At 53.4% G+C, this 70,321-nt stretch overlaps 1 pseudogene; it reads left to right on the forward strand.

The window, feature by feature from the left end:
• The first annotated feature begins 3,026 nt into the window (after positions 1 to 3,026).
• LOC148138816 (uncharacterized) lies at positions 3,027 to 59,942 on the forward strand (annotated as a pseudogene).
• Positions 59,943 to 70,321: the final 10,379 nt, after the last annotated feature.

Genomic DNA, 70,321 nt, shown 5'->3' on the forward strand with positions numbered 1-70,321 from the left:
CTGTGTGTCTATATATGTGTGCGTGAGAGAGAAAGTGCATGTTCATGTGAGATTGTGTGTGTGTGTTTGAGGGAGTGTGTGTCTCTGTGTGCATATGTGTTAGTGAGGGTGTGTGTGAGAGAGTGTGTATGTGTGTGTATGTGTGTGAGAGAGAGTGTGTCTGTGTGTATGTGTGTGAGAGTGTGTCTTTGTGTGTGAGAGAGTGTATCTGTGTGTGAGAGAATGTGTCTGTGTGACTATGTGTGTGTCTGTGTGTCTATGTGTGTATGTTTCTGTGTGTCTATGTGTGTGTATGACAGTGTGCCTTGTGTGAGAGAGAATGTGTATGTGTGTGTGAGAGAGTGTGTGTCTGTGTGTATGTGTGTGGGTGAGTGAGTGTGCCTGTGTGTGAGAGAGTGTGTGTGTCCATGTGTGTGTGTGTGTGTGTCCATGTGTGTGTGTGAGAGAGACAGAGTGTGTCTATGTGTATTTGAGGGAGTGTGTGACTGCGTGTGTATGTGTGTGAGAGAAAGAGTGTAACTGTGTGTTTTTGTGTGTGTGAGAGAGAGTGTCTGTGTGTGTGAGAGAGTGTGTGTCAGTATGTGTGTGTGAGAGAGTGTGTGTCCATGTGTGTGTGAGAGAGAGTGTGTCTGTGTGTGTTTGAGGGAGCGTGTGTCTGCGTTGTTTGTGTGTGAGAGAGACAGTAACTATGTGTTTATGTGTGTGTGTGACAATGTCTGTGTGTGTTTGAGAGATCCTGTGTCTGTGTGTCTGTCTGTGTGTATGTATGTGAGAGAGAGTGTCTGTGTGTGTGAGAGACAGAGAGTGTGTGTGTGTCAGAGAGAGTGTGTCTGTGTGTGAGAGTGAGTGGATGTGTGAGAGAATGAGAATGTGTGTGTGTGCGCGTGTGCATGTAAGCTAGCTAATCTTATTGGGTGCTCATGAAAATAAAATCCAGCTGTTGTTTCAGGTGAATTGGTCCTTGTGTCTCCAAAGACACAAAAGCTGCAAGAGTGACTTAACTGGGGGAAAGAGAGTGCTGTTTATTCCAGTGGGGATTCATCCAATAAACTTTCCCCACACACTAACATCCCTCGGGCAATGCAGTGACTCGTCCTGCACACAGTGCTCCAGGTACAAACCAGTGTAATGTCAGCGTAGTCTTACCAGAGCATGGGACAGCTCCTCATTAGAGAGCGGTGTCTGGTGGTGTTTTAATCAGAGGGTCACCATGGCCCAGCTGAGGGAAGTGGTTGGGAAGGAGAGTCCTTCAGGGTAACCCCAGCTGCTGTGGGAATTGAACACACGCTATTGGTTTTACTCTGCATTATAAACCAACTGTCCAGCCAACTGAGCTAACTGACCTCACTCCAGGGGCATGCCCTGTATAACCCATCATAGCCAGCCTGCACCTCAATAGGAGCCAGGAGCAAGGCCATTCGGCAACCACCCTACCCAGAAGGGAGAGCACGGGAAACTGATGAAGGAAACAAGCCCCTTCCACGTGGCCTTCTGAAATGGAGCTGGAGGACAGAGCACATCTGGCCAGCTGTTTGCTTCCCCGAGTCTGGCCTGCTCCACCTTACAGTGAGAGACTGAGGGGAATCTCGAGGAGATTTCACTTCTCACTGAGAGGCTGCAACTGCAATCCAAATCAGGCTGATTCCCTCCGATACTCACGGAAGAGGGCAGCACTCGACCGATCAGTCCCTTGTGGAGTCATAACCTCCAGTGTGTGGGCCAAGAGCTGGGAGGTAGCGTTAAGAACATAAGACCATCCGAAATAGGAACAGGAGGAGACCATTCAGCCCCTCGAGCCTGCTCTACTATTCAATAGGATCGTGAACGATTTAGCATTTGATTTGGGAGCTGAAACACGGACAGTACAGAGACAGAGAATCAAATTATTCTGCTATGCGGAATCATCAGACAGGAGCCGGAATTAGAGAGAGCAAACACACACACACACATTGTGGGATTCAGGCTGTCTCTACACTGAGGAGAGACAAAGCCGCAAAACGCAAGAGGGGACAGCTGCACAGTCTGATCCTACCAATCTCACTGCTTCCCACTCCCATGAGAGCTCGTATGTATATGTCTGTGTTCCCAGCTGTCTCTCCCACATTTTTCCTTCAATCCCTATCTCACAACATCCTTCATATCTCTGCCCTGTTGACATTTCCCTGCAGATTCCCTTCCTACAACACTCTGCCCCTTTGTCACCCCATCATGTTTTTCAGGAATGTTTAATCATTCAATCTTCCACAAACCAACAACTTGCTCATCTCTCTCTGCATCTTTCTCTCAGCTCTGTGGGATCTTGCCTTTCTTGTCTGTAAATCATTTTCGTTGCATCGCAGCAGCCCCCCCCCCACCCCACTCTCTCAGCTCTATGCTGCTGCTGCAACTCCTCTCTCTCTCTCTGTCCTATATCTCAGCCCGAGTTTTCTCTCTTGCTGTCTATTTGACTTTCACTCACTGTCTTTTTCACCTTGTATCTGTCTGACATTGTATTTCTCTTCCTGGGGTTTTACTCTTTCTCTCTCCCTATCTATATCTGCCTCTCTCCTGCTCTTTTTCAGTTCTTCTCACTTTCTCTCCCACCCTCTGCCTGCCTGTCTTTCTCGTGTTCTCTCCCTCCCTCTCAATATCTGTCTGTCGATCTCTCTTTCTCTCTTGTAGTTTCTCTCCCGCTTTCTCCCTGGACCCCTCTGCTCTGTCCCAGTGACTGGGAAAGGGACATTGGGAAGAGTTTGTCTCTGTGCCGCTGGATGCTGTACAGTTAATGCAGGGGATCAACCTTTTCCTGGTCTCTCCCGAATGTTACCCCGACTGTGGGGAGGGGGTTGGTGTAGGGGACATAAAAGTACTTTTCTCATTAAGTCTGAAATGAAGAAAAAGAGAAGGGGAGGGTGACAAAAAGAGAAAGAGAGACATGGAGAGAGTCGGGATGGAGAAATTGAGGAGAGAGAGAGATGGGCAGTGAGAAACAGGGAGAGGAAGAAGGACACATATGGAGGGAGAAGGACAGTGTGAGTGGCTGGGGAATGGTTGCAGAGTGGGATCTTGCTGTGCAAGACAGCAATCAGTCAAAAGGTGTGTTAGTTTCTGCACCATGTCCTCCAGCCCAGGAGCTGTGGGTCTACATGGGAAGGGGGAGATTGGAAGACAAGGGAGGAGTTGTACACCCAGAGACGGGGGACTGTTTGATGGGGTTTGTGGAGAAAGGAGGGGCTGCTGTGAGAGACAGAGAGATTGAGGGAGGAGCAGCATGAGACGCAAAGTCTGAGACAGGATGGAGAAGAGGTGTTCAAAGTTTGTGTGAAGATTTGTAGCTCGGGTGCTCGTTGTTGTGGTTCTGTTCGCCGAGCTGGGAATTTGTGTTACAGATGCTTCGTCCCCTGTCTAGGTGACATGCTCAGTGCTTGGGACCCTCATGCGAAGCACTTCTGTGATGTTTCCTCCGACATTTATAGTGATTTGTATTTAACAAACACATCGACCTGGACCCAATATACCGGCCACTGCAGCAGACAGCTGGAACTGACAACCAGAAGCAGCAGAGGCAAATCAATATAAATGTCGGAGGAAACATCACAGAAGTGCTTCACAGGAGGCTCCCAAGCTCTTATTTTGTCACCTAGACAGGGGACGAAACATCTGGAACACAAATTCCCAGCTTGGCGAACAGAACCACAACACAGAGAAGAGGTCTCCACAGAAAGGATAGTCAGTGAGGCCATTCAGGGGACAATCCTGAGGATCCTGAACAGGACCAAGATCATTTAATGGGGGAGGGGGGAATGAGCAGAAAGGACTCCATCTGTGATAGAAGCCTGGGATCTTGCTGTGCATTAAAACAGCCACAGACCAGTCAGTCAACCCAGACTCATTTACCTGCGTGAGAAAGTGAGGACTGCAGAAAGGGAGGGTGAGAAAAAGAGACAGAGATGGGGAGAGTGTGGATGGAGAAAGGGGTTCGGAGAAAGATGGGCAGAGAGAGACAGGGAGAGGGAGAGAGTGAGAGAAAGAGTGTGCGTGAGAAAGAGAGACAGACAGACAGAAGGACAGAGAGAGAGGGGACAGAGAGAGGGAGAGAAGGGGAATTCAGACTAAGACTGAGGAGTTAAGACATGGACAGTCTGAAGGGATGACACTTGCTATTCCAGTTGGTTCCAACTCTCTCTCTCAATAGATTTTTACATTCCCTCTCTCCCATGCCCCTGGGTTTTTCTTCAGCCTGCCTTTCTTTCTCTCTCTTTCTCTCTCTCTTTCTGATTCTGCCTCTGGGTCTGCGAAACAGTTTTCTCTCGCCCTCTCTCTCTCTGGATGGTCAGATGGTCTCTGTCTCTTGCCATGCTGGTCTCCTCAGAAGGTCTCCAGAGATTCAAGCAATCAGTCTGCAGATAAACGCTGTTTTTGTTCATTTCTGGATGGTTTTTCGGAACTTTCTATAGTTCTGGCCAATTAGGAGAACCTGTTAATAGTTTGAAGCATTGCTAATCATTTGGATGGCTTGTTGGTGTAAGTTTCTTTGTGTAGCAGGACCCGGTGCCTTCCTGTCTGGGCCCTCCTTTGTTTGGTGCATACGTCTGTCCAGAATAACGGTTGCCTTGTACATTATGCTGTGTGTGCGCTGTGCCTGGTGTGCGGGTTTTGTGATTTGGGAGATTTCCTTGGCCAATAAACCTTGGCTGTCTATCTGTGTTTTAGCCAGGAGGTTGTGACATCTCCCCCAACTCATCCACTTGAATGGAAAGAAAATAATCTTATGCAATAAATTACAAACCTAATTTTAAAAGTTGGTTATGCTTGTTGTCAGAGTAGCCAGCTGTCTGTGCAAAAGCCATTGTGTACTTTTTCCAAACCGATGGTCTTATAGCTTCATTTGGAGGTCGCCACTGATGATGCTATCCAGCCAGGTAACGAAACGTCTGGATATCAAACCTATCAGCGAGCAAACTTACACCCTAAGTCTTATAGCTTATAAGTGATATCATAAAATCTTGACAGAACAGAATCAGACCGTTCGGCCCATTGAGTCCACAATGACCCTCTGAAGAGAATCCAACTCAGACCCACTCCCCCAATGATATCCCTGAAACCCTCCATTTCCTATGGCTATTCCAGCTGGCCCGAATATTCCTTGACACAATGGACAATTTAACATGGCCAATCTGTCGTAATGGCAACTATGGGCAGGAAATCAATACTGGCCCAGCCATGAACACTCAAACACTGCAAATGAATGAAACTAAAGTGATCACCCAGGGAGTTCCATCTACCTTCCAGCCCCTGGGGGTGTGTCCAGGCATTATTCACCATGATCGTACCCATCTGTTGCAGCCTGCAATCCTAACCACCGGTATCCCGAGATATATCAAGGTGAGTGCAGTTAGGACCACAGCCGATGTGAGAGGAGCCGAATTCTTGGATTACAGGCTATGGGAATGTCATGGTATGACCTGTTCCTTCCCATCTACGTAAGTATGGTCCCTGGCAATGTTCCCTTCATCTGCACAGTAAGTGGGAGGTAATCATGGTAGCCCATCCAAATATCTTTTTTATACAACTCCGATAATTTGGTCTTCATCCTAACTTTGGTCACTTGGGTTAAGTGTAATCCCTCAAACCAAGCCCAGGTGTCCCACCTAGAGTGTCCTTACAGCTGTTATTAACCCAGTCCTTGGTGAGCTGCTGTCACTCGCAGTGAGAGATGTTGTTGTGGGTGTTCTCCTGGAACAAATATTTATGCTGTTTGTCACTAACCCGGGATGGGACTTTCCCTTGGCTGGCCTGCCTGAACCCCTCCCTCAGCTGTTCCATCATCCCGTTACTGCACAGGGTGTGGTTTTACTGCTCACCGTCATCTCTGGTGGCGCCGTGGATGATCTGGTGAATCGTGTTGGCGTGACCCTCCAGTCTGGTCACTAAGTGATGGTTAGCCTGATTCTCCACGAGTTGTCCCATGGTCTCCTCTGGGTTTTCTGTGTTCAGTCTTTCTCAGGCTCATTAGAGAGTTGTTGGGTCAGGATCCTGAGTTTATTCTCCAAATTAGCTAAGTCAGCGTACTGACCGGTAACACTCCTGCCCTGGGGGTGGACGTATACTGTGGCTAAATCATTAAGTAGTTCCCTTTTCTTTTGTCTGTTAATTACTGTTCTGGGTTCTGTGTTTTCCCTCAAATTTCCCTGTCCCTTGTCCCATTATCCTGTGGGTCAGTTGGGAACATGATTACTTTAATGTGGAAGGACACCACTCTGATTACTGTATCCCTGATACATTCATTATGATTAGTGTCAGTTTGTGATAAATGTTCGTGAACAAGGAATTCCCTGTGAGTTTAATGACTAGTCCATTGTGAGAGCCTGGTATGTGTGGGACAAGCTGGTGGAGGAGACTTCCCTCCTGGTCACAGCCCGTTTTTAATTTTGTTTCTGAGGAATTCTTCCTGGTGGGCTTCCTGGGATATCGCTGTCCGAACTCAGACCCTAGTCCAGGCAGGGTGCTTGGTATCCTACTACCATGTACCCATTCTCGGGGGAACCCTACCAATCGCTTCTGATCCCTGAGGTCCTGTAACACAATGTGGAAATCCCTAAAGTCTATTTCGTATTCAGCAATAAATTAGCAGAGAGCCCAAGCCTCATTACTGGTGCGATTGAGGGGTGGAATCCCAGGTGTCACTCCTCCTTTCTGAGACATGGGAGACAAAAGGTCGGGCCCAGTTTCTCATCGCTAAGAGAGGTGCAGGTCATATCCCCAAACATCCAGACATATTGGACCCAGAGTCTCCGGGTGAAGCTGACAGGGGAGGGGAGGGGCATTCTCCTGGTTGTTGTTCTGCAGTTATGTAACGCCTCTGCAGGATATGCCTTATCCTGCCCTCGAGCAGTGAGGATCGCTGCCTTCATCTCATCATGGATGCCCCTCCCTAGCTGTTGGCCCTCAGGGAGAGCTGAATGGCCTGCTGGACTAAGGCACATGGCGATTCATTTGGTTTGCTCCTCAGCGTCCACTCTGTGTCTGACAGACTGTCGGTCAATCTCATCCAAACATGTATCTGGGTCAGAGATGGGATCTTTTTGGTGCTGCCAACCAGCTGGGTGCCTGGAATGGCTGTACGCAGTGAGACCATAAGCTGCTTTACACTGGGTAACCACATGATTCATGGAATCTGAGTTCGGCTGTGGCTCAGCGCTGGGGGCAAAAAGTGCAGTTACCTTGGAGCAAGGCAATGGGAGTCCCCATCCGTGGGCGGGTGTGGATGCGTCAGTGTGGAGCCTGTCATTATCTCCCTGGGGAGGTAGAACACCAAAGGCACACATTATCCCCTTCTGGGAGGAGCCGTGGTTCCCTAGGGATTGTATTTGCTCCTGGCACCTTCTACTAGGGCCTGATGTGTGTTGCTCAGTGTTGCAGGTGTACAGGACCCATGCTGCTGCTTGGAGCTCATACACTGTCCTTCCAGATTATTAATGTAACCTGAGACTGCCTCCCCATCCCCAGATAACCTCCTTTCACTGGATTGGGCTCTTCCCAATTGTAACTGGAGTAGTCCCATGTGGGTGAGATTTTCCTGCAACCTTCTGTCCTGCTTATTGTTTCGGAGACCTAGCTCGGTCACAGCCTGTCGGTTTCCCTGGGGTGACCGGATCCCAGCTGCCTTACCCCAGCATGGGCTCCTCCAGGCTATCGGCAGTGGAGTGAGCTTTCCAGCTTCCTTCCCCAGTTCTTTATGGGCATCTCACCACAGCTCCTGTGCCAGGAACCCTTCACTGCAAGGCCAGGCTGGCTTCCTGCCAAATTCTGCAGGACTGTTTCACATTTGTACCGACTCGTGTTCCTATGGTTTTGGCTGCTTCTGTATTATGGGACACCTGGGTATAAACATAGAGTAATAGAGTTCTACAGCATGGAGACAGGCTCTTTGGCCCAAACTGGCCCATCCACACTAACTCCATTTCCCTGCACTGGGCCCATACCCTTCCAATACGTTCCTCTCCATGTATTTGTCCAAGTGCATTTTAAATGTTATTAAATGTATACTCCTTGACCACTTCTGCTGGAAGTTTATTTCATATGTGTACCAATCTCTGGGTAAAAGCATTCGCCCTCAGGTTCCCTTTTAATCTTTCCCCTTTCACCTTAAACTGATGCCCTTACGTCCTCGATTCCCCAAGCCTGGGATAAAGACTGAGTGCATTCACCCTATCCATGCCTCCCATGATCTTATACACCTCTATAGGGGCACCCCTCAGTCTCCTACACACTAAAGAAAATGTCCGAGCTTGTCCAACCTCTCTCTATAACTTTAGTTGAATTCTGGCAACATCCTTGTAAATTTCTTCTGCACTCTTTCCAGTTTAATAACATCCTTCCAAGACCAAGGTGGGCAAAACTGAACACAATATTCCAAGTGCGGCCTCACCAACATCCTGCACAACTGCACCATAAATTCCCAACTTCTATACTCAATGTCCGGTCTGATGAAAGCCAGTGTGCCAAAAGCCTTCTTCACTGCCCTGTCTCCCTGTGACTCCACTCTCAGAGAACCATGCGCCTGGAATCCAAGGTCCCTCTGTCCCACTACACTCTTTCAGGCCCAACCATTCACCATGAAACCCCTGTCTTGATGTGACTTTCCAAAATGCAAGATCTCGCACTTATCTGTATTAAACTACATTTGCCATTTCTCAGCCCAATTCCCCAGCTGATCAAGGCCCTGTTGCAATTGCTGAGAACCTTCCTCAATTATTTTAGTGTAATCTGCAAACTTACTAATCATGCCTTAAACATCCTCGTCCAAATCATTGATATAGATGACAAACAGCAATGGGCCTAGCACTGACCAGTTCAGCGGTACAATGGCTCAGTGTTAAGCACTGCTGCCTCACAGCACCGTGGGTCTGGGTTCAATTCCAACCTAGTCTGTGTGGGTTAGATCCTGTTAGGGTTAGATTTCCGACAGTATGGAAACAGGCCATTTGGCCCAACAAGTCTACACCGACCTGCCGAAGAGTAACCCACCCAGAGCCATTCTCCTGACCCAATATTTACCCTGGACGAATGCACCTCGCACTATGGGCAATTTAGCCTGGCCAATTCAAAAGACCTGCACATTTTTGGATAGTCGGAGGAAACCAGAGCACCCAGAGAAAACCCACGCAGACTCCGGGAGAATGTGCAAACTTCACACAGACAGTCACCCTCAGCTGGGGTCAAACCCGGGTCCCTGGCGCTGAGAAGCAGCAGTGCCAACCACTGAGCCACTATGCCACTCCAACTGAGTTTGTACGTTCTCCCTGTGTTTGCGTGGGTTTCCTCTGGCTGCTCCGGTTTCCTCCCACAACCCAAAGATGTGCAGGTCAGGTAAATTGGCCATGCTCAATTGCCTATAGTGTTCATGGATGTGTAAGTAAGTTGCTTTAGTCAGGGCTAAATGTTGAGTAATAGGGTAGGGGAATGGGTTTGGATGGAATAATCTTCAGAGGGCCAGTGGCCTTGTTGGGCCGAAGGGCCTGCTTCCACAGAGGAGGGATTCTATGATTCTAGGTGGGCGGCACGGTGGCACAGTGGTTAGCACTGCTGCCTCACAGCGCCAGAGACCCGGGTTCAATTCCCGCCTCAGGCGACTGACTGTGTGGAGTTTGCACGTTCTCCCCGTGTCTGCGTGGGTTTCCTCCGGGTGCTCCGGTTTCCTCCCACAGTGACAAAGATGTGCAGGGCCAGGTGAATTGGCCATACTAAATTGCCCGTAGTGTTAGGTAAGGGGTAAATGTAGGGGTATGGGTGGGTTTCGCTTCGGCGGGTCGGTGTGGACTTGTTGGGCCGAAGGGCCTGTTTCCACACTGTAATCTAATCTAATCTAATGACCGCTGAGGCACACCACTAGTCACAGGCCTCCAGTCTGACTATTACCCTCTGCTTCCTACCATCAAGCCAATTGTATACCCAGTTTGCCAACAGCCCCTGGATTTCATGCGATTTAACCTTCCAGATCAAGGTACCATGTGGAACCTTATCAAAGGCCTTACTGAAATCTGTAGAGTCGACATGTACTGGCCTGCCCTCGTCAACCTTCCTGATCACTTCATCAAAGAACGCTGACAAATTTGTGAAGCGTGGTCTCCCACACATAAGGCTATGCTGACTACTCCCAAACAAATGCTGTATTTCCAAATGCGTAGCATCTTCTCAAGTAACTTACTTACCACGGGTGTTAGGTTTACTGATCTATAGTCCCCAGGCTTTTTCTTTGCAGCCCTTCTTGAAAAAGGGCACAACATTTGCTGCCCTCCAATCTTCCGGGACCTCATCCGTTGCTTCTCACAACACTTGCAGCGTTGTTGGATATATTTGGTCAGGACCAGGAGATTTATCCACCTACATACATTCTAATACATTCAACGCTTCCTCTCCTGTGACATGGACTGTCCACAAGTGATCATCACTAACTTCCCCAAGTTCCCAAGCCTTCATGTCCTTCTCCACGGTCAACACAGAGGAGAAATAACTCCTGCAATTCTGCACAAACATGTCCACTTAGGTCCATGAAGGGTCCTTGATTATAATGTTGGGTAGGGATCACTCAGGGAGGTGATGGTTGCAGTTTTGGGTAGGGATTAGTCAGGGAGGGGGTGATTGCAGGGTTGGGTAGGGATTAGTCTGGAAGGGGTGATTCCAGTGTTGGGTAGGGATCAGTTAGGGAGGGGGAGATTGCAGTTTTGGGAAGGGATCAGTCAGGGAGGGGGTGATTGCAGTGTTGGGTAGGGATTAGTCTGGGAGGGGTGATTCCAGTGTTGGGTAGGGATCAGTTAGGGAGGGGGAGATTGGAGATTTTGGTAGGGATCAGTCAGGTAGTGGGTAATTGCAGTGTTCGGTAGGGATCAGTCAGGGAGTGGGAGATTGCAGTGTGGGGTAGTGATCAGTCATGGAGGCGGAGAGTGTAATGTTGTGTAGGGTTCAGTCAGGGAGGGGGAGATTGCAGGGTTGGGCAGGGATCAGTCAGGGAGTGTGTGAGTGCAGTGTTGTGTAGGGATCAGTCAGGGATGGGGTGATTGCAGTGTTGGTAAGGGATAAGTCAGGGAGGGGGTGATTCAGTGTTGGGTAGGGATCGGTCAGGGAGGGGGTGAGTACAGAGTTGGGTAGGGATGAGTCAGGGAGGGGGTGATTGCAGTGTAGGGTAAGGATCAGTCAGGGAGGGTGTGAGTGCAGTGTTGGGTAAATATCAGTCAGGGAGGGGAAGATTGCAATGTTGGGTAGGGATCAGACAGGGAGGGGGTTTGTGTAGTGTTGTGTAGGGATCATTCAGGGAGGTGTAAATTGCAGTATTGTGTAGAGATCAGTCAGGCAGGGGGTGAGTGCAGTGTAAGGTAGGAATCAGTCAGGGGGGATTGCAGTCTTGAGTAAGGATCAGTCAGGGAGGGGGTGAGTGCAGTTTTAGGTAACAATCAGTCAGGGAGTGGGTGAGTGCAGCTTTGGGTAGTGATCAGTCAGGGAGGCCGTGATTGCAGTGTTGGGTAGGGAATAGTCAGGGAGGGGGTGAGTTCAATATTGGGTTGGGATCAGTCAGGGAGGGGGAGATTGCAGTGTCGGGCAGGGATCACTCAGGCAGGGGGTGAGTGCAGTGTTGGGTAGGGTTAGGTCAGGGAGGGGATTTGTGTAGTGTTGTGTAGGGATCATTCAGGGAGGGGTAGATTGCAGTATTGTGTAGAGATCAGTCAGGCAGGGGGTGAGTGCAGTGTAAAGTAGGGATCAGTCAGGGAGTGGGTGAGTGCAGTATTGGGTAGGGATCAGTCGGAGGGGATTGCAGTCTTGGGTAGGGATCAGTCATGGAGGGGGTGAGTGCAGTTTTAGGTAGGGATCAGTAAGGGAGTGGGTGAGTGCAGCGTTGGGTAGTGGTCAGTCAGGGAGGCCGTGATTGTAGTGTTGGGTAGGGAATAGTCAGGGAGGGGGTGAGTTCAATATTGGTTAGGGATCAGTCAGGGAGGGGGAGTTTGCAGTGTCGGGCAGGGATCACTCAGGGAGGGGGAGATTGGAGTTTTGTGTAGAGATCAGTCAGGGAGGGGGTGATTGCAGTGTTGGGTAGGGATCACACAGGGAGGGGATAGTTGCAGTGTTGGGTAGTGGTCAGTCAGGGAAGGGGAGACTGCAGTGTTGTGTAGTGATCAGTCAGGGAGTGGGTGATTGCAGTCTTGGGTAGGGATCACTCAGGGAGGGGGAGATTGGAGTTTTGGGTAGGGATCAGTCAGGGAGGGATGAGTGCAGTGTTGTTTAGGGATGAGTCAGGGTGGGAGAGATTGCAGTGTTGTGTTGGGATCAGTCAGGAGCGGGAGATTAGAGTTTTTGGTAGGGATCAGTCAGGGAGGGGGAGGTTGCAGTGTTGGGTAGGGATCAGTCAGGATGGGGAGATTGCAGTGTCGGGTAGGGATCAATCAGGGAGGGGGTTTGTGTTGTGTTGTGTAGGGATCATTCAGGGACGGGTAGATTGCAGTATTGTGTAGGGATCAGTCAGGGAGGGGGAGATTGCAGTGTTGAGATGGGATCAGTCAGGAGGGGGAGATTGCAGTGTTGGTAGGGATCAGTCAGGGAGGGGGTGATTCAGTGATGGGTAGGGATCAGTCAGGAAGGGGTGAGTGCAGAGTTGGGTAGGGATGAGTCAGGGAGGGGGTGAGTGCAGTGTAGAGTAGGGATCAGTCAGGGAGTGGGTGATTGCAGTGTTGAGATGGGATCAGTCAGGAGGGGGATATTGCAGTGTTGGTAGGGATCAGTCAGGGAGGGGGTGATTCAGTGATGGGTAGGGATCAGTCAGGAAGGGGTAAGTGCAGAGTTGGGTAGGGATGAGTCAGGGAGGGGGTGAGTGCAGTGTTGGGTAGGGATCAGTCAGGGAGGGGGTGAGTGCAGTGTTGGGTAGGGAATAGTCGGGGAGGGGTAGATTGCAGTGTGGAGTAGGGATCAGTCAGGGAGGGGGTGAGTGCAGTGTTCGGTAGGGATCAGTCAGGGAGGGGGAGATTGCAGAGTTGTGTAGGTAATAGTCAGGGAGGCGGTGAGGGCAGTGTTGGGTAAGGATTAGTCAGGGAGGGGGAGAGTGAAGTGTTCGGTAGGGATCAGTCAGAGAGTGGTAGATTGCAGTATGGGGTAGTGATCAGTCATGGAGGCGGAGAGTGTAGTGTTGGGTAGCGTTCAGTCAGGGAGGGGGAGATTGCAATGTTGGGCAGGGATCAGTCAGGGAGTGTGTCAGTGCAGTTTTGTGTAGGGATCAGTCATGAAGAGGGTGATTGCAGTATTGGGTAAGGATCAGTCAGGGAGGGGGTGATTCAGTGTTGGGTAGGGATCAGTCAGGGAGGGGGTGAGTGCAGAGTTGGGTTTGGATGAGTCAGGGAGGGTGTGAGTGCAGTGTTGGGTAGGGATCAGTCAGGAAGGGGTGAGTGCAGAGTTGGGTTTGGATGAGTCAGGGAGGGGAAGATTGCAGTGTTGGGTAGGGATCAGTCGGGGGGGTTTGAGTAGTGTTGTGTAGGGATCATTCAGGGAGGTGTAGATTGCAATATTGTGAAGAGATCAGTCAGGCAGGGGGTGAGTGCAGTGTTAGGTAGGGATCAGTCAGGGAGTGGTTGAGTGTAGTATTGTAGGGATCAGTCAGGGAGGGAGGATTGCAGTCTTGGGTAGGGATCAGTCAGGGAGGGGGAGATTGGAGTTTTATGTAGGGATCAGTCAAGGAGGGATTGATTGGAGTTTTCGGTAGAGATCAGTCAGGGAGTGGGGGGATTGCAGCGTTGGGGAGGGATCGGTCAGGCAGGAGGTGAGTGCAGTGTTAGGTAGGGATCAGTCAGGGAGGGGGTGAGTGCAGTATTGGATAAGGATCATCCAGGAATGGGGAGACTGCAGTATTATGCAGGGATCCGTCAGGGAGGGGGGGGATTGGAGATTTTGTGCAGGAATCAGTCAGGGTGGGTGTGAGTGCAGTGTTGTGTAGCTATCAGTCAGGAAGTGGGAGAGTGCAGTGTTAGGTAGGGATCCGTCAGGGAGGTGGTGAGTGCAGTGTTGGGTAGGGATCAGTCAGGTAGGAGGTGAGTGTAGTATTGGGTAGGGATCAGTCAGGCAGGGGGAATTACAGTCTTGGGTAGGGATCAGTCAGGGAGGGGGTGAGTGCAGTGTCGTGTTGGGATCAGTCAGGAGGGGGAGATTGCAGTGTTGGGTAGGGATCAGTCAGGGAGGGGGTGAGTGCAGTGTTGGGTAGGGATCAGTAAGGAAGGGGGTGAGTGCAGTGTTGGGTAGGGATCAGTCAGGGAGTGGGTGATTGGAGTTTTCGGTAGGGATCAGTCAGGGAGCGGGAGATTGCAGTGTTGGGTAGAGATCACTCAGGGAGGGGGAGATGGGGGTTTTGGGTAGGGATCAGTCAGGGAGTGGGTGATTGGAGTTTTGGGTAGGGATCAGTCCAGGAGGGGGTGATTACAGTGTTGGGTACAGATCAGTCAGGGAGGGATGAGTGCGGTGTTGGGTAGGGATCAGTCAGGCTGGGAGAGATTGCAGTGTTGGGTAGGGATCAGTCAGGGTGGGGGTGAGTCCAGTGTTTGGTCGTGATCAGTCAGGGAGGGGGAGATTGGAGTGTTGGGTAGGGATCAGTCAGGCAGTGGGTGAGTGCAGTGTCGTGTTGGGATCAGTCAAGAGGGGGAGATTGGAGATTTGAGTAGGGATCAGTCAGGGAGGGGGCGGTTGCAGTGTTGGGTTTAGGATCAGTCAGGAGGGGGAGATTGCAGTGTTGGGTACAGATCAGTCAGGGAGGGATGTGTGCAGTGTTGTTTAGGGATCAGTCAGGCTGGGAGAGATTGCAGTGTTGGGTAGGGATCAGTCAGGGTGGGGGTGAGTGCAGTGTTTGGTAGGGAGCAGTCATGGAGGCGGAGATTGGAGTGTTGGGTAGGGATCAGTCAGGGAGCGGGTGAGTGCAGTGTCGTGTTGGGATCAGTCAGGAGGGGGAGATTGCAGTGTTGGGTAGGGATCAGTCAGGGAGCGGGTAAGTGCAGTGTTGGGTCGACATCAGTCAGGGAGGGGGAGATTGGAGTTTTCGGTAGGGATCAGTTAGGGAGCGGGAGATTGCAGTATTGGGTAGGGATCACTCAGGGAGGGGCAGATTGGAGTTTTGGGTAGGGATCAGTCAGGGAGTGGGTGATTGGAGTTTTGGGGAGGGATCAGTCCGGGAGGGAGTGTTTACAGTGTTGGGTACAGATCAGTCATGGAGGGATGAGTACAGTGTTGTTTAGGGATCAGTCAGGCTGGGAGAGATTGCAGTGTTGGGTAGGGATCAGTCAGGGAGCGGGTGAGTGCAGTGTCGTGTTGGGATCAGTCAGCAGGGGGAGATTGGGGTTTTGGGTAGGGATCAGTCAGGGAGGGGGCGGTTGCAGTGTTGGGTTTGGGATCAGTCAGGAGGGGGAGATTGCAGTATTAGGTAGGGATCAGGCAGGGGATTACTCAGTGATGGGTAGGGATCAGTCAGGAAGGGGGTGATTGCAGACTTGGGTAGGGATGAGTTAGGGAGGGGGTGAGTGCAGTGTAGGGTAGTGATCAGTCAGGGAGGGTGTGAGTGCAGTGTTGGGTAGGGATCTGTCAGGGAGGGGGTGAGTGCAGTGTTGGGTAGGGATCAGTCAGGGAGGGGGAGATTGCAATGCTGGGTAGGGATCAGTTAGGGAGGGGGTTTCTGTGTGTTGTGGAGGGATCATTCAGGGAGGGGTGTGAGTGATGAGTTGTGTAGGGATCAGTCAGTGAGGCGGAGGTTGGAGTGTTGTATAGCGATCAGTCTGGGAGGGGGTGATTGCAGTTTGGGTAGGGATCTGTCAGGGAGGGGATGAGTGCAGTGTTGTGTAGGCATCAGTCAGGGAGGGGATGAGTGCAGTGTTGGGTAGGGATCAGTCAGGGAGTGTGTGAGTGCAGTGTTGTGTCGGGATCAGTCAGGGAGGGGGTGATTGCAGAGTTGTGTAGGGATGAGTCAGGGAGGGGGTGAGTGCAGTGTAGGGTAGGGATCAGTCAGGGAGGGTGTGAGTGCAGTGTTGGGTAGGGATCAGTCAGGGAGGGGGAGATTGCAATGCTGGGTAGGGATCAGTCAGAGAGGGGGGTTCTGTGTGTTGTGGAGGGATCATTCAGGGAGGGGTGTGAGTGATGAGTTGTGTAGGGATCAGTCAGTGAGGCGAAGGTTGGAGTGTTGTGTAGCGATCAGTCTGGGAGGGGGTTATTGCAGTTTGGGTAGGGATCTATCAGGGAGGGGATGAGTGCAGTGTTGTGTAGGCATTAGTCAGGGAGGGGATGAGTGCAGTGTTGGGTAGGGATCAGTCAGGGAGTGTGTGAGTGCAGTGTTGTGTCGGGATCAGTCAGGGAGGGGGAGATTGGAGGGTTGGGAAGGAACCAGTCAGGGAGTGGGTGAGTGCTGTGTTGGGTAGGGAATTGTCAGGGAGGGGTAGATTGCAGTGTGGGGTAGAGATCAGTCAGGGAGGGGGTGAGTGCAGTGTTGGGTAGGGAATAGTCAGGGAGGGGTAGATTGCAGTGTGGGGTAGAGATCAGTCAGGGAGGGGGTGAGTGCAGTGTTGTTTCTTGACCAGTCATGGAGGGAGAGATTGCAGTGTTGGGTAGTGATCAGTCTGGGAGGGGTTATTGCAGTGTTGGGTAGGGATCACTCAGGGAGGGGATGGTTGCAGTGTTGGGTAGTGGTCAGTCAGGGAGGGATGGTTGCAGTGTTGGGTAGGGATCAGTCAGGGAGGGGGAGATTGGAGATGTTGTGTAGGGATCAGTCAGGGAGGGCGTGAGTGCAGTATTGTGTAGCTATCAGTCAGGGGGGAGAGTGCAGTGTTAGGTAGGGATCAGGCAGGGAGGGGGAGATTGCAGTATTGTGTAGCTATCAGTCAGGGAGGAGAGTGCAGTGTTAGGTAGGGATCAGGCAGGGAGGGGGAGATTGCAGTATTGGGTAGGGATCAGTCAGGGAGAGGGAGATTGCAGTGTTGCTTCGGGATCAGTCAGGGAGTGGGTGAGTGCAATGTTGGATAGCGATCATTGAGGGAGGTGGTGATTACAGTGTTGTGTAGGAATTAGTCAGGAAGGTAGACATTGCAGTGGAGGGTAGGGATCAGTCAGGGAGGGATGAGTGCAGTGTTGTTTAAGGATCAGTCAGGGTGGGTAGAGATTGCAGTGTTGTGTAGGGATCAGTCAGGGTGGGGGTGAGTGCATTGTTTGGTAGGGATTAGTCAGGGAGGGGGAGATTGGAGATGTTGTGTCGGGATCAGTCAGGGAGGGGGTGAGGGCAGTGTCGGGTAGGCATCAGTCAGGGAGGGGGTTTGCGTAGTGTTGGGTAGGGATTAGTCAGGGATGGTGGGGTGTGAGTGATGAGTTGTGTAGGGATCCGTCAGGGAGGCGGAGGTTGGAGTGTTGTGTAGCGATCAGTCTGGGAGGGGGTGATTGCAGATTTGGGTAGGGATCAGTCAGGGAGGGGATGAGTGCAGTGTTGTGCAGGCATCAGTCAGGGAGGGGGAGATTGGAGTGTTGTGTAGGAATCAGTCAGCGAGGGGGTGAGTGCAGTGTTGGGTAGGGAATAGTCAGGGAGGGGTAGATTGCAGTGTGGGGTAGAGATCAGTCAGGGAGGGGGTGAGTGCAGTGTTGGGTAGGGCTCAGTCAGGAAGGGGTGAGTGCAGTGTTGTTTATTGACCAGTCAGGGAGGGAGAGATTGCAGTGTTGGGTAGTGATCAGTCTGGGAGGGGTGATTGCAGTGTTGGGTAGGGATCACATAGGGAGGGGATGGTTGCAGTGTTGGGTAGTGGTCAGTCAGGGAGGGATGGTTTCAGTGTTGGGTAGGGATCCGTCAGGGAAAGGGTGATTGCAGTGTTGGGTAGGGATCTGTCCGGGAGGGAGTGTGCGTAGTGTTGGGCAGCGATCACTCAGGGACGGGGTGAGTGCAGTGTTGTGTAGGGATCAATCAGGGAGGGTGTGAGTGCAGTATTGTGTAGCTATCAGTCGGGGGGGGAAGAGTGCAGTGTTAGGTCAGGATCAGGCAGGGAGGGGGAGATTGCAATATTGGGTAGGGATCAGTCAGGGAGGGGGAGATTGCAGCGTTGTGTCGGAATCAGTCAGGGAAGGGGTGAGTGCAGTGTTGGGTAGGGATCAGTCAGGGAGGGGGGGATTACAGTGTTGTGTTGGGATAAGTCAGGGAGGATGTGATTGCAGTGTTGGGTAAGGCTCAGTCAGGGAGCGGGACATTACAGTGGTGGGTAGGGATCAGTCAGGGAGGGGGACATTGCAGTGGTGGGTAGGGAACAGTCAGGGAGGCGGAGATTTCAGTATTGTGTAGGGATCAGTTAGGGAGGGGATGAGTGCAGTGTTGTGTAGAGATCAGTCAGTGAAGCGGAGTTTGGATTTTTGTGTAGGGATCAGTCATGGAGGGGGTGATTGCAGTTTTGGGTAGGGATCTGTCAGGGAGGGGATGAGTGCAGTGTTGTGTAGGATCAGTCAGGGAGGGGGAGATTGAAGTGTTGGGTAGGGATTGGTCAGGGAGGGTGTGAGTGCAGTGTTGTGTAGGGATCAGTCAGGGAGGGGGAGATTGGAGTGTTGTGTAGGAATCAGTCATGGAGTGGGTGATTGCAGTGTTGGGTAGGGATCAGTCAGGGAGAGGGAGATTGCAGATTTGTATAGGGAATAGTCAGGGAGTGGGTGAGTGCAATGTTGGGTAAGGATCAGTCAGGGAGGGGGAGATTGCAGTGTTAGGTAGGGATCAGTCAGAGAGGGGTAGATTGCAGTGTTGGGTTGGGATCCGTCAGGGCGGCGGCAAGTGTAGTGTTGGGTAGGGTTCAGTCAGGGAGGGGGAGATTGCAATGTTGGGTAGGGATCAGTCTGGGAGAGGGTGAGTGCAGTGATGTGTAGGGATCAGTAAGGGAGGGGGTGAGTGCAGTGTTGGGTAGGGATCAGTCAGGGAGGGGGAGATTGGAGATGTTGTGTAGGGATCCGTCAGGGAGGGGGTGAAGGCAGTGTCGGGTAGGTATCAGTCAGGGAGGTGGTTTGCGTCGTGTTGGGTAGGGATTAGTCAGGGAGGGGTGTGAGTGAAGTGTTGTGTAGGGCTCAGTCAGGGAGGTGGAGGTTGGAGTGTTGTGTAGCGATCAGTCTGGGAGGGGTTGATTGCAGTTTTAGGTAGGGATCTGTCAGGGAGGAGATGAGTGCAGTGTTGTGTAGGGATCAGTCAGGGAGGGGGTGAGGGCAGTGTCGGTAGGCATCAGTCAGGGATGGGGTTTGCGTAGTGTTGGGTAGGGATTAGTCAGGGAGGGGTGTGAGTAAAGTGTTATGTAATGATCAGTCAGGGAGGCGGAGGTTGGAGTGTTGTGTAGAGATCAGTCTGGGAGGGGTTGATTGCAGTTTTAGGTAGGGATCTGTCAGGGAGGAGATGAGTGCAGTGTTGTGTAGGGATCAGTCAGGGAGGGGGAGATTCCAGTGTTGGGTAGGGATCAATCAGGGAGTGTGTGTGCAGTGTTGTGTAGGAATCAGTCAGGGAGGGGGTGAGTGCAGTGTTGTGTAGGGATCAGTCAGGGAGGGGTAGATTGCAGTGTGGGGTAGGGATCCGTCAGGGAGGGGGTCAGTGCAGTGTCGGGTAGGGATCAGTCAGGGAGAGGGAGAGTGTAGTGTTGGGTAGGGTACAGTCAGGGAGGGAGTGATTGCAGTGTTGGGTCGTGATCAGACAGGGAGCGGTTGAGAGCAGAGTTGGGTGGGGATGAGTCAGGGAGGGGGTGAGTGCAGTGTAGGGTAGGGATCAGTCAGGGACTGGATGATTGCAGTGTTGGGATGGGATCAGTCAGGGAGGGGGTGATTCAGTGTTGCGTAGGGATCTGTCGGGGGGGTGAGTGCAGAGTTGGGTAGGGATGTGTCAGGGAGTGGGTGTTTGCAGTGTTGCGTAGGGATCACTCAGGGAGGGGGACAGTGCTGTGTTAGGTAGTGATCAGGCAGGGAGGGGTGTGATTGCAGTGTTGGGTAGTGATCAGTCATGGAGGGGGTGAGTGCAGTCTTGGGGAGAGATCAGTCAGGGAGGGGGTTTGCGTAGTGTTGGTTAGGGATTAGTCAGGGAGGTGTGTGAGTGCAGTGTTGTGTAGGGATCAGTCAGTGAAGGGGAGTTTGGAGTGTTGTGTAGGGATCAGTCAGGGATGGGGTGATAGCAGTGTTGGGTAGGGATCAGTCAGGGAGGGTGTGAGTGCAGTGTTGAGTAGGGTTCCAGTCAGGGAGGGGGAGATTGCAGTGTTGGGTAAGGATCAGTCAGGGATGGGGAGATTGCAGTGTCGTGTAGGGATCAGTCAGGGAGGGGGAGATTGCAGTGTTGGGTATGGATCAGTCAGGGAGGGGGAGGTTAGAGTGTTGTGTAGGGATCAGTCAGGGAGGGGGAGGTTAGAGTGTTGTGTAGGGATCAGTCAGGGAGGGGGAGATTGCAGTGTTGGGTAGGGATCAATCAGGGAGTGTTTGAGTGCAGTGTTGTGTAGGGATCAGTCATGGAGGGGGAGATTGGAGTGTTGTGTCGGAACCAGTTTGGGAGGGTGTGAGTGCAGTGTTGTGTAGGGAATAGTCAGGAAGGGGTAGATTGCAGCGTGGGGTAGGGATCAGTCAGGGAGGGGGTAATTGCAGTGTTGCGTAGGGATCAGTCAGGGAGGGGTAGATTCGAGTGTGGGTAGTGATCAGTCAGGGAGGCGGAGAGTGTAGTGTTGGGTAGGGTTCAGTCAGGGAGGGGGAGATTGCAGTGTTGGGCAGGGATCAGTCAGGGAGGGGGTGATTCAGTGTTTGGTAGGGATCAGTCAGGGAGGGGGTGAGAGCAGAGTTGGGTGTGGATGAGTCAGGGAGGGGGTGAGTACAGTGTTGGGTAGGGATCAGTCAGGGAGGGGGAGATTGCAGATTTGTGCAGGGAATAGTCAGGGAGGGGGTGAGTGCCATGTTGTGTAAAGATCAGTCCGGGAGGGGGAGATTGCAGTGTTAGGTAGTGATCAGTCAGAGTGGGGTAGATTGCAGTGTGGGGTAGGGATCTGTCAGGGAGGGGGAGATTGCAGTGTTGGGTAGGGATCAGTCAGGGAGGGGGTGAGTGCAGTGTTGGGTAGGGATCAGTCAGGGAGGGGGTGAGTGCAGTATTGGGTAGGGATCAGTCAGGGAGTGGCTGCTTGCAGTGTTGGGTGGGGATTAGTCAGGGAGGGTGTGATTGCAGTGTTGGGTAGGGATTAGTCAGGGAGGGTGTGATTGCAGTGTTGGGTAGGGATTAGTCAGGGAGGGGGAGATATCCGTATTGGATAGGGATCAGATGGGAGGGGGTGAGTGCAGTGTTGGGTAGGGATCAGTCAGGGAAAGGGTTTGCGTAGTGTTGGGTAGGGATCACTCAGGGATGGGGTGAGTGCAGTGTTGTGTAGGGATCTGTCAGGGAGGGGGAGATTGGAGATGTCGTGTAGGGATCAGTCAGGGAGCGTGTGAGTGCAGTATTGTGTCGGGATCCGTCAGGGAGGAGGTGAGTGCAGAGTTGTGTAGGGATCATTCCGGCAGGGGGTGATTACAGTGTTGCGTAGGGATCAGTCAGGGAGCGGGAGTTTGGAGTGTTGTCTAGGGATCAGTCAGGGAGGGGGTGTTTGCAGTTTTGGCTAGGGATCTGTCAGGGAGGGGATGAGTGCAGTGTTGTGTAGAGATCATTCAGGGAGGGGGAGATTGCAGTGTTGTGTCGGAATCAGTTATGGGAGGGTGTGAGTGCAGTGTTGTGTAGGGAATAGTCAGGGAGGGGTAGATTGCAGCGTGGGGTAGGGATCAGTCAGGGAGGGGGTAAATGTAGTGTTGCGTCGGGATCAGTCAGGGAGGGGAGATTGCAGAGTTGTGTAGGGAATTGTCAGGGAGGGGGTGAGGGCAAAGTTGGGTAAGGATCAGTCAGGGAGGGGGAGATTGAAGTGTACGGTAGGGATCAGTCAGAGAGGGATAGATTGCAGTGTGGGTAGTGATCAGTCAGGGAGGCGGAGAGTGCAGTCTTGGGTCGGGTTCAGTCAGGGAGGGGGAGATTGCAGTGTTGGGTAGGGATCAGTCAGGAAGGGGGTGAGAGCAGAGTTGGGTGGGGATGAGTCAGGGAGGGGGTGAGTGCAGTGTCGGGTAGTGATCAGTCAGGGATGGGGAGATTGCAGTGTGGGGTAGGGATCAGTCAGGGAGGGGGTGAGTGCAGAGTTGGGTAGGGATGAGTCAGGGAGGGGGTGAGTGCAGTGTAGGGTAGGGATCAGTCAGGGAGGGGGTTAGTGCAGTGTTGGGTAGGGATCAGTCAGGGAGGGGGTGAGTGCCGTGTCGGGTAGGGATCTGTCAGGGAGGGGGAGATTGCAGTGTTGGGTAGGGATCAGTCAGGGAGTGGGTGCTTGCAGTGTTGGGTGGGGATTAGTCAGGGAGGGGGTGATTACAGTGTTGTGTAGGGATTAATCAGGGAGGGTGTGATTGCACTGTTGGATAGGGACTAGTCAGGGATGGGGAGATATCCGTATTGGATAGGGATCAGATGGGAGGGGTTGAGTGCATTGTTGGGTAGGGATCAGTCAGGGAAAGGGTTTGCGTAGTGTTGGGTAGGGATCAATCAGGGATCGGGTGAGTGCAGTGTTATGTGGGGATCTGTCAGGGAGGGGGAGATTGGAGATGTCGTGTAGGGATCAGTCAGAGAGCGCGTGAGTGCAGTATTGGATAGGGATCAGTCAGGGAGGGTGTGATTGCAGTGTTGGGTAGGGATCAGTCAGGGAGTGTTTGAGTGCAGTGTTGTATAGGGATCAGTCACGGAGGGGGAGATTGGAGTATTGTGTAGGAATCAGTTTGGGAGGGTGTGAGTGCAGTGTTGTGTAGGGAATAGTCAGGGAGGGGTAGATTGCAGCGTGGGGTAGGGATCAGTCAGGGAGGGGGTAATTGCAGTGTTGCGTAGGGATCAGTCAGGGAGGGGGTGATTCAGTGTTGGGATGGGATTTGTCAGGAGGGGGAGATTGCAGTGTTGGGTAGGGATCAGTCGGGGGGATGAGTGCAGTGTTGTGTAGGGATCTGTCAGGAGGGGGTGAGTGCCGTGTCGGGTAGGGATCAGTCAGGAAGGGGGAGATTGCAGATTTGTGCAGGAATTAGTCAGGGAGGGGGTGAGTGCAATGTTGTGTAAAGATCAGTCAGAGTGGGGTAGATTGCAGTGTGGGGTAGGGATCAGTCAAGGAGGGGGTGATTGCAGTGTTGTGTAGGAATCTGTCAGGGAGGGGGAGTTTGCAGTGTTGGGTAGGGATCAGTCAGGGAGGGGGTGAGTGCAGTATTGGGTAGGGATCAGTCAGGGAGTGGGTGCTTGCAGTGTTGGGTAGGGATCAGTCAGGGAGGGAGTGATTACAGTGTTGTGTAGGGATTAGTCAGGGAGGGTGTGATTGCAGTATTGGGTAGGGACCAGTCAGGGAGGTGGAGATATTCGTATTGGATAGGGATCAGATGGGAGGGGGAAAGTGCAGTGTTGGGTCGGGATCAGTCAGGGAAAGGGTTTGCGTAGTGTTGGGTAGGGATCACTCAGGGATGGGGTGAGTGCAGTGTTGTGTAGGGATCTGTCAGGGAGGGGGAGATTGGAGATGTTGTGTAGGGATCAGTCAGGGAGGGTGTGAGTGCAGTGTTTTGTAGCTATCAGTGCAGTGTTCGGTAGGGATCAGGCCTGGAGGGGGAGATTGCAGTATTGGGTAGGGATCAGTCAGGGAGAGGGTGAGTGCAGTGTTGGGTAGGCATCAGTCAGGGGGGTTTGCGTAGTGTTGGGCAGGGATTAGTCAGGGAGGGGTGTGAGTGCAGTGTTGTGTAGGGATCAGTCAGGGAGGGGGAGATTGCAGTGTTGGTTCGGGATCACTCAGGGAGGGGGAGGTTGGAGTTTTGTGTAGGGATCAGTCAGGGAGGGGTGATTGCAGTGTTGGGTAGGGATCAGTCAGGGAGGGAGAGATTGCAGTGTTGTGTAGGGATCAGTCAGGGAGGGGGAGAGTGCAGTGTTGTGTAGGGATCAGTCAGGGTGGGGATGAGTGCAGTGTTGGGTGGGGATCAGTCAGGGAGGGGGTGTGTGCAGTGTCGTGCTGGGATGAGTCAGGAGGGTGAGATTGGAGTTTTGGGTTGGGATCAGTCAGGAGGCGGAGATTGCAGTGTTGGGTGGGATCAGTCAGGGAGTGGGTGAGTGCAGAGTTCGGTAGGGATGAATCAGGGAGGGGGTGAGTGCAGTGTAGGGTACGGATCAGTCAGGGATGGGGTGAGTGCAGTGTTGGGTAGGGATCAGTCAGGGAGGGGGTGAGTGCAGTGTTAGATAGGGATCAGTCAGGGAGGGGGTCAATGCAGAGTTGGGTAGGGATGAGTCTGGGAGGGGGTTAGTGCAGTGTAGGGTAGGGATCAGTCAGGGATGGGGAAATGGCAATGTTGGGTAGGGATCAGTCAGGGAGTGGGTGAGTGCAGTGTTGGGTAGGGATCAGTCAGGGAGGGGGTTTGTGTAGTGTTCGGTAGGGATCAGTCAGGGAGGGGGCGAGTGCAGAGTTGGGTAGGGATGACTCTGGGAGGGGGTAGTGCATTGTCGGGTAGGGATCAGTCAGGGAGGGTGTGATTGCAGTGTTGTGTAGGGATTAGTCAGGGAGGGTGTGATTGCAGTGTTGGGTAGGGACCAGTCAGGGAGGGAGAGATTTCCGTATTGGATAGGGATCAGTCAGGGAGGAGGTGAGTGCAGTGTTGGGTAGAGATCAGTCAGGGAAAGGGTTTGCGGAGGGATCACTCAGGGATGGGGTGAGTGCAGTGTTGTGTCGCTATCAGTCAGGAGGGGGAGAGTGCAGTGTTAGGTAGGGATCAGGCTGGGAGGGGTAGTGTGCAGTGTTAGGTAGGGATCAGGCTGGAAGGGGAAGATTGCAGTATTGGGTAGGGATCAGTCAGAGAGGGGGTGAGTGCAATGTTGGGTAGGCATCACTCAGGGAGGGGGTTTGCGTAGTGTTGGGCAGGGATTAGTCAGGGAGGGGTGTGAGTGCAGTGTTGTGTAGGGATCAGTCAGTGAGGGCGTGATTGCAGTGTTGGGCAGGGATCAGTCAGGGAGGGGTAGTTTGCAGTGTTGGGTAGGGATCAGTCAGGGAGGGGGTGAGTGCAGTGCTGTGTAGCTATCAATCAGGGAGGGGTAGATTGCAGTGTTGTGTAGGGATCTGTCAGCGAGGGGGTGAGTGCAGTGTTGGGTAGGGATCAGTCAATGAGGAGGTTTGTGTCTTGTTGGGTAGGGATCAGTCAGTGAGGGGGAGATTGCAGTCTTTTGTAGGGATCGAGGGAAATCAGGAGGGCAAAAAGGGTACATGTGATTGCTTTGGCAAATAGGTTTAAGGAGAATCCAAAATGTTTTTACAATTTTCTCCCCCTCTCTCCCCCCACTCTCCCCTCTCTCCCCAAACTCTCCTCTCTCTCTACACCTGTCTCTCACCCCCTCGCTCTTCCCCTCTCTCTACCCCGCTCACCCCCTCTCTCGACCCCTCAATGTCTCTATCCCTCTCTCCCACTCTGTCACTAAGTCTCTCCCCTCTCTCTCTCCCTCTCTCACTCCCTCCATCACTCCCCCTCTCACTCTCTCATCTCTCTCCCCCATTCTCTTCCCCCACTCTCACCCCCATCTCTTTCCCCTCTCTCTTTACCGTTTCTCTCGTCCCCCTCTCTCGTCGCCTCTCTTTCGCCCCTTTCTCTCGCCACCTCTCACTCGCCCCCTGTCCCCGTCTCACCCCTCTCTCTCCCTCTCTCACTCCCTCCCTCTCTACGCCTCTCCCTCCCCCTCTCTCTCTCACCCCCTCTCTCTCCACTCATCTTTCTCCACGCAGCTGTCTCCACCCACCTCTCCCTACCCCGCTCTCTCACCCCCTCTCTCTACCCATCTCTCTCTCCCCATCTCTCTCTCTCATCACTAGCTCCCTCCTCTTACTTTGTCACCTCACTCTCCCTCCCTCTCTCACATCCTCCCTCTCTCACGCCTTCCCTCTTCCCCTCTCACTTTCCCCTCCCTCTCAGCACTGTCTTTGCCCACACTCTCCCCAATCTCTTCTCTCACTCTCTTCCCCCCACTCTCACCCTCATCTCTCTCCCCTTTCTCCCTCCCCTCTCTTTCTCCCCCTCTCTCTCCCCCTCTCTCTCCAGCATCTCTGTCCCCCCTCTCTCACCCTCTCACTCTCCCCTCTGTCTCTCCCCCACTCTCTCCCCACTGTCTCCCCAATCTCACTCCCCCTCTTTCTCTTCCCTTTCTCTCCCCCTTTCTCTCCCCCTTACACTGCTCCCTCTCCCCACACCCCACTCTTACCCCCTCACCACTTCTCTCTCTCACCCCCACCCTCTCACCGCCTCTCTCATAACCTCTCTCTCACACCCTCTCTCTCACACCCTCTCTCCCCATCACTCTCCCCTTCTCTCCCCCTCTCTCTCCCCCTCTCTCTCAGTCCCACTCTCTCACACCCTCTCTGTCACACACTCTGTCTAGCCCCTCTCTACTACTGTCTCATCCCCCCTCTCACACCCTCTCTCCCCCTTTCTCCCCCTGACGCCAACCTCTCTCTCCCCTTCCCTAAACTGTCTCTCATCCTTTCCCTCCCCCTCCCCTCTCTCTCACCCCTCTCTCTCCCCCCCTCTCTACCCGCGTTCTCATCCACTCTCTGTACCCTACTCTCTCTACCCTGCTTACTCCCTCTCCCTACCCCTCGATCTCTCTCCCCACTCTCTTCACTAAATCTCTCTCCCACTCTGTAATCTAAATCTCTCCTCTCTCTCTCTCACTCACTCCCTCTCCCCATCTCTCTCCCCTCTCTCTCCCCACTGTATTTCCCCACACTCTCCCCCACTCTCTGCCCCCACTCTTGCCCCCATCTGTCTTCCCTCACTCTCTTTCCCCCGCTCTCTCTCCACCCTCTCTCTCCACCCTCTCTCTCCCCCTCCCTTTCTCAATTTCTCAGTCACCCCCTCTCTCTCGTCCAGTCTCTCCCCACTCTCTCCCCCATGTCACTCCCCTTCTTTCTCTCCCCTTTCTCTCCCCCTTTCTCTCCCCCTTTCTCTCCCACTGTCTCTGCCCCCTCTCTCCTCCACACTCCACTCTTCCCCCCTCATCACCCCTCTCCCGCACCACCCTCTCTCACCGCCTCTAACACAACCTCTCTATCGCACCTTCTCTCTCACACCCTCCCTCTCAAACCCTTTCTCTCATACACTCTGTCTCCCTACTCTCTCCCATTCTTCCCCCTCACGCCAACCTCTCTCTCCCCTACTCTCCCCAAACTCCCTCTTCCCCTTTCTCTCCCATCTCTCTCCCCATCTCTCTCCACCCTCCCTCACACCGTCTCTCGCCCCCCTCTCTCGCCTCTCTCTTACACACCCTCTCTCTCCACCCTCTCTCTCCCCCTCTCTCCCCCTCACGCCAACCTCTCTATCCCACTCTCTCCCCAAACTCTCTCTCCCCGCTCTATCCCCCTCTCTCTCGCCTCCTCTCTCACCCCCTCTCTCTCGCCCCCATCTATTTCACCCCCCCTCTCTCGCCCCCTGTCTCTTGACCCCTCTGTCCCTCCATCTCCCCTCTCGCTCGCCCCACTCTCTCCCCTCTCCCTCACCCGCGCTCTCACCCCTTCTCTCTACCCTTCTCTCTCCCATCTCTCTCTCTTCACTCGCTCCTTCCCCTTACTCTGTCACCTCACTCTTCCTCCCTCCCTCACATCCTCCCTCTCTCACTCCCTCCCTCTCTCTCTCTCTCTCATTCTCCTCTTTCTCACCCCCACTCACTGCCCTCCCTCTCTCTCCCTCTCTTTCCCCCTCACCACTCTTTCTCCCAGTCTCTCTCCCGCTTCTCCACCCTCGCTCTCCCCTCTCTCTACTGACTCTGTCTCATCCCCTCTCTCTCCCCTCCCTCTCTCACCCACTCTCCCCTACTCTCTCACCCCCACTCTCTTCCCACTCTCACTCCCCCTCTTTCTCGCCCCCTTTCTCTCCTCTCTTTCTCTCCCCCTTTCTCTCCCCTTTCTCTGCCCTTCTCTCTCTCCCCACCACTCACTCTCGCCCACCCAACACCCTCTCACCCCTCTCTCTCACATCCTTTCTCTCACCCTCCTCTCACAACCTCTCACTCACACCCTCTCTCACCACCTCTCTCTCCCTCCTCTCTCACCCCTCTGTCTCACCCCTATCTCACACCCTCTCTCTCACACCCTCTCTCACACCCTCTCTCCCCAAACTCTCTCTCTCCCTTTCTCTTCCCCCTCTCTCGCACCCTCTCTCTCCCCATTCTCTCACCCCTCTCTCTGCTCAGCTCTCTCCACCCATCTCTCTCTCCATCCACCTCTCCTTCCCCCTCTCTCTCACTTCCTCTCTCAACCCCCTGTCTCTCCCCATTTCTCACACTTCACTAGCTCCCTCCACTTGCTCTGTCACCTCACTCTCCCTCACTCTCTCCCATCCTCCCTCTCTCCCTCCCTCTCATTCTCCTCTTTCTCACCCCCACTCACTGCCCTCTCTCTCCCTCTCTCTCCCCCGCGCTCTCCCCCTCTCTCGCCCCCTCTCTCCCCCTCTCTCTCCCCCTCACCCCTCTTTCTCCCACTCTCTCCTGCCTCTCCACCCTCGTTCTCCCCCTCACTCTAATGACCCTCCCTCACCCCCTCTCTTCCCTCCCTCTCTCACTCACTCTCCCCAACTCTCTCACCCCCATTCTCTTCCCACTCTCACTCTCCCTCTTTCTCTCTCCCTTTCTCTCACCCTTTCTCTGCGCCTCTCTCTCTCCCCAACACTCACTCTCCCCACCCAACCACATCCCAACCCCTCTCTCTCACACCCTTTCTCTCACCCTCTCTCTCACAACCTCTCGCTCACACCCTCTCCCGCACACCCTCTCTCATTACATCTCTCTCCCTCCTCTCTCACCCCTCTCTCTCATCCCCTATCTCACACCCTCTCTCTCACATACTGTCCCTCACCCCTCTCTCTCAATCCTCTCCATCCCTCACGCTAAACGTTCTCCCTAAACTCTCTCTCTCTCTTTCTCTTCCCCCTCTCTCGCACCTTCTCTCTCCCCCCACTCTCTCAGCTCCTCTCTCTCTACTCATCTCTCTCCAATCACCTCTCTCCACTCACCTCTCTCCACCCACCTCTCCTTCCCCCTCTCTCTCACCCCCTCTCTCAAACCTCTCTCTATCCCCATCTCTCTCTCTTCACGAGCTCCCTCCCCTTGCTCTGTCACCTCACTCTCACATCCTCCTTCTCTCAATCCCTACCTCCATCCCTCCCTCCCTCTCACTCTCCCCTCTCTCATTCCCTCTCACTCCCCTCTCTCTCCCACTCACTCGCGTCTCTCTCTCCCCCACTCTCTCCCCTCTCACTCCCACCCATTCCCCTCTCTCTCCCTCTCTCGCCCAATCTCTCACCCCCCTCGTTCTCCCTCTCTCTCTACCGACCCTCTATCACCCCCTCTCTCTCCCCCTCACTCTCTCACCCACTCACTCTCCCCCACTCTCTCACCCCCACTCTCTTCCCACTTTCACTCCTCTTCTTTCTCTCCCCCTTTCTCTCCACTTTCTCTGCCCCTTCTTTCTCTCTCTACCACCCACTCTCCCCCATCCAACCCCTCTCAGCCCCTATCTATCACCCCCTTTCTCTCACCCCCTCTCTCAAAACCTCTCTCTCGCACCCTCTCGCTCACTCGCTATCTCACACTGTCTCTCGCATACCCTCTCTATCACCTCCTCTCTCTCACACCCTTTCTCTTACCCCCTCTCTCTCGTCCCCTATCTCACACCCTCTCTCTCACATACTGTCCCTCACCCCTCTCTCTCAACCCTCTCTCCATCCCTCACGCCAATCTTCCTCCCCAAACTCTCTCTCTCTCTCTTTCTCTTCCCCCTCTCTCGCACCTTCTCTCTCCCCCCACTCTCTCAACCCCTCTCTCTACTCATCTCTCTTCACCCACCTCTCTCCACCCACCTCTCCTTCCCCCTCTCTCTCACCCCCTCTCTCAACTCCCTCTCTCTTCCCATCTCTCACTCTTCACTAGCTCACTCCCTTTGCTCGGTCACCTCACTCTCACTCCCTCTCTCACATCCTCCCTCTCTCAACCCCTACCTCTCTCCCTCCCTCCCTCTCACTCTCCCCTCTCTCACTCCCTCTCACTCCCCTCTCTCTCCCCTCTCACTCCCACTCATTTCCCTCTCTCTCCCTCTCTCGCCCAATCTCTCACCCCCTCGCTCTCCCTCTCTCTCTACCGACCCTCTATCACCCCCTCTCTCTCCCCCTCACTCTCTCACCCACTCACTCTCCCCCACTCTCTCATCCCCACTCTCTTCCCACTTTCACTCCCCTTCTTTCTCTCCCCTTTCTCTCCCCTTTCTCCGCACCTTCTCTTTCTGCCTACCACCCACTCTCCCCATCCAACCCCTCTTACCCTCTATCTATCACCCCCTCTCTCACCCCCTCTCTCAAAAGCTCTCTCTCGCACCCTCTCTCTCACCCGCTATCTCACACTGTCTCTCGCATACCCTCTCTCTCACCCCCTCTCTCTCATCCCCTATCTCACACCCTCTCACTCACATACTGTCCCTCACCCCTCCCTCTCAACCCTCTCTCCATCCCTCACGCCAAACTTTGTCACTAAACTCTCTCTCTCTCTTTCTCTTCCCCCTCTCTCGCAACTTCTCTCTCCCCCACTCTCTCACCCCCTCTCTCTCTCTACTCATCTCTCTCCACTCACCTCTCTCCACCCACCTCTCCTTCCCCCTCTCTCTCACCCCCTCTCTCAACCCCCTCTCTCTCCCCAACTCTCTCTCTTAACTAGCTCCCTCCCCTTCGTCTGTCACCTCTATCTCACTCCCTCTCTCACATCCTCCCTCTCTCAATCCCTACCTATCTCCCTCCCTCCCTTTCACTCTCCCCTCTCTCACTCCCTCTCACTCCCCTCTCTCTCCCACTCACTCCGGTCTCTCTCCCCCACTCTGTCCCCTCTCACTCCCACTCATTCCCCTCTCTCTCTCCCTCTCTCGCCCGATCTCTCTCGCCCCCTCGCTCTCCCTCTCTCTCTATCGACCTCTATCTCCCCCTCTCTATCCCCCTCCCTCTCTCACCCACTCACTCACCCCCACTCTCTCACCCCCACTCTCTTCCCACTTTCACTCCCCTTCTTTGTCCCCCCCTTTCTCTCCACTTTCTCTGCCACTTCTCTCTCTCCCTACCACCCACTCTCCCCCATCCAACCCCTCTCACCCCTCTATCTATCATCCCCTCTCTCTCACACCCTCTCTCAAAACCTCTCTCTCGCACCCTCTCTCACCCGCTATCTCACACTGTCTCTCGCATACCCTCTCTCTCACACCCTCTCTCACCCCTCTCTCCACCCCTCACGCCTACCTCTCTCTCCCCCTCACTCTCTCCAATCTCTCTCCCCCCCCCCCTCTCTCCCTGTCACTCTCCCCATCTCTGTCCCTTCTCCCACCCCCTCTCTCACACCCTCTCTCTCACACAATCTCTCTCACACCCTCTATCTCCCCCTCTCCCTCCTGCCTCTCTCCTCCCTCACGCCAACTCCTTTCTCCCCCTCTCTCCCAAACTCTCTTTCCCCTTTCTCTCCCCCTCTCTCCCCACTCTCTCGCCTCCTCTCTCTCGCCTCTCTCTCTCACCCCCTCTCTCTGCCCCCTCTCTCTCGAGCCCTTCTCTCTCAACCCCTCTCGCCCCCTCTCTCGCTCCCTCTCTTTCACCATCTCTCTCGCCCAATCTCTCTCGCCCCCTCTGTCCCCACATCTCCCCCTCTCTCTCGCCCTCTCTCTCCCAATCTCTCTCTTCAGTAGCTCCGTCCTCTTACTCTGTCACCTCACTCTCCCTCCCTTTCTCAAATCCTCCCTCTCTCACTCCCTCCCTCTCTCCCCCTCACCTCTCACTCTCCCCTCTCTCACCACCACTCTCTCCCCTCTCTCTCTCACTCACTCCCCCTCTCTCACACCCTCTCTCTCACCCCTCTCTCCACCCCTCAAGCCTACCTATCTCTCCCCCTCTCTCTCTCCAATCTCTCTCTCCCCTATCTCTCCCCCTCTGTCTCCCCGTCACTCTCCCCCATCTCTGTCCCCTCTCCCTCCAGCTCTCTCACACCCTCTCTCTCACCCCTCTCTCCACCCTCACGCCTACCTCTCTCTCCCCCTCACTCTCTCCAATCTCTCTCTCCCCTTTCTCTCCCCCTCTCTGTCCCCGTCACTCTCCTCATCTCTGTCTCCTCTCCCACTCCCTCTCTCACACCCTCTCTCTCACACAATCTCTCTCACACCCTCTGTCTTCCCCTCTCCCTTCTGCCTCTCTACCCCCCTCACGCCAACTTCTTTCTCCCCCTTTCTCCCAAACTCTCTTTCCCCCTTTCTCTCCCCCTCTCTCCCCACTCTCTCGCCTCCTCTCTCTCGCCTCTCTCTCTCACCCCCTCTCTCTGCCCCCCTCTCTCGAGCCCGTCTCTCTCAACCCCTCTCGCCCCCTCCCTCGCTCCCTCTCCTTCACCATCTCTCTCGCCCAATCTATCTCGCCCCCTCTGTCCCCACATCTCCCCCTTTCTCTCGCCCTCTCTCTCCCCATCTCTGTCTCTCTTCACTAGCTCCCTCCTCTTACTCTGTCACCTCACTCTCCCTCCCTTTCTCAAATCCTCCCTCTCTCACTCCCTCCCTCTCTATCCCTCATCTCTCACTCTCCCCTCTCTCACCACCACTCTCTCCCCTCTCTCTCTCACTCACTCCCCCTCTCTCGCACCCTCTCTCTCCCCATTCTCTCCCCCTCTCTCTACGCCCCTCTCTCACCCATTCTCTCTACCCTCTCTCTCTACCCCACTCACCCCGTCTCTCTATTCTTCGATGTCTCTCTCTCCCTTCTCTCTCTTCACTAACTCTCTACCCCACTCTGTCACCTAAATCTCTCCTCTCTCGCTCTCCTCTCTCACTCCCTCCCTCTCCCCCTCTCACTCTCCCCTCCCTTTCCCCACTGTCTTTCCCCACACTGTCCCACACTCTCTTCCCCACTCTCACCCCCATCTCGCTCCCATCTCTCTCTCCCCGCCTCTCCCCGTCTCTCTCCACCCTCTCTGTTCCCTTCCCTCTCTCACACTCTCACTCTTCCCCTCTCTCTCTCCCCACTGTCTCCCCAATCTCACTCCCCCTCTTTCGCTCCGCTTTCTCTCCCCCTTTCTCTACCCACTCTTTGTCCCCCACACCCCACTCTTTCCCCCTCACCGCCCCTCTCTCTCACCCCCTCTCTGTCACCGCCTCTCTCACCGCCTCTCTCACAACCACTTTCTCACACCCTCTCTCTCACCCTCTCTCACATCCTGTCTCTCACACCCTAGCTCTCCCCCTCACTCTCCCCCTCTCTCACCCCCTCTCTCAATCCCCCTCTCACACCCTCCCTCTCACACCCTCCCTCTCACACCCTCAGACTCCCACGTCTCTCCCCTTTCTCCCTCCTCACGCCAACCTCTCTCTCTCCCCCTCTCTCTCACCAAACTCTCTCTTCCCCTCTCTCTCCCCCTCTCTCCCCCTCTCTCGCCAACTCTTTCTCCCCCTCTCTGACCCCTCTCTCTCCCCCTCTCTCCCCTCTCTCCCCTTTTTCTCCACCTCTCTACATCCCTCTCTCACCCCTCTCTCTATCTTCTCTCTCTACCCTGCTCACCCACCTCTCTACCCATCGATCTCTCTCTCTCTCCCCTCTCTCTTCACTAACTCTCTCCTCCACACTGTCACCTAAATCTCTCCTCTCTCTCTCCGTCTCTCACTTCCTCCCTCTCCCCCTCTCTCCCCAGTATCTTTCCCCACTGTCTCCGCCACTCTCTTCCCCCACTCTCACCCCATCTCTTTCCCCTCTCTCTCTCCCCTCTCTCCCCCTCTCTCCCCCCTCTCTCCACCCTCTCTCTCCCCGTCCCTCTCTCACCCTCTCACTCTCCCCCTCTTTCTGCTCCACTCTCTCCCCACACACTCCCCAATCTCACCCCTCTTTCTCTCCCCTTTCTCACCCCCATTCTCTTCCCTTTCTCTACCCCCTTTTTTGTCCCCTCTCTCTACCCCACACCCCACTCTTCCCCTCACCACCCCGGTCTCTTATCCACACTCTTACCGCCTCTCTCACAATCCGTCTCTCACACCCTCTCTCTCACACCCTCTCTTACACCCTCTCTCTCACACCCTCTCTCTCCCCCTCACTCTCCCACATCTCTCTCCTCCCTCTCTCTCACACCCTATCTCTCTCACCCTCTCTCTCTTCCCTCTCTCCCCCTTCTCTCAACCCCCTCACACCCTCTCTCGCACACCCTCTCTCTCACACCCTCTGTCTCCCCCTCTCTCTCCCCCTTTTCCACCCACACGCCAACCTCTCTCTCCCCCCTCTCTCCCCATCTCTCTCCACCCTCCCTCTTCCACTCTCGCCCCCCTCTCTACCCCCTCACCCCCTTCTCTCCTCGCTCACACCAACCTCTCTCACCCACTCTCTCCCCAAATTCTCTCTCCCCCTTCTCTCCCCCTCTCTCTCCCTGTCTCTCCCCCCTCTCCCCCGCGCTCTCCCCCTCTCTCGCCCCCTCTCTCTCACCTCCTCTCTCTCCCCTCCTCTTTCTCGCCTCTCTCTTGCCCCCTCTGTTCCCCCTTCTTCCCCTCTCTCTCGCCCAACTCTCTCTCCTCTATATCCTTCTCTCTCTCCCCTTCTCTCTCCCCTCTCTCTCCCCATCTCCCTCTTCATTAGCTCCCTCTCCTTACTCTGTCACCTCACTCTCCCTCCCTCTCTTACATCCTCCCTCTCTCCATACCTCCGTCTCACTCTCCCCTCTCTCACCCCCACTCACTCCCCTCTCTCTCCCCCACTCACTCCCCTCTCTCACCCTCTTTCCCACTCTCTCTCCACCCTCTCCCCCTCTCACACCCCTTCTCTAGCACCCTCTCTCTCCCCTAAGTCTCTCTCTCTCCACTCATCTTTCTCCACCCATCTCTCTCCACCCACCTATCCCTCCCCCTCTCTCTCTATCCCACGCTCTCTACCCCGCTCACCCCCTCTCTCCATGCCTCAATCTCTCTCCCCCTCTCTCTTCACTAACTCTCTCCCCCACTCTGTCACCTATATCTCTCCCCTCTCTCTCTCGCTCTCTCATTCCTCCCTCTCTCCCCCCTCACTCTCCCCTCTCTCTCCCCACAGTTTTTCCCCACTCTCTCCCAAACTCTCTCCCACACTCTCTTCCCCCACTATCACACACATCTCTCTCCCCTCTCTCTCCATCCTCTCTCTCTCTCCCTCACTCCCATCCTTCTCTCCACCCTGTCTCTCCCCCTCCTTCTCTCACCCTCTCACTCTCCCCCTCTCTCCCCACTCTCTCCCCACTCTCTCCCTAATCTCACTCCCCCTCTTTCTCTCCCCCTTTTTCTACCCCTTTCTCTGCCCCCTCTCTCTCCCCCACACCCCACCCTTCCCCCTCACCATCCCTCTCTCTCACCACTTCTCTCACAACTTCTCTCTCACACCCTCGCTCTCACACCCTCTCACAATCTCTCTCTCACACGCTCTCTGTCCCCCTCACTCTTCCCCACTCTCTCCTCCTCTCTCTCTCACCCCCTCACATCCTGTCTCACACGCTCTCACACATCCTCTCTCTCACACCCTCTGTCTCCCCTCATGCCAACCTCTCTTACCCCTCTCTACCCCTCCCTATCCCCCTCTCTCTCCCCTTCTCTCGACTCTCTCTCACCTCTCTCTCTTACCCCTTCTATCTCCCCGCTCCCTCTCCCCCTCTCTCTCAACCCCCTCGCCACCTCTCTCACACCCTCTCCCTCACAACCTCTCTACCCCTCTCTCACCCCCTATCCCACGCCCTCTCTCTCACACCCTCTCTCCCCTCTCTGTCACATCCTCTCTCCCCCTGTCTCCACTCTTACGTCAATCTCTCCCTCCCCCTCTTTCCACAAACTCTATCTCCCCCTCTCTCACCCCCTCTCTTCCACCTCTCTCTTACCCCCTCTCTCTCGACCCCCTCTCTCTCTGCCCATCTCTCTTCTCCCTCTCTTTTCCCCTTCTCTCGCCCCCTCTCTTCCGCCGCTCTCTCACCCCTACCTCGCCCCTCTCTCTCGCCCCACTCTCTCCCCCTCTACCCCTCTCTCTCCATCTCTTACTCTTCACTAGCTCCCACCCCTACTCTGTCACCTTAGTCTTCCTCCCTCTCTCACACCCTCACTCTCTGACTCCCTCCCTCCCTCTCACTCTCCCCTCTCTCCCCACTCACTCCCCTCTCTTTCTCCCTCTCTCTCCCCCTCTCTTCCTTCTCTCACCCCCTCTCTCTCCACTCTCTCTCTCCCCCTCTCTTTCCACCCTCTTTCTCTCTCCTTCTTTCCCCCTCCCTCTCTCCTCCTCCCTCCTTTCCCCCTCTCTCGCCCCATCTCCCTTTCTCTACACACCTATTCCTCCCTGTCTCTCCCCTCTCTCCCACCTCTCTCGACGTCTCTCTCCACCATCTCTCTCCCCCCATCTCTCCCCCTCTCTCCCCAAATCTCTCTCTCCTCCTCTCTCGCTCCCTTCTCTCTTGACACCTCTCTCTGGCCCCCCTCTCGCCCCCCTTTCTCGCCCCTATCTCGCCCCCACTGTTGCCCCGTCTCTTGCCCTCTCTCGCCCCAATCTCGTCCCCACTCTCTCCCAGCTCTCTCACACCCCCTCTGTCACCACCGTCTCTCACCCCTCTCTCTGTCCTCTCTCTCCCCTTCTCTCTGCATCTCTCTCCATGCTTCTATCTCCCCCTCTCTCTCCCCCTCGCTCACCACCCTCTCTCTACTCCCTTCTCTTTTCCCTCTCTCTTTACCTACCTCTGTCTCTCTCTGCCCTCTCTCTACCCTCCCTTCTGACTCCTCTCTCTCCCCTCCCTCACTCTCCCCTCTCCAACGTCCCTCTCCAATACCCCTTTCTCCACCTCCCCATCTCCATCTCCCCCTCTCTCCACCCTCTGTCCCCCTCTGTCCCCCTCCCTCACTCACTCCCTCACTCTGTCTCTCCTCTCTCTCTCTCTCCCCCACTCTCCAACTCCCATTTCCAACTCCCCGTCCATCTCCCCTCTCTCCATCTCCCTTCTCTCTCCCCGGTCTCCCATTCTCTCCCCCGCGCTCTCGACCCCTCCCTCGACTCCTCCCTCGACCCCTCCCTCGACCCCTCCCTCGACCCCTCACTTGCCCCCTCCCTCGCCCCTTCCTCGTCCTCTCCATCTGCCCCCTCCCTCTGCCCCCTCTCCCTACCCTCCTTTCTTTCACACTCTCTCTCTCCCCCTCACCCTGTCCAGCTCACTCCCTACCCCTTTCTCTTACCTCTCTCTCCCCCTCTCTCTACAGCCTCTCTCTTTCCCCTCTCTATCTCCCACTCTCTCCCCATCTCCCCTCTATCTCCCTCTCCCCCTCTCTCCCACTCTCTCTCTAACCACCTTTCTCTACCCCTCTCTCTACCTACTTTCTCTCCACGCCTCTCTCTCTATCCCCTCTCTTCTTCTCCCCTTCTCCTCCCCTTCTCCTCCCCCTCACTCCTCTCACTCTCTACCCCCGTCTCTCTCCACGCCTCTCCCGACACCCCCTCTCTCAACCCCTCTCTCTACCCCTCACTCTCTCTTTCCCCCTCTCTCTCTTCACCAACTGTCTCCCCTAAATGTCACTGAACTTTCTCCTCTCTCTCCCTCTCTCACCCCTTCCCTCTTTCACTCTCTCCCTCACTCACGCTCTCACTCTTCCCCCTCTCTGTCCCCCTCTCTCTGTTCCCCCACTCGCTACCCCCTCTCTCTGTCCCACTCACTCTCCCCTTCTCTCGCCTCTCTCTCTCTCCCCCTCTCTCTCTCCCCCTCTCTCTCGCCCCCTCTCTCGCGCGCCCTCTGTCTGTCCCCCCTCTCTCCCTCTCTCTCTCTGTCCCCATTTTCTGGTTCCCCTTTCTCTGTCCCCCGTCTCTGTACCCCACTCTCTATGTCCCCAACTCTGTCCCCCACTCTGTCCCCAACTCTGCCCCCACTCTGTTCCCCATTCTCTGTCCCCCCACTCTCTGTCTCCCCTCTCTCTGACCTTTTTATCTCCCCTCTCTCTCTGTCACCCTCTCTCTGTACTCCCTCTCTGTCTCCCCTCTCTCTGTACCCCATCTCTCTGTCCTCCTTTCTGCCCCCCACTCTGCCTCCCACTCTGTACCCCCATTTTCTGTCCCCCCACTCTATGCCCCCACTCTTTTCCCCCCTCTTTCTCTCGCCCCACGCTCTGACCCCTTCTATCTCCCCCTCTTTGTCCCCCTCTCTCTGTCCCCCAATCTCTGTGCCCCACTCTGTCCCCGCTCTCTGTCCTCCCACTCTCTGTCCCCGCACTCTCTGACCCCTTCTATCTCCCTCTCTCTCTGTCTCCCCTCTCTGTCCCTCTCTCTGTTCTCCCTCTCTCTGTCTCCACTCTCTCTGTCCCACCCCCTCCGTCCCTCTTTCTCTCTTTCCGCCTCTCTCTGTCCCCCCACTCTGTGATCCCGCTCTCTGTCCCACACTCTCTGACCCCTCCTATCTCCCCCCTCCCTGTCCCCCTCTCTCCGTCACCCGCTCTCGGTCCTCCCTCTCTGTCCCCCTTTCTTTGTCCCCCCGTCTGTCAGGCTTTCTCTATACCCCCCTCGCACTGTCCCCCTCTCTCTGTTCCCCTCTCTCTTTACGCTCTCTCGCCTTGCCCCCTCTATCTCTGTCCCCCACTCTGTCCCCCCCTCTCTCGGCTCCCACTCTCCCTCTGTCCCTCTCTCTCTGTCCCCCTCTCTGGTCCCACTCTCGCTGTACCCCCTCTCTCCCCTTTCTCTGTCCCCCTCTCTCTTTCCCCCTCTCTCTGTCCCGCTCTCTCTCTCCCCTCCCTCTGTCCCCCTCTCTCTGTCCCTCTCTCTGACCCCCCTCTCAGTACCCTTCTCTCTGCCCCCCACTCTGTCCCCCCACTCTCTGTCCCCCCACTCTCCGTCCCCCCATTCTCTGACCCCTTCTATGCCTCCCTTTCTCTGTCGACTTCTCTCGGTCCTCCGCTCTCTATCCCCCCTCTCTGTACACCTCTCTCTCTGTCCCCCTCTCACTCTCCCCCACTCTGTTCCACCCCCCTCTCTGTCACTCCCTTTTGTACACCCTCTCTGTCCCCCAACTCTGTCCCCCCTCTCTCGGTACCCCGTCTCTCTGTCTCCCCTCCATCTGTCCCATCCCCTCTGTCCCCCTCTCCCTCTGTCCCCTCTTTCCCTGTCCCCGTCTCTCTGTCCCCCGTGTGTGTCCCTGTCTCTGTCCCCCCGTCTGTTCCCCTCTCTCTGTCCCTCCGTCTCTGTCCAGCACTCTCTCCCTCTCTCTGTCCCCCCGTCTCCCCTCTGTCTGACCTCCTCTCTCTGTCCCCCTCTCTCTGTGTCTCCCCCTCTCTCTGTCCCTGCTCGCTCTGCCCCAATCTCAGCCCCGCTCTCTCTGTGCATCATCTCTCTGTCCACCCCTCTCTGTGCCCCCTCCTTCTATGTGCCTCCTCCTTCTCTGTCCCCCTCTCTCTGTCCCCTCTTTCTGTCCACCCCTCTTTGTCCACCCCTCTCTGTCCCCCTCTCTCTGTCCCCCCACTCTCTTCCCCCACTCTCTGACGCCTTCCATCTTCCCCCTTTCTCTTCCCCCACTCTCTGTCCCCCGCTCTCTGTCGCCCCCACTGCCCCCTTCTCTTTGCCCCTTTCTCTCTGTCCCCTCTCTCTGTCCCTTCTCTCTGTCCCCCTCTGACTGTCCCCCTCTCTCAGTTTCTCCCTCTCTGTCCACCTCTCTCTCTCTCCCTCTCTAAGTCCCCCTCTGTCTCCCCTCTGTCTGACCTCCTCTCTCTGTCCCCTCTCTCTGTGTTCCCCTCTCTCTGTCCCCCACGCTCTGCCCTTACTTTGCCCCCTCTCTCTGTCCACCCATCTCTCTGTCACCCCCTCTCTCATTGCCCCACTCTCTCTGACCCACCTTTCTCTGTTCACCCCTCTCTCTCTCCACCCTCTCTCTGTCCCCTCTTTCTGTCCTCCTCTATCTCTGACCCCACTCTCTCTCTGCCCCCCTCTCTCTGCCCCCCTCTTTCTGTCCCTCGTCCACATTTCTCTGTCTCCCTCTCTCTCCCCCTCTCTCTCTGTCCCACTCTCTCTATCCCCCTCTCTCTGTCCCCTCATTCTGTCCCCGCACTCTGTCCCCCTACTCTCTGTCCCCCCACTCTCTGAACCCTTCTATATCCCCATTTCTCTGTCCTCTCTCTGTCCCCCGCTTTCAGACTCCCTTTCTCCGTCCCCCTCTGTGTCCCCCCTCTGTCCTGCCCCCTTTGTCCTCCCTCTCTTTGCCCCCGTCTCTCTGACCCGCTCTCTCTGTCCATCCCTCTCTCTGTCCACTCGTCTCTCTGTCCCCCTCGCTCTCTGTCCCCCTTTTCTCTGTCCACTCCTATCCTTGTGTCCCCTCTGTCCCCCTCTATGTCCCTGTCCTTCTCTGTCCCCACTCTCTCTCTCTCTGCCCCCTCTCTGCCCCCTCTCTCTGTCCCCCCTCACTGTCCCCATTTCTCTGTCCCTCTCTTTCACACATCCTCTCTCTGCCCGCCTCTCTGTTCCCCTTCTCTCTGTCCCCCTCTTTGTTCACCTCTCACTGTCCCCCCTCTCTGTGCCCCCTCTGCTCCGCCCTTCTCTCTGCCCACCACTTTCTGTTCCCCACTCTCTGTCCCCGCACTCTCTGACCCCTTCTATCGCCTCCCTTTCTCTGTCCCCCTCTCTCTGTCCCCCTCTCTGCTCCCCCCTCTGTCCCCCTCTCCCTGTATCCCGCTCTCTCTGTCCCCACTCTCTCTGCCCCCTCTCTGCTCCCTCTCTGTTCCCACTCTCTCTGCCCCCTCTCTCTGTCTCCCCTCTCTCTTTAACCCGCTCTCTCTGTCCCCACTCTTTCTTCCCCCCTCTTCGCCCCCTCTCTCTGTCTCCCCACTCTCTATCACCTCTCTCTCTATCATGCCACCCTCTCTCCTCCCTCTCTCTCTCTGCCCCCTCTCCCTCTGTCCACTCTCTCTCTGTCCCCCCTCTATTCCCGCCTCTCCCTGTCCCCTCTCTTTGTGCCCTCACTCCACTTTGTCCCCCTTTCTGTCTCTTCCCACTCTGTCAGCCCCTCTCTCGCATCCCTCTGTCCCCCTCTCTCTGTTCCCACTCTCTGTCTGTCCCCCTGTCTCTCTGTCACCTCATTCACTGCCCCCCGTCCCCTCTCTCTTTCCCCCCTCTCCGTCCCCCGCTCTCTGTACCCCCTCTCTCTGTACCCAATCGCTCTGTCCCCCCTCTCTCTGTCCCCTTCTGTCTCTGTCCCCCCTTTCTCTGTACGCCTCTCTCTGTCCACCATCTCTCTGTCCCCTCTCTCTGTCCCCCTTTCGCTGTCCCCTCTCTCTGTCCCCCCTCGCTCTGCCCCCATCCCCGCCCCCTCCCTCTATGTCCTCCCATCTCTCAGTCACCCCCTGTCTCTGTCTCGCCTCTCTTTCTGCCCCACTCTCTCTGTCTCCCCTCTCTCTGTTCACCCCTCTTAGTGTCCACCTCTCTCTGTCCTCCTCCCTCTCTGTGCCCCCTCCTTCTCTGTCCCCTTCTCTCTGTCCACCCACTCTCTTTCCCCTCTCTCTGTCCGCCACTCTCTGTACCCCCTCTCTCTGTTCCCCCTCTCTCTCTCTGCCCCCCTTTCTGCCCCCCGACCACATTTCTCTTTCCCCCTCTCTCTCCCTCTGTGTTTCCCCTCTCTCTGTCCCCGCCGTCTGTCCCCCTCTATCCTCACCCCCACTCTGTCCCCACACTCTCTCCCCCCACTCTCTCTCCCCCACTCTCTGACCCCTTCTATCTCTCCCTTTTCTCTGTTCCCCCTCTCTCTGTCCCCCGCTCTCTGTCGCCCCCCTCTGTCCCCCGTCTTTGTCTATCCTCTATCTGACACCCCCTCTCTCTGTCCCCTTCTCTCTGCCCCCCTCTCTATCTATCTCTCTCTCTGTCCACCCATCTCTGTGACCCCCTCCCTCTCTGCCCCCCCTCCTTCTCTGCCCCTTTTTCTCTGTCCACCCCTTTCTCGGTGCCCCCTCTGTTCCCCTTATATCTGTCCCCCCTCTCTGTACACCTCTCTCTCTCTCCCCTCTCTGTGCCCCCCTCTGCTTTGCACCTCTCTCTGCCCCCCCCGTCCACCCCTCTCTGTCCCCTTTTCTCTGTCCACCCACTCTGACCCCCACTCTCTGTCCCTGCACTCACTCACCCCTTCTCTCTCCCCCTTTCTCTGTCCCCTCTCTGTCCGCCCTCTCTGTCTCCCCTTCTGTCCCCCTCTCTTCGTTCCCCCTCTCTTCGTTCCCCCTCTCTTTGTTCCTCCTCTCTCTGTAACCCGCGCTCTCTGTCCCCACTCTCTCTGTCCCCCCTCACTATCACCCCTCTCTGTCCCCACTCTCTCTGCCCCTCTCTCTGTCTCCCCTCTCTCTCTGTACACACCGTCCCCGCCTCTCTCTGCTCCCCTCACTCCACTCTGTCCCTTCCCTCTCTGTCACCCCCTCTCTCGCACCCCTCTGTCCCCCTCTTTCTGTTCCCCCTCTCTGTCTGTACCCCTGTCTCTCTGTCACCCCTCTCACTGACCCCTCTGTCCCCCCCTCTCTGTCCAAGCCGTCAGAATCCCCACCTCACCATCCCCACACTCTCTGTCCCCCTCTCTCTGACATCCTCTATCTCCCACTCTCTCTGTCCCCTTCTCGCTTTTCCCCTCTCTCATTCCCCCCCTCTCTGTCCCCGCTCTCTGTACCCCCTCTCTCTACCCCCTCTTTCTGCACCCCTGTCCACATTTGTCTGTGTTCCTCTTCTCCCCCCACTCTCTGATTCCACTCTCTCTGTCCCGCCTCTCTCATTGCCCCACTCTTTCTGTCCCCCTCTCTCTGTTCACCCGTCTCTCTGTCCACCTCTCTCTCTGTCCCCCTCCCTCTCTGTGCCCCCTCCTTCTCTACCCCCTTCTCTCTTACCCCCTCTCTCTTTACCCCTCTCTGTGTCTCCCTCCTTCTCTGTCCCCACACTCTCTCTGTCCCATCTCTCTCTGTCCCGCCTCTTTCTGTCCCCCCTGTCCACATTTCTCTGTCCCGCTCTCTCTCCCCCTCTCTCTGTTTCCCCTCTCTCTGTCCCGCCTCTCTCATTGCCCCACACTCTCTGTCCCCCTCTCTCTGTTCACCTCTCTATCTGTCCACCCCTCTCTCTGTCCCCCTCACTCTCTGTGCCCCCTCCTTCCCTACCCCTTTCTCTCTTTCTACTCTCTCTGTCCCCGTCCCTCTCTGTCCCCACTCTCTATCTTCCCCCCTCTCTCTGCCGCCCTCTTTCTGACCCCCCTCTGACCGCATTTCTCTGTCCCCCTCTCTCTCCCTGTCTCTCTTTTTCCCCTCTCTCTGTCCACCCACTCTGTCCCCACACTCTGTCTCCCCACTCTCTGCCCCCCCCCACTCTCAGACCCCTTCTATCTCCCCTTTTCTCTGTCCCCCTCTCTCTGTCCTCGTCTCTCTTTCCCCATGCCCTCTGTCGCCCCTCACTGTCCCCCTCTCTTTGTTCATCATCTATCTGACACCCCCTCTCTCTCTGTCCCCCTCTCTCTGTCCATTGCGCTCTCTGTCCACCTGTCTCTCTGACTCCCTCCCTCTCTGTCCCCCCTCCTTCTCAGCCCCCTTTTCGCTGTCCACCCCTCTCTCTGTTCCCCTTTTCTCTGTCCACCCTCTCTGTACACCTCTCTCTGTCCCCTCTCTTTGTTCCCCCTCTCTCTGACCCCCTCTCTACGACTCCACTCTCTGTCCCCACTCTATCTGCTCCATCTCTCCCCCTCTCTGCCCCCCCTCTCTCTGTCATGATCCCCGCTGTCCTCCCTCTCTCTGCCCCCTCTCTCTGTCCACGCTCTCCCTGTCCCCATCTCTCTGTCCCCCTGTCTTTGTCCCACCCTCCCTGCACTCCCTCTCTCTGTCCACCCATCTCTCCGTCACCCCCACTCTCTGTCCCGCCTCTCTCTCTGCCCCCTCCCTCTCTGCTCCCGCCCACCACTCTCTGTTCCCCACTCTCTGACTCCTTCTATCTCACCCCTCTGTCTGCCCTCTCTCTCTGTCCCCCGCTCTCCGTCCCCCCATCTCTCTGCCCCCCTCTCTCTGACCCCTCTGTCTGTGTCCCCCCTCTCTCTCTCCAAGTCTCTCTGTCACCCCCTCCCTGTCCCCCTCTGTCTGTACCCTTCTCTCTCCCTCCCTCGCTATCTCTCCCTCTCTATGCCTCTCTCTCTGTCCCTCCCTCTCTGTCCCCATCTCTCTGTCCCCCCTCTCTCTGTCCGGCCTCTGCTGTCCCCCCTCTGTCTGTCCACAACTCTCTGTCCCCAATCTCTGTCCCCTCTCCCTCTCTGTCCCCCCCTCTCTGCTCCCCTGTCTGTACCCCTCTCTCTCCCCCCTCTCTCTACCCCTTCTCTCTGTACCCCCTCACTCTGTCCCCCACTCTCTGCCCCCTCTCTCACCCCTCTCTCTCTGTCCCGCGTATCCCTCTGCCCCTCCTTCTCTGTCCCCACTCCTTCTCTGCCCCCTATCTCTCTCCACCCCTCTCTCTGTCCACCCTCTCTCTTTCCCCCTCTCTCTCTGTCACCCCACTATCTCTGCTCCCTCTCTCTGACCCACCTCTCTGTCCCCCTCTGTCCCCATTTCTCTATCCTCCTCTCTTTCTTCCCCTCTCCCATTCCCCCCTCTCAGTTCCCCCTCTGTCTGTCCTCCCACTCTCTGTCACCCTTCACTGTCACCCACTCTCTGTCCCCATCTCTCTCCCCCCTGTACCCCCTTTCTCCCCCCCCCCGTCCCGCCACTCTCTGAACACTTCTGTCTCACCTCTCTGTCTGTCCCCTCTCTCTCTGTCCCCCTGTGTCCGCCTCTCTCCTTCCCCCTCTCTCTGTCCTCCCTCTCCCTGTCCCGCGACTTCTGTGCCCCTCTCTGTGTCCCCTCTCTCTGTCTCCTCTCTCTGTCTGACCCCTATCTCGTTCCCCCCTCTCTCTGTCCCCCTCTCTCTCTGCCCCCTCCTCTCTGCCCCACTCTCTCTCTATCCCCTCTCTCGCTCTCTCTGCACACCCTTTCTCTGTCCCCCTCTCTCTGTCCCCCCTCTCTCTGTCCGGCCTCTGCTGTCCCCCCTCTGTCTGTCCAGAACTCTCTGTCCCCAATCTCTGTCCCCTCTCCCTCTCTGTCCCCCCCTCTCTGCTCCCCTGTCTGTACCCCTCTCTCTCCCCCCTCTCTCTACCCCTTCTCTCTGTACCCCCTCACTCTGTCCCCCACTCTCTGCCCCCCTCTCTCACCCCTCTCTCTCTGTCCCGCTTCTCCCTCTGCCCCTCCTTCTCTGTCCCCACTCCTTCTCTGCCCCCCTATCTCTCTCCACCCCTCTCTCTGTCCACCCTCTCTCTTTCCCCCTCTCTCTCTGTCACCCCACTATCTCTGCTCCCTCTCTCTGACCCACCTCTCTGTCCCCCTCTGTCCCCATTTCTCTATCCTCCTCTCTTTCTCCCCCCTCTCCCATTCCCCCCTCTCAGTTCCCCCTCTGTCTGTCCTCCCACTCTCTGTCACCCTTCTCTGTCACCCACTCTCTGTCCCCATCTCTCTCCCCCCTGTACCCCCTTTCTCCCCCCCCCCTGTCCCGCCACTCTCTGAACACTTCTGTCTCACCTCTCTGTCTGTCCCCTCTCTCTCTCTGTCCCCCTGTGTCCGCCTCTCTCCTTCCCCCTCTCTCTGTCCTCCCTCTCCCTGTCCCGCGACTTCTGTGCCCCTCTCTGTGTCCCCTCTCTCTGTCTCCTCTCTCTGTCTGACCCCTCTCTCGTTCCCCCCTCTCTCTGTCCCCCTCTCTCTCTGCCCCCTCCTCTCTGCCCCACTCTCTCTCTATCCCCTCTCTCGCTCTCTCTGCACACCCTTTCTCTGTCCCTCCTCTCTCTCTGTCCCCCTCTCTCTGACCCCCTATTTCTCTCACCCCCTTCTGTCCACCCTCTCTCTGTCCTCCCACTCTGTCCCCCACTCGCTGACCCCTTCTATGTCCCCCACTCTCTGCCCAGCCTCTCTCTGTCCCCCCTCTCCCTCTGTCCCCCTCTCTCTGTCCCCCTCTCTCTCTGTCCCCCTCTCTCTGTCCGCCCTCTCTGTACCCCACTCTCTCCGTCCCACTCTCTCTGTCCCCCACTCTGTCCCCCCACTCTGTCCCCTACTCTCTGACCCCTCTTTCCCCTTTTATGTCCCCTTTCTCTGTCCCCCTCTCTCTGTCACCCTCTCTCTGTCCCCCGCTCTCTGTCACCCACTCTCTGTCCCCCTCTCTGTCCCACCACTCTGTACCCCCTCTCTGAACCTCCCGCTCTCTGTCCCCTCTCTCTCTGTCACATCCTCTGTCTGTCCTCCCTCTCTCTGTCCCGCCCCTCTGTCCCTCTATCTCTGACCCCCACTGTCTGTAGCCCTCTCTCTGTCGCCCCACTCTGACCCCCCCTCCCTCCTCTCTCTGTCCCAATCGCTCTGACCCCCTCGCTCTGTCTCCCCCATGCCCCTCTCTCTGTCCCCTTCTCTCTGTCCCCCTCTCTCTTTTCCCCGCTCTCTGCCCCCCTCTCTCTGTCGCCCGTTCTCTGTTCCCCCTCTCTGTCCACCCCTCTTTGTCCCCCACTCTGTCCCCCACTCTCTGTCCCCCACTCTCTGTCCCCTTCTCTCTGTCCTCCCCTCACTGTCCTCCCCTCACTGTCCCCCCTCTCTGTACCCCTCTCTCTCCCCCTCTCTCTCTACCCCCTCTCTTTGTACCCCCTCACTCAGTCCCACTCTCTGTCCGCTCTCTCTCATCCCTCTCTCTCTGTACCCCTCTCTCTGTCCCGCCTCTCTCTCTGCCCTCTCCCTCTCTGTCCCCACTCCTTCTGTGCCCCCTCTCTCTGTCCACCCCTCTCTCTGCCCCCCCACTCTCTTTCACCCCTCTCTGTCCCCCACTCTCTGTCCCCATCTCTCTCCCCTCGTCCTCCCTCTCTGTCCCCCCCTCTGTCCCCCCACTCTCTGACCCCTTCTATCTCACCTCTCTGTCTGTCCCGTCTCTCTCTGTCCCCCTCTGTCCGCCTCTCTCGGTCCCCCTCTCTCTCTGTCCTCCCTCTCCCTGTCCCGCTACTTCTGTGCCCCTCTCTGTGTCCCCCTCTCTCTGTCTCCTCTCTCTGTCTGTCCCCCTCTCTCGTTCCCCTCTCTCTCTGTCCCCCCCTCTCTCTGCCCCCTCCCTCTGACCCCTATTTCTGTCACCCCCATCTGTACACCCTCTCTCTGTCTCCCTCTCTCTGTCCTCCCACTCTGTCCTCCACTCTTTTCCCCACTCACTGTCCCCACTCTCTGTCCCCCACTCGCTGACCCCTTCTATGTACCCCTCTCTCTGCCCACCCTCTCTCTGTCCCCCCCTCCCTCTGTCCCCCTCTCTCTGTCCCCCTCTCTCTCTGTCCCCCTCGCTCTGTCTGCCGTCTCTGTACCCCACTCTCTCTGTCCCACTCTCTCTGCCTCTTACTCTGTCACCCCCGTCTGTCCACCCTCACTCTATCCCCCACTCTGTCCCCCACTCTGTGACCCCCTTACCCCCTGTATGTCCCCTCTCTCTGTCCCCCTCTCTCTGTCCCCCTCTCTCTGTCCCACCTCTCTGTCCCCCCTCTCTGTACCTCCCTCTCTCTGTCCCCTCTCTCTCTGTCGCATCCTCTGTCTGTCCTCCCTCTCTCTGTCCCGCCCCTCTGTCCCTCTCTCTCTGTGACCCCCACTGTCTGTTGCCCTCTCTCTGTCGCCCCTCTCTGACAACCCCTCCCTCCTCTCTCTGTCCCACTCGCTCTGTCCCCCTCGCTCTGTCTCCCCCATGCTCCTCTCTCTGTTCCCCTCTCTCTGTCCCCCTCTCTCTGTCGCCCACTGTCTGTTCCCCCTCTCCGACCACGCCTCTCTGTCCCCCCCTCTGTCCCCCACTCTCTGTCCCCCAGTCTCTGTTCCCCTCTCTCTGTCGTCCCCTCTCTGTCCCCCTTTCTCTGTCCCCTCTCTCTGTTCCCTCTCTCTGTTCCCTCTCTCTGCCCCCTTTCTCTGCCCCACCGCTCTCTGTCCCCTCTCTTTCTGTTTCCCCTCGGTCCCCCTCTCTCTGTACCCCGCTCTCTGTCTCCCTCTATCTGTCCCTCCTTTCTGTGCCCCCTCTCTGTGTCCTTCCTCTCTCTGTCCCGCCCCCGTCCCCACTTTCTCTCTCTGCCCCCCTCTGTCTGTTACCCTCTCTCTTTCCCCCCTCTCTGAACCCCTCTCTCCCTCTGTCCCCTCCGCTCTGTCCCCATCGCTCTGTCTTCCTCCCTCTGCCCCCGCGCTCTGTCCCCTCCCACTGTCCCGCCACTCTGTCCCCCTACTCTGTCCCACTACTCTGTCCCCCACTCTGTCCCCCAACTCTCTGATTCTTTCTATCTCACCCCTCTGTCTGTCCCCCTATCTATCTGTCTCCCTCTCTCTGTCCCCCCTCTCTGTCCCCCTCCCTCTGCCCCCTCTCTCTCTGTCCCCCCTCTCTGTCCACATCTCTCTGCTCCGCCTCTCTCTCCACCCTCTGTCTGTACCCCTCTCTCTGTCCCTCCCTCTCTGTCCCTCCCTCTCTGTCCCCTCTCCCTCTCTGTATTCCCTCTCTCTCCCCCTGTCTCTCCCCTCTCTCTCTGTACTCCCTCTCTCTCTGTTCCACTCTCTCTGTCAGCCCTCTCTTTCTGCCTCCCTCTCTGTCCTCCTCTCTGTCCCCCGTCTCTCTCCCACACTCTCTCACTCCCCCTCTCTCTCTGACCCCCTCTCTGTACCCCTCTCTGTCCACCCTCTCTCTGTCCCTCTCTCTCTGTCCCCGCTCTCTCCGTCCCACCCTCTCTGTCATCCCCCACTCTCTGTCCCGCCTCTCTCTCTCTGTCCCCTCCCTCTCTGTCCCCCTCCTTCTCTGCCCCCTCTCTCTGCCCCCCTCGTCCACCCCTCTCTGTTCCCCACTCTCTGAACCCTTCTATCTCACCCCTCTGTCTGCCCTCTCTATCTGCCCCCGATCTCCACCACCCCCTCTGTCCCCCTCTTTCTATCCCCCTCTCTCTGTCCCCTTATCTCTCTTTCCCCTCTCTCTCTGCCCACGTCTCTCTGCCCCCCTGTTCCGCCTCTGTTTGTACCCCTCTCTCTGTCCCCTCGCTGTCTGTCCCCCGCGCTCTTTCCCCCCACTCTCTGTTCCCCCTCTCTGCCCACCTCTCTCTGTTGCCCTCTCTCTTTTCCCACTCTCTCTGTCCCCCCCTCTCTCCCTTCTCTCTCTGTCTTCATCTCTCTGCCCCCCTCTGTCTGTCACCCCTCTCTCTGTCCCCCCTCTCTCTCTCTGTCACCCCCCTCTGGCCCCCTTTCTCTCCCCTCTCGCTTTGTCCCCATCTCTCTCTGTCCTCCTCTCTGTGTCCTCCTCTCTCTATCCCCTCTCTCTGTCCCCACTCTCTCTGTCCCCCTCTCTCTGTCCCCTCGCTCTGTGTCCTCTCGCTCTCTGTCCCACCGCTCTTGCCCCCTCGCTCTCTGTCCACCCTCTCTCTGTTGTCCTCTATCTGTCACTCCCTGTGTGCCCACTCTATCTCCCTCCTCTCTCTGACCCCATCTCTGTCCCCGTCCTTCTGCCCCTGCTCTCTGCCCCCCTGTCCCCCCTCTCTCTGTCCCCCTCTTTCTGTCACCCCCTCTCTGTTCCCCACTCTCTGTCCCCCTCTCTCTGTCGCCTGTCTCCCTGTCCCCCCGCTGTCTGATCCCCCCTCTCTCTGTACCCCTCACTCTCTGTCCCTCCCTCTCTGTACACCTCTCTCTCTGTCCCCTCTCTTTGTTCCCCCTCTCTCTGTCCCCACTCTCTCTGTCCCCCCTCTCTACCACTCCACTCGCTGTCCCCACTCTATCTGCTCCCTCTCTCTCCCCCTCTCTGTCCCCGCCTCTCTGTCATGATCCCCGCTGTCCTCCCTCTCTCTGGCCCCCTCTCTGTCCACTCCTCTCTGACCCGCCTCTCTCTGTCCCCTCTCTTTCTGTCCTCACTCCACTCTGTCTCCCTTTTCTGTCCCTTCCCTCTCTGTCACTCCCTCTCTCGCACCCCTCTGTCCCCCTCTCTCTGTTCCCCCTCTATGTCCGCCCTCTCCGTCTCCCCTCTCTCTCCCCGTCTCTCACTCTGTACTCCCTCTCTCTCTGTTCCACTCTCTCTTTCCCCCTCTCTCTCTGCCAACCTGTCTGTCCTCCTCTCTGTCCTCCCTCTCTCTCTCCCACTCTCTCTCTGTCTCCCTCTCTCTCTGCCCCCCTCTCTCTGTCCCCCTCTCTCTGTTCCCCTCTCTCTGTCCCACCCTCCCTGCATCCCATCTCTCTGTCCACCCATCTCTCTGTCACCCCCACTCTCTGTCCCGCCCCTCTCTCTGCCCCCTCCCTCTCTGCCCCCGCCCACCTCTCTCTGTTCCCCAATCTCTGACTCCTTCTATCTCACCCCTCTGTCTGCCCTCTCTCTCTGTCCCCCGCTCTCCGTACCCCCCTCTCTGCCCCCTCTCTCAGTTCCCCTCTCTCTGTGTCCCCTCTCTCTCTCTCCACGTCTCTCTGTCACCCCCTCCCTGTCCCCCTCTGTCTCTACCTCTCTCTCTCCCTCCCTCTCTGTTCCCCGCTCTCTCCCCCTCTCTGTCCCTCCTCTCTCTGTTCCCCTCTCTCTGCCCCCTCTGTCTGTCCCCCACTCTGTGCCCCCTCTCTCTGTCACCCTCTCTGTCTACTCTATCTGCCCCCCCGTCTCCTGTCTCTTTCCCCCTCTCTCTGTCCCCCCTCTCTCTGCCCTCATCTCTGTCTGTCCCCCCTCTGTCCCTCTCTCTGTCCCCCTCTCTCTCCACCTTCTCTCTCTGTTCCCCACTCTCTCTGCCCCACTCTCTGTACCCCCTCTCTCTGTCCCCCTCTCTCAGTCTCCCATCTCTGCACTCCCTCACTCTGTCCCGCTTCATTCTCTGTCTCCCCTCTCTCTGTCTACCCCTGTCTCTGCCCCCTCCCTCTCTGTCCCCCCCTTCTCTGCGCCCCCCTCTCTGTCCACCTCTCCGTGTCCCCCCTCTCTCTGTCCCCTGCTCTCTCTGCCCCCTCTCTCCGCTCACCTCTCTGTCACCCTTTCTGTCCCCGTCTCTCTGTCCCCCTCTTTCTCCCGCCTCTCCGTCCCTCCTCTCTATCCCCCCACTCTCTGTACCCCTCTCTCTGTACCCCCTCTCTCTGTCACCCCCTCTCTGTGTCCCACTCTCTGTCCCCATGTCTCTGTCCCCCTCTCTCTATCACCCCGTCTCCCGTCTGTCCCCCTCTGTCCACCGCTCTCTGTCCCACTCTCTATCCCCCCACTCTGTCCCCCACTCTCTGACCCCTTCTATCTCGCCCCTCTCTCTGTACCTCTCTCTCGCCGTCCCCCCCTCTCTGCCCCCGCTCTCTGCCCCTCTCTCTCTGTGCCCTCGCTCTCTGTCCCCTCGCGCTCTTTCCCCCAGCTATCTGCTCCCCTCTCTGCCCCCTCTCTCTTTCCCCGCCCTCTCTCTCCCACCTCTCTCTCTGTCCGCATCTCTCTGTGTCCCCTCTTTCTGCCCCCCCCCCCCGTCTGCCTGTCCCCTCTTTCTGCCCCCCCACTCTGTCCCCCCACTCTCTGACCCCTTTTTTCTCACCCCTTTCTTTTTCCCTCTCTCGCTGTCCCCCTCTCTCTGTCCCCCTCTCTCTGTCCCCACACTCTCTCCCCCCCCCCGCTCACTGTTCCCCTCGTTCTGTCCCCCCGCTCTCTGTCCCTCTCTCTGTCCCCTCGCTCTCTGTCCCCCCGTGCTCTTTCCCCCCGCTGTCTGCCCCACCTCTCTGCCCCCCTCTCTGTTGCCCTCGCTCTTTCCACACTTTCTCTGTCCCCCTCTCTCTCCCTTCTCTCTCTGTCCTCATCTCTCTGCCCCCCTCTGTCTGCCCCTCTCTCTGTCCCCTCTCTCTGTCCCCCCTCTCTCTCTGTCATCCCACTCTTGCCCCCTCTCTCCCCCCCCGCTCTGTCCTCAATCTCTCTGTCCTCCTCTCTCTGTCCTCCTCTCTCTATCCCTTCTCTCTGTCCCCGCTCTCACTGTCCCCCGGTCTCTGTCCCCCTCTCTCTGTCCCCTCGCTCTATGTCCCCCCGCTCTTGCCCCCTCGCTCTCTGTCTCCACTCTCTCTGTTGTCCTCTATCTGTCACCACCTGTCAGCCCCCTCTATCTCCCTCCTCTCTCTGTCCCCATCTCTGTCCCCGTCCTTCTGCCCCTCTCTCTGTCCCCCCTCTACCCCTCTCTCTGTCCTCCTCTCTCTGTCCCCTCTCTATTTCCCCCACTCTCTGTCCCCGCTCTCTGTCCCCTCTCTCCCTCCCCCCACCCTCTGTCACCCCCTCTCTGTTCCCCACTCTCTGTCTCACTCTCTCTGTCCCCTGTCTCCCTGTCCCCCGCTGTCTGCCCCCCTCTCTGTTACCGTCTCTCTGTATCCCTCTCTCTGTCACCCTTTCTCTGCCATGCTCTCTCTGTACCCCGCCCTCTGTCCCCCCTCTCTCTGTCCTCCATCTCTGTCCCCCACGCTCCCTGTGCCCCCTCTCTCTCCTCCCCCCCCCCTCTGGTCCCCTCTCCGTCCCCCTCTCTCTGTACCCCCTACGCCCCGTCTCTGTCACGCCAATCTGTACACCCTCTCTCTGTAACCCCTCTCTCTGTTCCCCTCTAGCTGCCCCCTCTCTCTGCCGCACTCTCTGTCTCCCTCTTCTCTGTCCACCCCCTCTGCCCCCTCTCTCTGTCACTCCTCTATCGCCCATCTCTCTGTCCCCCGTCTCTCTATACCACCTGTCTCTCTGTCCCCCTCTCTCTGTTCCGCTCTCTCTTTACGACCTCTCGCTCTGCCCACTCTCTCTCTGTCCCCCTCTCTGTCCCCCCTCTCTCGGCCCCCGCTCTCCCTCTATCCCTCTCTCTCTGTCCCCCTCTCTGTCCCCACTCTCTCTGTACCCCTATCACTGCCCTCTCTATTTCTCTGTCACGGCCCTCTCTCTCTGTCCCCCCTCTCTGTGTCCTCCCTCTCTGTCCCCTCTCTCTCTGTCCCCGTCTCTGATCCCCCTCTCAGTACCCCTCTCTCTGTCCCCCCACTCTGTCCCCCCGCTCTCTGTCCCCCGCTCAGTGTCCCCTACTCTCTGTCCACCACTCGCTGTACCCACCTCTCTGGTCACTCTCTCATTATGACCTCCCCTATTTCTCTCTCTCTCGCTCCCTCACCTTATCTTTCCCTTGCCCCCCATCTCTCTCTCTCTCTCTCTCTCTCTCTCTCTCTCTCCCTCTCCCTGCTCCTTCACTCTCCCTCCACCTTCTCTCACTCTCGATCACCCTACCTCGGTCTCTCTTTCTCCCCACCTCTCTCTGTTTCTCTCTGATTAAATCTCTCTCCCTCCTGCCCCACCCTCTCTTTCTCTCACACACACTCTGTCTCCCTGACGCGTCCCTCTCCGTCAAATCCAGAGACTGTGTTTGGGGGTGTGGGGTGGGGCGGTGTGGTGTTGGTAGTGTGGCTGCATGTGGTTGGAGGGGTGGTTGTGAGATGATAGAGAGATGTGGGAGGTGGGAAGAGGGGGAAAATGGGGTAGAGATGGAATTGCGGGAGGGACACAGACTGCAGGACATAGAGAGAGTGTAAGGAGGGGGAGAGGAATGAGTGGAGGGAGGTGGAGAAACCAGGGTTGGGTGTGTGTGTGAGAGAGAGGTGGACGAGGGAGAGTGAAAGGGGAGGTGGTATGAAAGAGAGAGTGTGCAGATAGAGAGGGAGAGAAATGAGGAGAAAGAGTGGGGGGGAGGAAATGGGAGGTCTGGTTGGAGTGGGGAGGACAGAGGGAGTTAAACCCAGCTGCTGAACGCAGGGCGCAGTGCCCTCCCCTTCCCCGAGGACCAGGACTTGGGGCTGAGTCTGTCTCTCTCCAGCTCAGCTTCTCCAACACAAAGACACATAACAACATCGGTCACTCTGCTGCTCAGCACGCTTTAATCAACATTTTTATTGTTTACAAATGGAAGTGATGGGTACAGTAAGTGGGATGGTGCCTTTTCTCACTGGCCCGTGAGTTGTGAGAAACATTGAAATGTTTCCCTGTAATCCCCCTATGGGATAAGGATGGACAAACCAGCTCTACCCTCAGTCTGTTCAATAGAGACAGGCTGCTCCATCGCTGAAACACTGAACTGAAATGAAAAAATCCCGGATGGATTGATTAATGAGGGAATTTGATTGAGGGGTGGATTTGGGTGAAGGGATATTTCAGCACATTCTTCAACTGCTGCCTGAACTTAGTCTGGGTCACGGCATAAATCGCGGTGTTTGTGCAACAACTGAGGAGCTGCAGCATGAAGCCCAAATCCTGCACAAAGGCATCGAGATACACAGGGGAATACACAATATCCCACATCCGTCTCCATATAGAATATAGCATTAACGTTGACCATAACAGGATGAAATTGGCCGAGATCACAAACAGTAAAATGATGGATTTTTTTCGGTTTCTCATTTCTGTGTCAGACTGAGCGTCCCCATTGGTGTGAGCGCGGAGTCTCCTGTGGGCTCTACTGGTCACTAAAATGTGTCTGACGGTGAGAACATTGAGCAGCAGAATCCGGAGAAATGGGACACACGGGGTTGGAATGTGGTGGAGGAACTCGATTGTGACCCAGACAATGGAGAGTCGAACAGCGACTGTTACATCACAAAACCAGGGGCCGTTCTCCAGCCAATACCGAGCCGAGAGCATGAAATACCAGGAAATGTTCTTTAAACAGCTCAGCACAGTCACTGCTCCCAGAACCACAGCCGCCGTTTTCTCACTGCAATATTAACTTTTCAGCTTCTGGCAACAAATGGCCACAAACCGATCAAAGGTGAAAGTGACGGTGAACCAGGCAGAGCAGTCAGTGGCTGCATAAAACAGGACGGCGTGGATATTACACACGGGGACGGAGTCCCTCAGGAAATAAAACTGTTCCCGATAAACAATGGGAATGAGTCTCAGTATCAGGTCGAGGATAATGACCAGTAGATCCGCCGCTGCCATGGCCCCCAGGTAACGTCTGACACATGGAGACAATCCACAATCTTTATAAAGCAGGACGTAGATGGTCACTACGTTAACTGCGAGGAAGGAAAACAAACCCATTATCCATCAGCCTGGAGGCAAAGGGACCCGCTTGATCGGGGACCCAGTGAGATTTTCAAATGTGTCCCTGTATTCAGGGATTTATTAAAATAATTGGAGCTGGAATAACAAATGGGAAGGTTGGAATTACTGACAAAAATGTGACATAAACCACAAGAAACCCTCCCTCCCCAAACACACAGAGACACATCCATAAGGACAGATGGTTTCTAGAACATTTTCACACACTCGATCACTCGAGAGCAGACACAGGTCACTCCTTCCCAGTTCCTAATACGGAGGGTGGAAACGTTGCTGTCCTGAAGGATTTTCTCCCAGTTTCCTGAAGACAAACGGAGCTTGGGAATTTCTGTATTTTGGTCTAAATTGTGGTCGATCCTGTGTCGTGGAGAAATGTAAACGCAGGGAAAACATATTCACCCCTTTAACTGCCTGAGGGGCCTTCGGAACAGTGTCTCCTTCTCCCTGGAACGGGATCTCTTCCCTCGGGATCTTATCATTTGTTCAATTCACTGACGTCCGGCCATTCACAAACAATGTCACGGACAGAACGTTCCGGGGAATGTCAGTTATAGAATGTTGGGGACAGAACGTTCCGGGGAATGGCAGTTATAGAATGTTGGGGATAGAACGTTCCGGGGAATGTCAGTTATAGAATGTCAGGGACAGAACGTTCCGGGGAATGTCAGTTATAGAATGTCGGGGATAGAACGTTCCGGGGAATGTCAGTTATAGAATGTTGGGGACAGAACGTTCCGGGGAATGTCAGTTATAGAATGTTGGGGACAGCACGTTCCGAGGAATGTCAGTTATAGAATGTCGGGGACAGAACGTTCCGGGGAATGTCAGTTATAGAATGTCGGGGACAGAACGTTCCGGGGACTGTCAGTTATAGAATGTCAGGGACAGAACGTTCCGGGGAATGTCAGTTATAGAATGTCGGGGACAGAACGTTCCGGGGAATGTCAGTTATAGAATGTTGGGGACAGCACGTTCCGGGGAATTCCTTGACCTGTCCATCACTTTCCCCCCTACCCACCCCACCAACATGATGTACTGTGCCGGGGAACACTGTAACATTAATGGGGTGAGAGACTGAGGGTCCAATCACAGGAATGGGAACTAAAGGCATTGCCAGATCAGCTGAAATGGTTAGATACACCACATTCTCAATCCACCTCACAGAACCAGCCAGATATCCCCAGAGGGGATATCTGTTCACCGTGGAACACTGTGCAGACCAGGCCAGTGTACTGCTCATTACAACCCAACAATCTGTCCAGATTCATCCATTGCCCTGGTCAATACAGTCCAGTAATCAGTCCAGAGTGGAACACTGCGCAGACCACAGCAGTGCATTGATCTATAAACCCAGACTATATATCTGTCTGGCGCAGTGAGCTGTACATACCACAGCAGGGCATTGATCTGTAACCCCGGACTAGATATCTGTCCAGCACTGGGAGCTGTGCAGACCACAGCAGTGCACTAATGTGTGAATCTGAAACAAATATCCCTCCAGCATGGGTAGCTGCACAGACCACATCATGGCATTATCTATAAACCTCAACCAGTTAGTCTGACCAGCACAGCGACCTGTCCAGTGGTCACCCGTGAATTAATCTGTAAGCCAGGAGCAGTTATCCTCCCAGCATGTAGGACTGTGTACCCCACCCCAGTGCATTGATCTCCAAACCAGGAGCTGTTACCCTCCCAGCATATAGGACTGTGTACCCCACCCCAGTGCATTGATCTGCAAACCAGGAGCAGTTACCCTCCCCGCATGTAGGACTGTGTACACCATCCCAGTACATTGATCGGTAACCCAGGAGCAGTTACCCTCCCAGCATATCGAACTGTGTACACCACCCGAGTGCATTGATCTGTAAACCAGGAGCAGTTACCCTCCCAGCATGTAGGTCTGTGTACACCACCCCAGTGCATTGATCTGTAAACCAGGAGCAGTTACCCTCCCAGCATGTAGGACAGTGTACCCCACCCCTGTGCATTGGTCTGTAAAACAGGAACTGTTACCCTCCCAGCATGTAGGACTGTGTACCCCACCTCTGTGCATTGGTCTGTTAACCAGAAACAGTTACCCTCCCCGCATGTAGAGCTGTGTATACCACCCCAGTGCATTGGTCTGTAAACCTGAGTAGTTACACGTCCAGCATGTAGGACTGTGTACACCACCCCAGTGCATTGATCTGTAACACTCCTTGCTTAGCGTGGAGAAAATTGCAGCCCATATTGGAAGTGAAAGGATGTGCAGCTCTCATCCATTTACAGCTCCATCTCTCCATTGTACCATGATAAAGGGGTGCTGTGGGTATGTTTGCAATGGGGAAAAGTGTTGTTTTTGCAGATATAGAAAAAGCATACAGAAAAGGGGTACAGCAAGAGAACTATTAACTCTGCAGATATTTAGGGAAGAGCATCTCCTCTTTTCATTGCATAATTACGCATAATTAAGTACTAACTTTAATGTAGATTTATTAAAGGAAATAATTCCTTTTGCCATAATGTTTAAAACAACAGTTTCAGCCAAAAGTTAAGATTACTGAAATATAAGCGAAATACCAAAAAGATACATTGTTAAGATGTATGTACAAGAATGGAATGTATCTATGGACAATGAAAGAAGTTACAAAGGGGAACATCGAGATAAGCGTTTAGCCTTATGACAGCATGTTAAAGGGAGAAAATTGCCAACTTGGAAAAAAGGGAGTAATGGACGTAGAGCATAGATGGGTAGAGGCGAAATAGTAAGAGAGATTGGGTAATTGCGAGTCTGGAGAGATGACCTCACTCAGCACAAAGGGTATAACTGTCCACTAACCTCAGGTCTAATTTGTTCATTGAAGCCTTTACTTGCAAGTTCGTAATAAATTGTCTTATTTCCAGTTTTGGTGGTCTCGTCTAAATTTTATTGATTTTGTTTCTAAGAGCTGTAAACATCACATGCCAGAGAGAGATGGCGGGGGAATCAGTTTAAATATCATCACATGGGAGGGGTTTGGGGTATAGACAGAGAAGGGGTGACTGAGAGACAGTATCATGGAAGGATGTGTTCCCAGGTTTCAGAATGCTGAAATGCAGACACTTTGATAGCATCCTGTAACATGAGCCAGTCTTCCTGTACAACTACAACATGACGTTCCAATTCTGATACACAAAGGTCTGACCGATGAAGACATATATTTGATGCAAATTTTAAAGAATTAAACCTGACAGCCTAGGTTTCTGTACTACAGCACTGCCAAAGGCTCTACTTTTAATTGTATAGGTCCTACTCTTGTTTGATTTACCAAATCCAATACCTCGCATTAATTCAAACTAAACTCCATCAGCCACCTCTCAGCCCAGTGAGTGATATTACTGCCTCCTCACCCTCCCCCTTAAATTTTAAAACGCCCATCCGTCTCCAGGATGCCTGCACACTCTGGCCTTGATTTTCATAAACACCCAGAGCTTGGGTTGCCTTGTGTGTTTTGGGGGAGGAGGGACAGATTGCTGACACTGTCAATGGGGAGGAGAGGCTGGACAGTAATCAGCGACCTAGTGTCATTTCATTGGTTTAGGAAGAGGGCAGTCGCACGTTAGAGGTGGGTAATAGTGCTCGGTGTTTTGGGACCAGAAATTATGCTTTTTCGTTGTCTGTAGTGTTCAGTGATAAAAATCTATTCGTGACTCTTCATTGGGCAGACTGTGACTGCAGGATTTCTTTCTTTAATATTGTAGATTACAGATAATAGCGATTGAAGACGTTCATAGCTAATTTCGATAGCACAGCACGTGCACTCAATATCACCACATGGAAGGGGTTTGGGGTATAGACAGAGAAGGGGTGACTGAGAGACAGTATCTTGCATTTGTTTAACAATACAAAGTGTTTTGTGTAGTTCAGTTATGGTAACCTGATTATAATAAATCCACACTGAGCTGAAAGCGGACACTTAAAATATGACCCAAGTCTGGGTATGATAGTGTAGAGGGTAGTGTCCCTGGCTCTGAACCAGAACTCTGGATTTGATTTTAATTCCTGAACTTGTGTAGTAGTGTTGCTAGCTCTGGACTAGACAGCCTGGATTCAAGTCCTGTCTGTTGCAGAGGTATGTCCCAGCATGTCAGAACAGGCTGATGAGCAAACACACAGGAGAATAATGTTACAGCTTTATAGGTATTGCCCAGTGATGCTAGTGTCCCTACCTCCGAGCACAAAGGTCTCGGTGTAAATCCCACAGAAGTGTCTCATGATACATTTGAACAAACTGATTAAACTGGTTGTAGAATTGTGACCTGATGGAGAAAGAAGTGTCAGTATTGAATTTCAGAATTTAGGCCCGGAATGACCTCGCATAGCTATTCGTGTTGATTGGAGTCACATCTTGCAGCAGCAGAGGTTTATAAAATCAGAATGGTCATGGATAGGTTGAGTAGTCAGGGTTTTCCCCAGGTTAGGGGCGTTCAAAACTAGAGGGCATTGGTTGAAAGTGAGAGGGGAAAGGTTTTGATGATGCCTAGAGGACACCTTTTCACACAGAGGGTGGTGTGCGTATGGAATGAGCTGCCAGAGGAAGTGGTGGAGGCTGGTACAACTGCAGCATGTAAAAGGCATCTGGGTACTGACAGGCCTGCCGAGCTTTACCCGCAATTTCTGTATTTCTTTTAAAAATGCATTCATTTTAAGACAGGTATTCTAAATGCGTTAAATATTTTATTTTTTAATGACACAGGGGCATATAAACATATTTTCAAATTGACCAAGACCATTTTCTGCTCAGGGTATGGCTCTGTGCGAGATGGCAACAATGATGCATCGACATGGAACCGGGAATGTGATGGAGACATAGTTTGGACATGATACAAGGAGACCTCATATGATCCAGTTTGGGAGAGGATTACATTATTATGTGATTCAACTCAGAGAGAGAGACAATGAAATCTTCCTGAGAAGGAATGGCCAATTACACACTCTCTCTCTCCCTCATTATTCCTCATCACAGCAATGTGTGTGAGCTAAAAAAAAAACACATATACGGTCATCATTACCATCCTCATTTTTAAAGAATTCATGCAGTGTGGAAACAGGCCCTTTGGCCCAACAAGCCCATACCAAACTTCCAAACAGTAACCTTGCCAGGCCCATTCCCTGAGATTTACTTCTGACTAATGCACCTAACCTAGAAATCCCTGAATACGATAGACAACTTAACATGATCAATCCACCTAATGTACACAGTTTGAGCTGTGGGAGGGAACTGGAACACCTATTAGAAGCTCACGCAGTCAAAGGGAGAATGTACAAACCCCACACAGATAGTCGCCCGAGGCTGGAATAGAACCCCTGTTCCTTGTGCTGTGAGGTAGCAGTGCTAACCACTGAGCCACTGTGCTACCCTTTGGGTGATCACTGACCAGAATTCATTGGAATCTTCTCACTGCCTATGGCAAAGGGAATTCAGCCAAATCCAACTGTCCCAGGATGCAATCCCATTGCGAGCAGCTTGTGTGAGTAGAATATCTTCAGAAGCCGAATCACATTTTGGACAATCTCTCAATTTTTCCTTTTGTCATAAGTTACACTAATATTTGGACAATGTTCTTTCAACTTCAAATTGCAGAGATTGTGCGTGTGTGTGTGTGTGTCTCAGCATTTTAAACAGGGAAATATCGATTATACATTTGCAGTACCCAAACAGTTTGCCATTCATCTTTCCATCATAGTTTGAGTAACGTTGCTCTGGATCATAAACGTGCTATTTGAGCAGATTAAAGAAGCTAGCCTGACTTGTTCCAAAAACTGACACTGACCCAGTCTGAGACCAATATTATCGACCATATCACCAACCTGGTTACATTTAACATTTGTTGTGAGCAGTGGAGGAGTGGGACGAGAAAAGGAAACAGTGACCCAAAAAGTCGGGGAACGATAGACGGGTGAGCCTGATGTCAGTGGTGGGTAAGTTGTTGGAGGGGATTCTAAGGGAAAGCATTTACATACATTTGGAAAGGCAAGGGCTGATTGGGGTAGACAACGTGTCTTTCTGCATGGGAAATCATGTCTCATTAATTTGGTTGAGTTTTATGAAGAGGTAAAAAAGAAGATTAATGAAGGCAATTTGATAGACATTGTCTATATGGACTTCAGCAAGGCGTTCATAACATTCCAATTGGTAGGCAGATTAAAGGTTCGGTCACATGGGACACAGAAGAAGCTAGTCACAATTGGCGTGAATGAAGAGGGATATTTTTCAGACTGGAGGCTTGTGACCAGCAGTGTGCTGCAAGAATCAGTGCTCAGTTCGCTGCATTTCATCATTTATGTAATGAACTTAGGTGTGGATATCGGGACCATTGTTAGTAAGTTTACAGATGACATCAGAAATGTGGTGTAGCAGATTATCTCAGAGTACAACGAGACCACAATTAGATGGGACAAAGGGGCAAGGTGTGACAGATGATGTTTATTTAGATAAATATAAGGTTTTGCGTTTTAGGAAGAAATTGTACACTTAATGGCAAGTCCTGGGGAGTGTAATGGAACAAAGGGACCTCTGGCTGAAGGTACATTGTTCCTTGAAAGTGGAGTCGCAGGTAGACAGAGTGGTGCTGAACATATTTGGCACATTTGCCTTAATCAGTCAAAGCATTGAGTATAGGGTTTGTAGTGGCATGTTGCATCTGTACACCGTGTTGGGAAGGCCACTTTAGGAAAACTGCAGACAAGGTGGCTGTCTGCAGAAAGGATTTACACAGATGTCCCAGGGCGAGTTTGATGAGGTTGAGGTGTTTCTCCCTGGAGTGTCAGAGGCTGAAGGGTGACATTATTGATGCTTATGAAATCATCAGGGGAATGGATATTCTGAACAGCCACGTTCTGCTCTTCAGGGTAGGGGAGACCAGATTCAGAGGCATAGGTTGAAGGGGAGAGGGCGAATGATTTAGAAGGGACCTGAAGGTAAATGTTTCACACAGAGAGTGATGTGTGTATAGAAAGTGCTGTCAGAGGGAGTGCTGAAGGCGGTTACAATCGCACATTTAAAAAGTATCTGAAAGAGGAGGGATATTGGCCAAATGCTAGCAAATGGGGCTGGATCAGATTTGATATCTGATCGGAGTGAACAGATTGGACTAACGGGTCTGTTTCTGTTCTGCATGACTCTCTGATTGTATAAGAAGGATGACGAAAAATTCTAAGATGACCTTTCAAGTGGGAATTATCTTCACTGGAAGTTTATCGTGCCTCTATGTTCACATTGATTGAAAGCTGCAATACTAAATATTTGACAGGGAAGTAAGTCACGGATATTGGGATACAGACAGGAAAGTGGGGCTGAGTCCACACCTGATCACCCACAATTGTAGTTCCTGGTGGAGAAGACTCAAAGTGTCTAATGACCCACTCCTGCTCCTCAGTCCCATGTTTCTGTGTTCCATTCAGCCCCTCATACCTGCTAGACAGGGACATTTGGAGGCCACTTACTCCTATAATCTGATGCACAGAAACAGAGGAGACCATCCAGCCTCTCAAGACTGTCACACACGCTTTGAAGTGATTTGGGAAATGTAATTGGAAAATCCAGGCACAGGTAGGAAAGAGGCCCCTCATCTCTCTACACAGAGCTTGCCCTCTCTGCAACTTGTGCTTCATTTGTTGGTCATGCTGTAGACGCAGATTGACTCTGAATACAGCCCATATACTCACCAGAGATGGCTCACAAAATCATCTGGTCTCCCTGACTGCAATATTCAGTAATTGCACATTTATGACAATAACACCCACTAACTCTACAATAACAGAATGTGAGAACATCAGAAACAGGGACAGGTCGTTCACTCCCCAAGCCTGCCTTGCCCTTCACTAAGATCAACACTGATCTGCTCTTGGTCTCAAATCCTCTTTCGTACCCAATTCTTCATCGCCCTCAACTCTCTGTCAGGTCAATATCCACCTACCTCTTCTTCAAATACTTTCAGTCATCTTGCTCCCTAACATTCTTGAGAAGAGAAACCCTGACATTCAATACCATTTGTTTGAAGAAAACACATGTTGTTCCTCGACCATGGCCTATTGATATGGACAAAAGAGGTTGACACAAGGGTTCAGGTAAAAATGACTGGCCCTGATATCAAGGCAGTGGTTGACTTTTGTTGACATCAAGGAGCTGAACAAAACTGGACTTACTGGGAATCAGACTAAACTGTCCAGTGTTTGGAGTCACACATGGCACAAAGGAAGATGTTCACCATCTCAGTCCTGGGTCACCTCTGTGAGAGACCCTCAGAGTAGCTTCCTCTTCACAAACAGCTTCAGCTGCTTCATCAAAGTCTTCCCGCCCCCACCCTCCCCACCATAAGATCAGAAGAGGGGATGGTCACTGAATGTTCCACAATGTTCAGAACATTTGTCTCCCATCAGCTCCTGAACCAGTCTGTGTCCATGTGCAGCAAGACCCAGATACCAGTCAGGTTTGTGCTGTTAAATGGTCTGTAACATTCATGTAAGAGCACTGCTGGCACTGCACATTGCCACAGTAAAATAGAGTTCATTCAGCTGCTCACGCTGCTTTCACAGGAGTATGAGGAAGTCATTTAGCCCATTGACACAATTAGAGTCGAACAGGGACAGCCCATTCAGTGCCTCCACCCTATTACTCAGGAAGAAAAGGAGTCTAGTGTGATGGACCACACCAGAGCCCCTCGAAAATAATGCAAAGTGTCTGTTCCAGATGCACTTTGACTGGTCAAACTACTCGGTGTGAAGAAAAACACCATTTATTTAAACACGGAAGATAAAATGAAACCAAAGAAAGAGGAATTTCGAATAACATAATTCTATTGGACAAGTTAACAGAATAATAGATCGTGGAACGATTACCAATGAACTGTTCCAATATAGGGAAATCGCATAAACACCGCCCTTGGCAAAAAGGAACATTCAGACACAGAATGTCACAAATATTTCTCCAATCCAGGAATTAGAAACAGCATCAAGAGAAAATTCAGAGAGAGTAGCAGCCAGGAGACATTCACTGAAGCTTCCAACTCTGTGGAGACCCCAATAGTTTCTGATGTTACTGAGAAACCAAAACCCAGAGATCCTAACCTGTGAGAGCTGGCTACACCCATTCAAGCTGCATTAAAATAAACCCAAGGCCTCCCTCGCTGTTTACCCAGTGGTCTTAACTAGCCAGCTCGTTCAATCTCTCTCTTAAAAGAAACCAGGACAAAATAACCTATTCAAGTTGCAGCATCATCACACTTGTCAGCACATCAAGCTGTCAAACAGGAACCAGGGGTAATCCAAACCGGCCCTTGGCCCTGTCCAATTGGACAAGGAAGAAGTCATTCAGTCCTTTGAGTCAATTACACAGAAACAGAATGAGGCCATTCAGCCCGTTGAGCCACTTATATAGGAACAGGAGGAGACTAGTCAGTCAGTTGAGCCACTTATATAGGAACAGTAGGAGGCCAGTCCGATCTCAATGCACTTACACAGGGGCAGAATAGGGTAATTGATGCTGATCCTGATGAATGGATTATGCCCAAAACGTCGACTCTCCTGCTGTGCTTTTCCAGCAAACCACTGTTTACTCTGATCTCCAGCATGGGCAGTCCTCACTGTCAATCTAATTGATGCTCTAACATGATGTCTGAGCAGAGGCTGCACAGACATTTTACTCCACGTTGTACCTCGTGGCGCCACCGCTCATGATACACACGTGGGACTTTAACGTGGTTTACTCGCGGTGAGGAGGGAAGCCATATGTCTTGTGTGAAGTCTCAAGAAGGCATGTTCCATCTCCGAGGTGACGGCCTGGTGTTCTCTATGTAGGGCGGAAGTTGGTGGGAATGGCTACCTGTTTCAGATGGAAGGTATTGTGGCTGTTGTTGGGGATTATGAACAACACAACGGGTTCACACGCCGATTAGATTAGATTACTTACAGTATGGAAACAGGCCCTTCAGCGCAACAACTTCATACCGACCCGCTGAAGCTCAACCCACACAGACCCATTCCCCTACACCTACCATTACGGGCAATTTAACTTGGCCAATTCACCTAATCTGCACATTATTGGAGTGTGGGACGAAAGCGGAGCACCCGGAGGAAACCCACGCAGACACGGGGCGAATGTGCAAACTCCACACAGAGAGTTATCTGAGGCGGGAATTGAACCCGGTTCTCTGCGCTGTGAGGCAGCAGTGCTAACCATTGCGCCATTCATGTAATTAAGGCGTATAAACTATTAGGAAAGTCATGTTAGACTGATGAATGGACTCTCTAAATTCAAATAATGCTGATCTTATTCATGTTGATCTTGTCTAGTGCACGTCCTGTTCAGTGTATCCTGTATGCTTTACTCTGTCCAAACCTATTTCCACCCTATGATCTTTCTGGCCATGCTTACTATGATCTGCCTCCACTGCTCATAAATACAGTGTTTCCCTGTACTAAGGTACAGCTGACAATAAATCAAACCAATCAATCCTGAGTAAAGTATGGAATTTCTCACCCTAACAATGTTTCTTTTGGAATTAAGTGATCGCTGCCACTCCTCGTGTTTCAGCATCGCCATTTCTTCGTCTCTCACATCTCTAACGATTAAGCACTTAGCCAATGTGCCAAAAGCCTTTTTCACTGCCCTGTCTACCTGTGACTCCACTCTTAGAGAATCGTGCACTCAACACCAAGTTCCCTCTGCCCACTACACCCCTTAAGAACCTCCCATTCACCATGAAACTCCTACCTTGATTTGAGTTTCCAAAATGCAAGACCTCACACGTCTATATTAAACTCCATTTGCCATTTCTCAACCCACAACCCCACCTGATAAAGGTCAAGCGGCAGTTTCTGATAAACGACCTTCAGCAGGCATCTGTGGCTGTACTTTCTATTCTGCAAAAACCGTTCTGTCTTAAAGTGACCAGACATGATTTCGGCTTCATAACACCTGCCCCCTTCAGGAAAAAAAAACACATGAACCAGCAGAATGAAAAAATGGTTTCATTTCTTTTCCTCGAATTCTTAATCCCATTATTATGAATTACAAAAGTATTAATCTCAGCTATACCATACATATTAATTCTGCACACATATATAACACTGCAATAAGTCAAATCTTATCTAAACGTTTTCCTTTAAATCTGCGATAACACATCGGCCATCACATTTTAGGACCCACAGCACGTACATTTTGTAAGTTTTAAGTCGGTAAAATAAGACTCCAATGAAATACTCTCATATTCTGTTCTTTGAATATTCGAAAAACTGCGAGAGTTTTGTTTGTCATATAAACATTAAAATATTGTCAGTCCAGTGCGAAACTTAATCATTCTTTTTCAATAATGGAGATGTTGCTTTTTCTTCTGGTGGATATTGAGTTTTTTCGGCAAGTAGCTAATTGGAAATTCAATTCCATCATCATCTTACTGTATCAATACATCTCCGAGCTAAAGCTGGTGCGGTGATTAATCCTGCTTTAAAATTCTCAAATGCCTCCTGGCATTGTTCTTTCCATCACAATTCTGTGTTCTTCTTTAATAAATCCATCAGTGGTGCCAATACGCTGCTGAAGTTTGGAACAAACTTCCGATAGAATCCACTCAGTTCCAAAAATCGAAACACCTCTTTCTTCGAGGATGGTTGTGGGAATTCCTCAAAGCCCTTCATCTTTGTGTTACATGGGTCAACCTTCCATGCCCAATGTAATGTCCCAAGAACGTCACCTCTGCCTTCGAGAATTCTGTTTTCTTTAAGTTTATTACCAAGTTTGCTGCTTGTAATCGTTCAACATGATCTGCCAGCTGTAACATATGAGCTTTCAATCACTTGCTAAAGATCACTACATCGTACAGATAAACTACACAATTTGTACATCTGGCCACAACTCTGTTCCTGAGTCTTAAATGTCTCTGGAGCATTATTAATTCACATGACGTACTCTAACTTTTTTTGTCATCTCCGATATCTTTACCAGATAGTTGAAATGATCCAACACTTTTTTAATTTGAAAGGGGCCATTAAACCTGGCTTTCAAGGGATTTCCTACGACTGTTGGCAATGCTAATATGTCATCCCCACGGGAAATCGTCAAAGTTTCAGAGTTTTTATCTGCCACCTGCTTCATTCCATGCTGTATCCTCTTCAGGTGCTGTTTAGCTAACTCACCTACTCCATCTAATCTTTCCCTCACCTCAGATACATAATCCAAGTGTGAGATCTTCGATTTCGGTCCTGTCAGTTTATAGTTAATTAATTTCAAAGGACCTCTAACTTCATATACGAATATTTACTCAAAGGAAGTAAAGTGAGTAGATTTATTTGGGGCATTTCTAATGGCACCTTTCCATCTCCTTGCTTCTCAACTATTCGATACTGAACAGATCCCGTATCTTGCAAAATTATAACTTCTTGTCCTCCCCCACACCCCATTTTTTCTTAGTAAGGTTTATCTACCTAGGCGAATTCTTTATAGAGATCAGGCACTGACTCCATACCCAGCCCCTGCCTTGGCTGTGCACTCTCCTGCAGTTCCTCGGCTCTACTTGGGGTCTCCTTTACCAGGTTCACTAATACCATTGGCTTAAACTCTTTTACCACATATTTTCCCAAAGTTGCTTCCTTCAACCCCCAGCACTGTGTGTCCCAGCTTACTGCAGTGAAAACAACTTTTCCCAGTCCCCTTCTTAAACCATCGGCACTGTAATTTTATATGTTCCGCTCCATTATAGTGAGAACACCTGAGGCCTTTCACCACCTTTCAACCCCCTTTGGCTTCTTTTTCACCGGTGGTAAACTATTGCCAGTGTGCTTTTCTCTATGTTTTGTAGTGTAGGATCTCCCCTTTTCCCAATTTCTATCCCTCAACAGGATGAAAATCCTCCGAAAAGCTAAATTTCATCTCATGCACCAATGCATACTTAACTGCCATTTCTGCTGCGCTTCTCACTTCATGAAATTCCTGTTCATTCACATGAATTCTTACCGTCTCTGGAAGTGAGTCTTTAAACTCGTCCAGCAGAATAATCTCCCATCGGGCCTCATCGGTCTTATCTTTTTGTAAGGCCTGCACACATTTATCAAAATGACTGTGGATATTTCTTTCAAACTCAATATAAGTCTGACCTGGTTCCGTCTCTATATTTCTGAACCGCTGTCTATATTCTTCTAGTACCAATTCATAAGCACTCAAAATAGCCTAATTGACATCTGCATAATGTCTTGTTCCCTCATGTGACAGCAGTGCACATACCTCTCAAGCTGTGCCAACCATCTTAGTCTGAACTAGCATTACCCACATGTTCACTGGACACGCAATCTGCCGAGCCAACTTTGCAAATGAAATAAAAAAGGTTTTGGAATTTTTCTTACCGAAATATTGCAATGTATTAACACAGTTGTATACATCCCTACGTTCGCCCTTCATCTTCATTCTGCTAATTTAACTTTCTTATCTAATTCGGAACTTCTGAATTTCAAATTCTCCCCATCTTCCTTTTTCCTCACTTTCTCTTTCGCTATCTTCTCTCTCTCTTTCTGTCTCTCTCTTTATCTTCTAACTCCAATTGCTCCACTTGCAATTTAAGTTTTTTCTAACTCGACAGCAGTTGTCTGCTTCTCTGATATACCACAGTGCTTGACCAACTCCATTATGGTGACAGCTTTCCTTTTATCCCTGGTGAAACCCAATTCTAATCTATATGTTAATTCTAAAAGGATGCCCTTCCTTTGTCTTTCTAAACTTTGTCGGCAAATTTGTGAATCATCTTCAAAGCTCAGAATCTCTTTAGTAATGTTAAAAGCCATTTCTTTTAATTTGACCAACCACAAGGAAACAAAATTAATTGAATTTTGGCACCTGTTTTATTTGAAGATCTAGGTCACTAACTGTCAAGTGATGGATCTGCTGGGTCCTTTTGCACCCCAAATCTGTTCAAATCTGTCCAAATCCTGTACGACAAGCCCTCAAACCGATATGATGGCGATATCGAACTCCCCTGTTAATTAAACCACACACCCAGTAAAGCTCACCTCGCCTTGCACTCTGTTAAAACATTAGTAACAGAGAAGTCCCAAATTCGACTATTAAGAGAAAAATAACCATTTATAAGTATGCAAGTTAGCTCGCTGAGCTTGAAGGTTTGTTTTCAGATGTTTCATCACCATGACTAGGTATCATCAGTGAGACTCTCTGGTGACGCACTGGTGGTATGTCTCGTCTTTCTATTTATAGGTCTTGGTTTCTTAATGTGGGTGATGTAATTTCCAGTTTTTGTTCAAGGGAAGGTATATAGGATCTAAATTGATGTGTTTATTGATGTACTTCTGGCTAGAATGTCATTTTTCTAAGAACTTTCGTGCGTGGCTTTGTCCTAGGAAGTGTGTGTTGTCATAGTCAACGTTGTGTCCTTTTTTGTCTGTATGTATGGAAACGAGTGATAGTGGGTCATGTCTTTTGGTGGCTAGTTGGTGTTCATGTATCCTGGTAGCACAGCAACAAAACAGTTCAGCAGAATGAGAGTATGAAAATGGAAGTATTTCCACATCAGAAACCAGGTTAGGTTACTGAGTGCAGGGCTGATGGGTGAATGAGAATTGGAGAACAGACAGCAGAATTGCATTGCAGGTATTGCAGCTCGAAACTGCGTATTCATGGAGTGCTGTAGACCACAGCATCAGGAGAGGCAGACATGCATTAAACCACAACCTGTAACATTTTGCCAGGATTACACCTCAGTCTGCCATTACCATCAACACCATCTATGGCTCAGTAACGAGTGTGGGTGAACATATCAGAGTCAGAATTACATGAACCTTAACCTGATGCTAACTCATTAAATCTACCGGACTTGACCAACAGATCTGAACGAAGCCCTGTAGTTCTGCCACAGTCATAAATGGTGATGGACGATTAAACAAATGACGGAGGAAAGGGCTCCACAAAAACCTCCATCCCAAATAATGGAGCAGACCTGCACATCAGTGTAAAAGAGAAGGATCTTTTATCTGCACCATCCTCTGCCAGAAGTGTTGAGTCGATGATACACCTCAAGCTCATCATGATGCCAACAAAATCACAGATGCCAATCTTCAACCAATTCGATTTGCTGTACATATCATGAAGAAACAGCTGAACACAAAGGCAATGGGCCCTGACCCCATTCCTGCAATAGGACTGAAGACTTGTGCTACACAACAAGCCATGTCCCTGGGGAAGATGTTTCA

The sequence above is a fragment of the Chiloscyllium plagiosum genome, unplaced genomic scaffold (assembly GCF_037043375.1).
Source record: "Chiloscyllium plagiosum isolate Xiang-an unplaced genomic scaffold, Cpla_swu_hap1 HiC_scaffold_39, whole genome shotgun sequence".
NCBI classification, from domain to species: Eukaryota; Metazoa; Chordata; class Chondrichthyes; order Orectolobiformes; family Hemiscylliidae; genus Chiloscyllium; species Chiloscyllium plagiosum.